Here is a 72089-nt window from a genome sequence, read left to right on the forward strand (position 1 = left end):
TCTATTCTTGTCACCATTCAAGTACCCGGCCACGGGTACGCAGTAGCTCCCGCCAACACAGAAAGACGTCTGTCACAGTCTAGTCCAAGAAAGGTTTTGCCTTGGCTGCGGTTGCCAAGTCTGTTTTTTTTTGGGGGGGGGATTCCCGTTGATAGGCGCGGCAAACTGCCAGCTCCTTCGCGTCTTTGAGAGGGGTGCCACTCACTCGGCGAATCAATCCTCGGCTCTCGCTTCCAAACACTTTTTCCTAAACCCTTCATGGCACAAGCGCCGCGCCAGCAACGGAAATTTAGACGATGCAAGAAGAGTTTAACAACTCACGAGCCCCCATTGGCCTGTCCACGAATTGTCACTCGATAATTGACTTTAATTGTGTCCTTCTTGTGCCGTTGCCATCCTTCGTGGCGCACGCAAGAATAGAAATGAGGAGAATCCTTTTACTAGGGCTACCATACTCGAGTTCCCCGGAGGCGATTATGATACAAAACTACGCCACAAATGGACGTCTATCCTCTGGGGAAAAGGGAAAGGAAAGAGAGAAAAAGATGGGGATAAAAAAAGGTTCGTGTGTTGTTAAAACGGCCGGATGTCTTGTCCTGAATGCTATGTCTGCACACCAGCCCTGCAGCGATCCGGCATGCGGTTTGGGAAAACAGGATGGTAGTTCAAGACTTGCCGAGGGTATAATAGCTAGAGTAGATACCGTCTGAATTTAAGCGCGGGCTGATAGCGAGTACTGTAAGGGCACTGAGAAGTGGGCCATCTCCAGGATAATCAGGTTTTTCCATTACAATCCTTTCCTAGGTGAATTTTCGCTAGTTGTAGCTTGATTGGGGGGTGTTGGGAGGTTGAAGCGCTCGGAAAATGTCACCGGTTATCGGATTTGGGCTAGCAGTGTAAGCGGGGTTCCTAAGGGAAAAAGTCCGTCTATTGGTATTCTCTTTGGCTCAAGCTTCAGACCTATACCACCTGACGTATGCCTAATGGTACACAGTGTGAAGGAAACAACACTAAACCAAACACCTGATATCAAAAAATACCCAATAGCTCCTAGTATCGACAGAACTAAAAAACCAGTATCCTATGCCCAGGGACATAAGATGCGAAAATAACAATCCGCCATCATACTTTTGTGCCCATTATATCATATCCACCACACACCTCAAAATCACATACCCAATGACCCCATATACCCACGGCCGCATATCCCATAGGCAATCCAATAGAAAGGGATGTGAGTAACCTTAGGTGAAAATGACCATTGGCCACTAAGAAGGGCTTGCAGGAATAGGAGGCAGATAATCGCAGCTTGTATTGATCAGTCCCTCACGAAGCATTAGTGCGTCCTTGTATCTCTTCTCAGCTAGGTTCTGGATATCACTCTCTAGCATGTCGAAAAAGCGCTTCCAGTCAATGGATATTTCAAGGTCATACTCATCGGGGATTTGGAAGAGGTCGCTTAGCCAAAATGTAACTCCCCGGAGTTCATCAGTGTCAAACAGGTTCTGTATAGGTTAGCATAAACTATGGCATCTTCTCTAGGAGATAACCCACGATGCGATCGCCAATGCGAGTGGCCAATCCAGAAATTGGCTCACGCCTCCAGATTTCAATAAACCCACTAATCCTTCCCACCCAAGTAAACCCCTTGTAAACAGCCGGACCATATGCACTCTCAAGTGTGAAATTATGTTTTTCAATTTCCAGAAGACTGAGAAACTCCAGTCGAGAAAAATCTTCATCACTCAGGTTTTGAATCGGGCAACGATAGTCCGGGTCCTCCTGTATCTTCACAATCATAACGGCAGAGACGGTTTTCGTACCCTCAAGCCACATCTTTGCCTCCTTTAATAGCATGTCATAAGTCTCTGAGAGACCAACTTCAAGGGCAAACTTCACTTCATAATTATCAGTAGCAGCATCCTTAACTGTCAGGGCGCTATCAGTAATTTTCTCTGACCCATCGTATTGACCACCAAATCTCTTGAATGGCTCGGGTCCAGAGATTGTAACCGGGACCCCCATGTCCGTGGAAAGAATGTTGGTTGCAAAGCTAAACCCTCTAATGATCGTTAACACGAGACAGTCACGCAGAGCACTAGACCGGCAATAGATATTTAGGGTTGAACATAATGAGTTGTATGAATATCGTGGAAACCTAGCACTATTAGTCAAATTACTTATGAATGGAACAAACACCTTACTCAATACTTTCATCCGCACTAAGAGCTTTCTTGAAATCGAGAAATTCGCTCGGCGACATCCGTATCGTGAGCTCCTTGTCTCTATATTCTGGAGAACGAAATAGCCTTTTCCCCAAATACCAGTCATTAAACATCCGCACAAACGCCCAACTATTTGTAGACTTGGCATCCTCAATGCCCTCTGGGGGGCTCTTAGGGACAAATGGTTGACAATAGTCCATCTCAACAAAAATCACCTGTGGGAAGCGGGTAAGCAGTGGGAGATATGAAGAAGGCAATGGATTTACCAACCTGATAACTGGTAGTGATACGGTTGAAAGCAGGAGAGAAAAAAATGTTGTGGATGAAAAGTGAGGACTGACTTGAAAGAAGTTGTAAGTGCGCTTGGGGGGTACGCCGTTATATACAAAATAGGACACGTGCCAAGCAGCACTATACATGCTCACTCACTCGTACACTTAGAGTAACACGATCACACTGATCACCCACTAGTCCAACAACCAGGCATGCCTCCATACATCCACGCATCCCCCGCACATAGCAGCAGTTGAAATTATTCTGCCAATGAATTGGATAGGAAGACATGACCAAATTATACCACAAATGGAAGGGAAACAACAAGCAAATGAAGAGAAAATCAAATCAAGAGAAAAGCACAAAGAAGAAAAGAAGAAGAAGAAGAAAAGAAGAAAAAAAGAAGAAAACAAAGAACAGAGGGATGGAGAAGCCTGATGAAAACACCAAACGATGAAGACGTGAGAGTGAAATCGCAGTAGGCCTAAGCCCATGGGAACATGCAATGATGGGTTCACCGAATGGTTGATAGAGATTCTAAGGTAGCTAAGGATTGGTAAGGAGATAAATCCATCCCCTAATAACCAACAACTCCAGAATCTCATGAACTCGACAAAATCAAGATCCTCAGCAACCACAAACAATCTAGGGCTGTCCTGATACCCCGTAATCCTTTGTCATCCCAAAATCCCATGTCCTATGTCAACCGCTATGTACTGTACCAATCATTAAATTTTGATACCATAATAATATTATTATCACACTCACCGGACATCTCAAACCCACATGCCCTATAACCGCACATCAGCACCGCATCATCTCATGCCCTATAAGTACCCCAACTTACAGCGAGCCAAAAAAAAAAAACCTTGTTCTGGTAATTATTGGTGAAGTGGGGAATGCGGATGTCCTTCATGCCAGTAACGAGAGCCCGGGCCTCGGATGCAGTATTCTGAAATTACCTTGAACTAAGGTTTTTTTCTCCCTGCTAACTATCCTATAATAATATTATTATCGTTACCGAAAAGCAGCAATTGCGACCGCCCCCCCCCCCAACTCCAACATCGGGTTTTGTATCACCAGGAGGAGCCCCGTCACGGGAAGCCGGCCATTCAACTGATATCCCCTTAGCGATAGGTTGCAATGGTGATACCGGTATGCCGAGCAGTACCATTAACCACTGCTACTGGGCCTGAGCCGCACACGATGCCATAGAAATGGGCCCTAAGGATTGGGCGCACACCTACGGCGCTGGACCGAGTCACTCATTAAAGAATTCATGATCGCTAAGCTGCTCACGCACCGCCGGGCATCAATGCATCCCTATGTCACTGAATGTAGGTTGCAACAACTGAGATTGTTCGAGTATATAGATCATGCAACTCGGGAAAACTTAGCACCAGGTGCACGGCGGTATACGGCCCGAAGACTTCGGGATTAAACAAGTTCATGTCATATCACTCGATATCCGTTTATGGCTTGATCGATGCACACACAGGTGGGCCAATCAAGCTCTATCCATTCATGTGAGTCCCCTGGGGGCGCGATGGCTTGGTTCGGATTATGCCTGGTCGTGCTGATGTGCGTCGGTGTTCACAGTGCAAGGGGGGCATAAAAATACAATTATGAGCACGAGCACTAGTAATTAACTTCAGCGGCTAGTTGCATATATTGGCGGGCAACACCGTCGGAGGTTGGCGGCGGGTTGATTCGAGGAGAGGAGGTGTGGCGCGGACTTGGAGAGTACTAGCCCATTGAGGCAGGAATAACTTCCACATGGAGGAAATATGCAAGGAGAATCAAGATGTAACAAATGTACGATAAATATAAACTAATATTTTTAAATTTCTAAATACAAGAAAAAACAGAAGATAAGAAATAAATGTACCATTTACAGCAAGCTGCATCGAACTTAGGTCCTGTAACGTGTTCGCAAGGTGCTAATCACGTTTTCGGTAATAGATACGATAGTTGGCAGGTGGCCTGCTCTTCCAGAGAGGAGGCGAGAGCTGAGAACTAAAGGAGGCTTCGAGGGTGTACTGAGGAACAAAGAAGTAACCATTCAACCAAGTATATTGAAATACTGTCTGTCAAAGTCTGCCTTTTCTATCGTAGAAACAGGCGGTCTTTAAATACACAAATCTGTTCAAGTCTAGCATGAACGAAACTAATCAAAGGTATCAATCGATACACTTTGGTAAAACTCCTTAAGTATCAAAGTGATACTTAAAACAAAAACATAAAGCAGAACCAAGTATCAAACAATACTTAAAACAAACCAAGTATCAAAGCGATACTTAAAACAAAACATAAAACAAAACCAATAACCGAGTACCCGTACCGGTTACAGGTCCTGGAATTGTATATAAACTATATTTATGAAATATAGTACTCAACCCAACTGGAGATTCAAATGGCAAGTATACCTTCATTGATATATTTAGATAAGTACATTAGGATATACAATATTTTCTGTTACAGTGGGAGTATTGCTAGATGGCAGGAGAAGGAGACCATCCAGTGAGGTTACTCTTGACAAGGCAACATAGAGTTATCCATGTATGAATGTGGTGGTTCACATATCAACACTAACATGCTACATTGATTGACCTTGCTATTTATTCACCATCATCGCGAAGCAGACATGGACAGGACAGGAAACTGTTTATACTCAAGAATGAGTGGCAGTGTTGCAAATATGATAGGATTTCGCACGTGACTCGACTATGAGTCATGGGTTTCACACATATGACTCACTCAAGTCATATGACTTGATTATGTTATAACTTGTTATGTTTCACACATGACTTGATTATGAGTCATGGGTTTCGTGCATGTGACTCACTTGAGTCATATGACATGTTTATGAAGATTTCACACGACTCATAGTTATGTGTAATCAAGGTTAGGGCTGGCACGAAAAAAGCACTATATAAGGAGGCCAGTACGGCTGAGGGGAATAGGCTTTTTATGCTTTGTTTTAAGTAATTTCCTTACTTATTACTTTTACAAATATAAAATCTTTACACTCTTTATCCTCTATGTTCTCATGAGACTCAGGGTAATACCTCTACACGATATGACGATAGGCATTACCCAAGAGAGTGTGGGTAACATAGGCCACAGGATCTAAGAACTATTGGAGAGTAAAATGAATATATATATCAAAGAGATATATATATCAAGAAAAGGTATTATTGCCCGTTGCTAAATATTAACAGAGAGATAGGAACATTACATAAATGGCGTAATCCAGATAAGGAGAGGCGAGTTGTGTTGAAGTAAAGTGGGTTGGTGAGGTGGAGCATACCTGGGAGCCACTGGAGAACTTAACACATGCTGAGGAAGCATTAGCTGACTTCAAGTGGCATGAGGAGGTAGGATCAACTCTGGGATTAGAGACAAAACGATCACTTCGATGTTGTGGGCGGAAGAGAAGGCAGAGAATATTGAATCTATTACAAGAGACACTTTTAGCTGAGCATGATAATGGGAAATCATTTATGGTCTCAAGAAATACAGGAGAGGTTTTTATCATATCTGTTAGAAAATCTTAAGTAATCTGAGATGTCACTAGAAGTAGGTCAATAGAGTACGAAGAAAGGAATGGATAGAGTGGGAAACCTTTTTCAGGGGAAGGCAGATGTAGTGATATTCTATGTAACTAGCTGGGTCCTAGGGTTCAGTAGAGGATAGGGGTTAGGGCTGTTGTAGCGCTGAGCACTATGGGCTGATAAGCTTAAAAGGGAAACATGGAGAGCAGAGGAACTCAATCAATTAGAATCATCCTTCAACTTCCCTTTTCATTCCTATCAGATATAGCCAGAGGCGAGGAACCTCTACGAAAGATATAATCTGGGAGGACAGGATCGCACATGCAATCGGATCCCAGATGAAATTAAGCGGCCTGCAGAAGATGCACTCTACACTTGGATTGAAACGAGATATCCAGAGTTCGCATCCTGAAGCTATGCGATCTGGAGAATGGCGAGAGCCTGGAAATCATTAGCACGAAGAAAGGTTCGCAAGATAAACAAATGTTTGCCCCTTTCGTGAATGGGTCCATTCTCTACCCATACTAAATGCAGCTCCCTCAGGACAGGCCAATGGCGATCGGCCACGTGGGGAGCGGTACGCAACTAGTCGCCAAGGTGATACCCACTCGAGCAACCGGGTTTCCACTACTCCCGAAGCACCACAGGGATCTTCGGCAAAGTCTAAAGGTATGTTTTCGTCGGCGGGAGCCCTTCCACCTGGCAAAGGCTAATATGGCTTAGGGCATTTCAAACCATGGGAGTAGGGATAATGTGGGAGCTATCGCAGGTATCGGTGGTTGTGTTTAGGAAATAGCGAAGGGGTTTGAACAGAGGTGGGAGGGTTAGCTACAGCGGGGGGTCGTACTTTCCACCTTTTATGTCGTCCACAAGGTTTAGCATACTCATAATCGGTTATGTCGGAGGTTCCGATTTCGAACCGGGCTGCGTCCGCATTGTATACGACTCAGTGAGACATGGAAGTACTATCCTTATCCGGTGAGATTATTGCGCATCGTGTAGTATAGTAGCTTTCTTTGACGCCGAGTGATACCCCGTGATTACTCACAATTCCCCCCCCCCGACCGGCTGACTTATATGAATCCACCTCCGGAGCCCGCAATACATCAGCCCTCATCCAATATGCCAATAGAGCCCATTTACCATAACCCTGAGGGTACAGCTCTCCACACCGCTTACCCTGGGTCTCAACGCACATTGAAACCTAGATGAAGATCCCAGCAGAACGGAGGACCAGGTCTCCATTCATGACCCAGAGCGTGGACCACTGCACAGCGTGATCCCGGAATCACTCCAAATAGATTTTGGCCCTTTGGTATTCCCCCTTTACTCTATCAATGAATCCTTCAGGCCACGTTGACCTTGAACCAATCCAGAGCAGAAGGTAGGCTACTAAGCGAGTATGCTAAATCCCCGTGGCACTTACCACTATTCTCACCTAGCGGTCATGCATCCACTGTGGGTTAGCGCACGGATTACGTAAGCGCCACTGGGATTTAGTGTTCGGTACTCACCCAGCGGTCTATCGTCCGCCCTCCATTAGTGCTTAGATTCAGTAAGCGCCAAAACGTTTTAAATGCACCTAGCACATTTAGTTAGCGCAAGGTTACGGTTGGTTTGTTGACGGAAGGGGATTGACTGGGAGGAATAGCCAAGAACTCAAGTCACTTGCCAGTGCTGCCTGGATCTCACTGTGCGCTGGCTCCGGCTTTGTATTATAAATCGGGACTTGATCCCCCCTTGAGCTAGGACTTTCCTGTGGGTTCCAGCGGGGTGGAGACTCTAAGGCTTGTACTTTGCGCTCCCAGGATTTTGACCAATGATTTAGTATTAGAGTGCATCCTCCACAGCGCCATTGGCCCTGGCTCGATGCACCACTGGCTCAGAGGGGCGGATTCATATTACACGTGTCATTCAGCAAGGCAGGTGGGAGGGAATGGCATGGGTCACGGCATATCACTCGGCACGAAAAAAGAAGTCTTTGTTGAGAATTGGTCTTCCGCTTAGAGGTATGGTGAGAAAAGTGTGTAGGCTTCCTTCTCACTATTGCGTATGGAGTGTTGTACGTGGAAGTGTGTATTCCACATCATGGGTTACGTCACTGCTATGGGTATTCATATATATATATTCTTGTTCCGCTTAGCTAGATAGAGAACTTAATTAACAATCTTCCTCTGCACAACGAAAGCTTTCAATTCGTGACAGTCTTGCAACATAAGTCGTGATAGCTTCACTGGGTGAGGATATTGCTGTCGTGTCATCATGTTTTATAGATCGTGTGAACACAACCTCGATTGAAATCAGAACCCGCGGTATAGCCTACCAAGATAATGTGAGTTCTTATAAAACTGAAACAAATAAGTGGAAAATACAACCTCCCACGCTAACTAGCTGTCCCCCCTCTAAAGCCTGGAACCCCTTCGTTATTTCTTAAACACATCTTTACATATTTGCGATGGCTCTTTCATCATTCCCACTTCCATGGTCTAAACGCCCTATACCCTATCAGCTTTTGTCGGGTGGAAGCGCTACCACCGGAAACATACCTTTAGGCGTTGCTGAGACTTCCTGTGGTGGTTTAGGGCCTTTTTGGCAACGATGTGACCGTTCCGTTCGTCGGCTGTCCCCCCGTATAAAGTGACCATTTCGAAACGGAAGGAAAACCATTTTTGTATGGGGAACGGTCGCGCCGTTGCCAGACAGGGCCTTAGGGGTAATGGAGGTGTTTTGGCTGCTTGGGGGGATATCACCTTTAGGGCCTGCTTCAAATGATTCACTCCTTCCTCATGTGACAGATCACTGTTGTTTCGTCATGAGAGTTACATTTTACTATGGGTAGGGAATGGCCCTATTCACGAAAGGGGCACACCCCTTATTGCTATATGATGTTTTCTTCGTGATAATGCTTGCATATTTATCTGATAGGTTTTGCAACTTCCCCCATAGACTGGTGAGATGGTCAACTAGGCTACTCTCAATCTCTTTGTTCTCAGCAAGCGCTAAGCGAATTCTTTTGTTCTGAGGGTCCAATAGTAGAGCTACCGCGACGACCTGGGTTTTCTCCTGAGAAACACAGATATGTGCAAGAGCATCCAGGATGGGAAAGGTGCGAACGTTTATGTGATAGTTATCAACAATGCCGTGTTGGGGTGTTTGAAGTGAAGGGTTGAAGCGGCGGAGAGAGTGGTCCTCCCACCTGGGAATACGCAGCACATCAGAGCCACCGTGCGGTGCGGGTCGAGTTTGTCAGCCATAGTCTTTGAATCAGCCAACGAACGGGCAAAACTAGATGTGGTGGGCTTTTGCTGGGACTAGTTATCCAAAGCATTAGTAAAGCATCAAAGCAAGTGAGCCCTTTAATCATACTGTCAATAATTGTTATCCAGAGCACTGTGAGAGCCCTTGAAATCAACTTTCTCCGACAGCCCTGTAATCAGATTTGGAGGCTCCTAGGAAGGATTGTCGTTTTTTCACAACGCAGTATAGGGTCGGTCCGCTGGACGGGTTGGGCCTCGTTGGCCGGTGTTTGCAGTTCTATTGACGGTCGAAAAAGAGTTTATTGTGGGCACCTGATTTCCACCGGTAATCTTATAGCAGGTTTCAAAAGCCTTTTGTCCGGTGGTAGGAGTGAAAGGCTTGACGAGGGGAAAAAAGCCAAGAGGAAAGGCCTGTAGATATAGCGATGACGATGGTTTGGAGGGCTGTAGGGGTGGGAAGGAGAGAAGAGGCTTTAGATGGATAAAGAGGTAGTCCAATGCTATGCACTGAACAAGGGCGAGAACGATAGAGAACGGGGGAGGAAGAACGGGGGCCCGAGGGTGGTGTCAACACTGTGAGAGAAGGAAGAGCGGATGGTTGAAGGTTGACAAAGTGAGCACCTCCCTTAATCTCCGTGCCAAGACATCATTTTTTTTGTAATCACGTGATGCAGATCCTCAACACTAGCAAAGCCGCTCGTGCTATGCGTTTTCCTTCCCGCTCTTTTTGCTGCTCCCAACCTCTGGGGTCTTCTACGCTCTTTCTACCTTCCCTCCCCTTGGTTCGCCTGTCTCGGGAATGGGTCTCAATCCAACCTGATGATCCAACCATTCCCCCTTCTCCCCATAATGGGCTCTTCTCACCCGCTCTTAGGAAGTTGCGGAACTAGTGTCATTCGAATCCTCGACAACTATTTCTTGTGTCCTCGGTTCTCCACCCTAGACACTGCCTCTCCTATCAATATTCTACACATCCCCATCGACAACTCTACTGGCCCCCAAGGGTGCAATATAGTTCTCGACTTCCTTCCCTCCAGAATGGGGTTAGAATCCAATAACAGGGCCGCGAGAGGGTCCCTTCGTGGGGATTTCCTCCTCCGATGAAGTGTTGGTATTGGGTTGTAGTAATCTGATCGTGAGGTGGAGCGCAAGTTCCGACGTCAAGAGTTCTAATCTCACACTTCAGAGGGGAAGGGGGGAGAGTATTATGTGTGTTACTTTGATTGAAGGTACGGTATCCCCCCAGTTCCTCACAACAACGGGGGTTAAAAGTACCGTACGGAGTAGTAAGAAACAGCCCGAGCACGGGATATCATAAATCGTGCGAATGCCATTGGCTGCTAGGCGGAATTATGCTAAATCACCCCAACGACTGCAATTTCCCTCTGAACGCAAATAGTAAGAGTATCAATACAAGCGCTAACCTAACCCCCGGACGTGCTACTCCCTAATGTAAGGGACGGAGGACCTCTCGCGACAGTCAATCTCCAAGTTCCGCATTAACTCGCAAAGTTGAGTAATTCCGTACAAGGTTTTAAACTCCGCACCGGGGCAAGTTATCCCTAACAAAACCTGGTAGTCGACCAAAAAGGAATAGGGAGATCGTGTGAGCCACTGTTGGGCTGGCAGCGAAAGGTTAACGAAATTTCTCTATTCCTCTTTTGTCGACTACTAGGCTTTCTATGGAGCTATTGTTTCGGAATTGAGATAAGAACCCTACACGGGGATACTCAATTTTTCGAGTTAATGCAGTTCTTCACGATGGGCCCTGCGAATTCAACCTCCAACTCTACCGTGACCACTCCCGCAGAATCTACCGAAGAATACGCCGCATGCATAGATGCGCTTAGTAAGAACGGGTACTACAATGTGACTCCCGACGCTGACTTAGTCTCTAGTGTTACCCCTGGCGAAGGAATTGGCACCACCGTTTCCTGGATGACTACGGAACCCTTGGATTGGTTCTCCCCAAGGGAGTCCCGGTCCCATCTTCTACGAGAGCGTTTCGGGGTATAGAATGGTCGAGTTGAGTGCACTATAGAGAGTTAGGAGTTTACAAATTCCTGAGATGGATGTTGTTTCGCTACACTTAGGCTTAGAGAGTGTTAATGGGTCAGTGGTCGTGATCGGTGGATTTGACGAGGTGCTTTGTAACGATCCTACTCCGTTATGTTAACCCTTCGACAAGTAACGACCTTATACTTCACTTCGTCGTTCACAATAGTCCTTAGACCACTGTCCACGTTACAATCTATTGTAACACCTATTGGAACAGTATTGTTGTCTCGTATACCCGTATGCTGAAACTCCTTCATCATATATGGTTGCAGGAGATCATTGCGGGTAGAAGAGTATTGATTTAATCTTAATAGCATAGGAAAGGACTTAAGTGATCGTGTGTGGAGCCTAACCAGGAGGTTTTTTTTTTTTTATCATTATGTATTCGTTGTTTATGGTACGAGTACAAGGCAGCACTAGCAATGGCATAAACAAAACCTTAAGACCATGTGAGGGCTCAGCGAGGCTTGGCAGCAAAAGCTTCCTGGTTTGACTACTCAAGTATGGTATGGGACAACCAAAATCCACCCCTGATCCAATATTCTCAGAAATTCCAACCATAACTACAATAGTGACTTTTGTTATGACCTTATGTAAAATCCGAAAACTATGGACAAGCTCTAATTCATTGTTTAAACAATTTTATCAGAGGAAATTTTATTAAGCCTTTCCCAGGAGTGACAATTCGGAATATATAAATTTGACCCTGGGGGCAGGTTTTGTACCTCCTGCACTGCTCCCATGAGAATTGTCTTTCAGATTCGGGTAGGTGATTTTCTATCGTACACATCAATTGCGGGAAAAAAATTCTTCCCGGTTGAAGCCAGAGAATATCCGGGACATGTTAATTGCTGTTGGCTTGGTTGGTCCGACAGTTAATAAACCAGAGCCGGAGGATTAACATGTATCAAATCCCTACTTGGCATATTAATACAGGATTACTAAGCCTGGATGGATGTCCCCATACTCAAGCGACAGGGGTCCCCCACAATACCCGTAGGGTACACGAGTGCACCCGGGCACCGAGCCGTACTCGTAATTGCCCGAAGTTTGTACTCGTAAACACACAATCGCTGTTATCGCAGATGAATAAAAAGATTGGACAGGGCCTCAAGATTTTGGTGGTATCCAATAACCGTCGTAGTTTACAAATGTCACGCAATCAGGAACACGAGTGTCTTTCTACTCGTAGGGGGTACCAAAACACGGAATAGGCGGAATAGGGGTAGGTGAACGACGGATAAGACGGCCAGACCACACCCGACCGTTTGGCCAATCCTTCAAGGTCAACCGTTGATCGAGGCTTCCAGGCCCAGAGCATTGTTGCCTTATTCGTGGCAAATTTATTTAACAGTTCATCATCACGATGTGAAGTGTTCTTACGAGTACTCGTAGCTCTCGCTCGTCATTGGGACACGGTTGCGATGCAATTTCGGGGCCGTTCGGTTGAGAAGAGGTCGAACCATTGTGGCTTGGCTTGGAGCATTGTCGTTGGGTGGAGGAGGGCGGAGCTTGTTTTTTTCCTGGCGATCAGGAACCAGAGAAATAACCTTACAAGCATGATTATTTATCTCTTGGCCGCCAGCCGCCAAGCTTAGTGGAGTGCGGGTATTACGGCAGTTTGCTGGTGTGAAACAGAATGGGGGGACACAAAGTTCTGGTTTGGGGAGATCCCCTCACTGGGGTTCGACAGCCCTCGCGCCAGCCAGCCATTAATTTACAAGTACGCGTCTCGCAAGGCCTTCAGGAGTGATTTTGGGTTTTTCCCGAGTTGGGCCTTGGGGGTTGAGCTCGGGTACGAGTGCTCGAGTAGTTCGGACAGTGTGTGTTCAGTTCAGACCCCGAGCCTTCCCCAAGGAGTACGGCGGTACTCGATAGACGCTTAGGCATCGATATATGATACGGTGGTCGGGTTTGAGGCGCCACACTAGTACAAGTAGACAATATCATGTACTCGAGTACTTGTACAGTAGATACGCTGTCTGTGAATGGTACGAATCAATGATTCAATCGGGGGGTCCCGCTCTGACGTTCCGCGTCCCGATCAATTTGAGGAGTATATTCTTTCCATGGTTGGAGCGTCTGCTCCTCCGGTTCACATTCTTCTCGGAATTCCGCGAGAATCTTGGCATTACTCGCCCCTCGTTCGGCACATTCCATTGCTCTTCCTGCTTTCCGTTTGTTTGCAGCCGGTCGCCCCTTCCTTCTTGTTCCCTTCCCGTCTTCCTTCCCCCGGGCTCTGCGCCCCCGACCGGCACCGGCCCCGGCATCTAACCATTGTTTATTTGTTGCTCCTTCCTTCCTATCCTTCCCTCCCTCTTGTGTCTGGGCACCCGTTGGCGGGCGAGTGAAGGAACGAGCGAATAGCCCTCCCGATTTTCTAGTCCGGCGCACCAGAGTGTGTAGCATGAGATCCCGTGCATCGCCATCTCCTTTTCCGTTGCACCCACGAGTATCTTTTGTTCCTCATTCCGTTTATCATAACTTTTTCCGACTGTGCCTGAGTTCCGCTGTGCTGTGTTGATTCAAGCAGGCTGCTCTACAGACAGCCGCCACCCAACAACACGTGCTCACTTGTTTCCTCCACTCATTCCCCGCTGGACTCATCCCATCACTCCCCCCCCTTCTCCCCCCCACACCCTCATTTGTACATTTCATTACACCGCTGCTTAACAGCTTCGCTCTGCTCCACCGTGCTCGTGTTTTGTGCGGGAGAAGAGGAAGAAGCTTTTTGCTCGTCTCCCTACAGCATACCGGTAACGGTACGGTAGTATACACCTTAACTTTATTCTATTTCCCCCCTCCCCCCCAAGAGCTTGGCCGTACGTCAAATACGGGTAGCCGTCCCGCGGTGATCATCATACTTATCTTATCATCAAGATCGGGATCACCATCGTCATCAAACCACAAACATCACCCCACATCGACATCACGAGATTCCTCCCTAAAACTCAAACCCCCTCTGCCTGCGCTTATTTTCCTGTTCTATTTTGTCTACTATTTCTGCCATCTAGATAATTTCCGTTATGCCTCTCACATTAACGCGCACCTTGGTTCTTTTGCTCTCTCTATTGTCCCTGTTTTGCCTGTTTCTCTATGTTTCTTTAACGAATCTCTCCTCCGCTTCATCTTCTGGCCGAAACCGTCAGTCAGCCACAAATTTTCTGTTCCCGTCCACGGCAATAATATCACTCAGCGATGACAATTCTACCTTTTTCCTCTCCCGACCTGCAGCGTTCGGCCCCCCATTGCCCAAGTCCGGGCTCAAAGGAGAGCTGTTTGTGCTTGAGGAAGGGCAGCTAGCTTGCGATGATACACCTGGCTGGGATCCATCTTCCTCGCCACCCGTTCCCATGGTTGGAGAGGACGGTACCGATGATTTTGACTACGCTCCCAAGTCCTTGGTTGCCACCATTACAAAACCTGGAGGTGCCCACGCCGATATCGAGAGTTTACAGCAGAGCGCTGAGATAGAGGGGAAAATTGTGCTTGTTGCTCGGGGTGGTTGCGGCTTCTTGGAGAAAGTGCTATGGACTCAACGGCGGGGCGGGGTGGCTTTGATTGTTGGGGACTACAAACGATCCGGGGGTACTATTGGTGGCGGGGCTTTGGTGACTATGTATGCTAAGGGTATGAAGAAAATCTGCCTTTCTATCTTTTTTGAGTTATTCGAGATTGGTGGTGGAGCTCGAGGTTATTGCATTTAGGGGAATCATCGGATGGTGTGACATCAATATTTTTTGGTGACCAAGCGCTGATAGGTTCGACCGGTGAATTAGGCGACACCAGCAACATTACCATTCCGTCGACCTTCACCACGTATACTACCGCAAAATTATTGACGACTCTACTCCCTAAGCATGTGTCACTACCACTCACGAGGCCCAATACTCTGGGCCCAGTAGCGGGGCCTGAGCCGAAGGGTGGGGAAGGTAAAAGAATTGAGGGGGGGGAGAAAGCTGGACTTCGGCTTAAGCGGCCGTTGGAGGAAAGGAATCGAGCTCCTCCGGAGCTGCAACCAGCTGGTGCGCCTGCGAAATCCGAAAAGACTACCATCACCACATTTATCGGGAAAACAGCTACTCCAACATCGCCTCCTGCGGGCCCTGACATTCATGTGGATTCGTCACATAGACCTCCCATGTCTGGTGAATTGGGCGGCATAGTATTTGTGGTCGACCCGGATGAAGGAAAACCTGGGGACGAGAACAGTGACAGGGGTGGTGACAAGGATGGTGACATCGAAAAGGACGGCCTCTGGATTACTCTTACACCGACCTCCATGAGTTCTTCACCATTTTTCGACACCCTATTGGTGTTGGTGATTAGCCCGTTAGTTACCTTAACCATCGTCTATGGTAAGTGTTTGTCCGGTTTATTTTTGTTTTGTTGCGTGGGCTTTGCTCTGACCTGTCAGTAGCCCTTCTGCTTGCTCGCTCCGTGATTAGGAGGAGGAGATGGAGAGCCCCTAAGAGTGTGGTTGAAAGGCTTCCTGTGAGGACCTATCAATCGACACCATCAACCTCAACACCCCGAACACCCCCTCCTCCCCCCACTCGGAGGCCGTTGTCGCTTCCACCGCGAAGTAACCGTGAGCGAAATGTCGGTAATGTTAGCAGCGGTCGAGTCTTATCTACCCCTAGCGCGCCGGAAAATCAGAACAAGGAATTCATCCATCAATCCCCCCCGTGCTCAGGCTACCAGGGAGGTTCAGTGGAATGTGTTGTCTGTCTTGAGGAATACGTCGACGGTGTTAGCAGGGTCATGAGATTACCCTGTGGCCACGAGTTCCATGCTGGTTGCATGTGTGTTTCCCTTTGCCCTATTTGAAACGGACCGGACTAATCAAGGTGCTAGAACACCATGGCTTACTACAAGACGGAGGACATGCCCCATCTGCAAGGGGGATGTGGTGAGAGGCGCCGCGGCAGGGGGTCCGGGACCAAGCTGGGGCCGACACAGCGATGTTGGTGAGGCTTCGGAACGAACGCCACTTGTGATAAGGGACGGTGAGGAGGAGGTTTAGGGACATGGAGTTTGTGTTTTCTTTACTAGCTTTTGCATTGTCTTTTTGCTTGCGGTGTATGGTTTGTTGGTTGTGGGATTCTTTCTTTTTGCGATACCGAGCTGGGTGACTTGTAAATGGAAACTTGGGCGCTGCTATTCACTGGTGTGCGGATTGTCACTTGACGTGCGGCTTTGACGGTAGCTGAGGAAAGCTAATGCATATTACCTGGTGAAATAGAGCATCAGATATAGTGATTATTTCTTGTGCGGCAATTCCGTGAATTATGATGGTTGACTCGTTGGTTGCGGAGTTGTATCTGGACTGCAGCCGGTGTGGTGGAGAGCATTGTGCCAAAGTTGCCCTTTCCCGTCTCACCGGTGCTTTAATAGCTATCAAGGTGTACATGGAGCATACCGCTGATATACCGGTATTCACACTTGCATATAGCATTTCGGGCACTTTTCAATCCACTCAAACCAAGTGACTGTGCTTCAGGCGGGATGGGGCAGACCACTACGTAGACCTTTTCCAACCTCCCTCCCATGGGCAATCTTACAGTGCTCGAATGCTCGTATCTTTCTTGCGGCCCGTCAGCAATCCCGCGATGGATGTCCCCCGGCACGGTAAGCTAGTGTTTTTGATAAGTACTAGTACCAAAAGCCTTATAATCCCAACTTTTCAGATGCTAGTAAATTCACATAATAACCTCTCTCGTTCAGCGTGGGAAGACGACAGTCCGCGCATGTTCTCCCGCTCTTGTGAGCGCCACCCCCTGCACTCGAGTATTCATCCACCTAACCCTTAGTAGCGGTACTCAAGCTGTAAGGCAACTTAAAACATGGAGTTTTATGTAAGAGAATTCGGGTATAGGTACGATAAGTTACTTGTAAATTAATTGTAGTCTACTGGACTGGACTGGAGCCCTTTCGGGTTTTTCCCGCCGTTCTCCACAATTCAAGGCTGACTTTCCAGCTTCTTCTGGAATACGAGCAAAACGACGTCAGAAGTTAGTTGGCTTGAACGTCACAAAATCATGGGCCAAGCCAACAATAAGATGCATTGTACGAGTACTATAAGGAAAGGGGCGGGTTGGGCAACACTAAGGCTTAAGCGCTAGCCACAGGTAGCATTTGGTTCATTATGACGTGGGTTCCCGTGGCGGATGTTACAGGGCTTGTGTGTGGCTTGAGCCAATCGGTTGCTCAAGCATTCTGGCGGCCCATCGCATGTGGCTAGTGCGGGTACCTACCTACTAATTGCTTACCGGTATGATGCTGATGATGTCAAGAGTTTGGAACCTCTTTGGAAAGAGGGAGGCAATTACAAAGACCTGTTTGCGTGGGTATGGAGGGGAAGTGGGAGGAGGAGGAGGAGCACGAGGGTTTCTATTCTGGAAACGATCCCCTGTGCGTGTGGATGATGGCTCTTTATAAAAAGGCCTTAAAGACTCCCGAGATGTGACCCTTTTTTCCTCTCTCTCTATTCTTCATAAGATTTGAAAACTCGAATATAACCACACGTTACCAGACGAATACCTCACTCTTCACCTCAATTTTCCAACCATATCTTTTTTTAATAGAGCTTTTACAAACATATCATCATGAGCAACGTTACCAACAAAGTTAGGGATGCCATCGCTAGCCAGCAGGACGATACTACCACCGACCGCACCGCCGGCCCACATAGATCTGATATGGCCAACCGTGCTGATCGTATGTTTTTCGATCGTTGTGTTCTCATTATGAATTCGGATTGGCGCTAAATTTTTACCATAGCCCGAGTCGAGTCAGACCGTGGCCACCACGGAAACCCAGTGGGTGGGGCCGGCCTAGGCGGAATGGGCTCAACTCATACTGCAGGCTCGACAAATTATGGTCCCCACGATTCAAACATTGCAAACAAGGTGGATCCCAGAGTCGACTCTGATAGAGATGGCCATGGGCTCCACAATGCTTCTGGTGCTCATGGAGCTATGGGTCTTGGGTCGACTGGCACTCACGGTCTTGGAGCCACCGGCTCGACCGGCCATGGATCTCACGGTAATACCGGAATTGGGTCTACTGGTGCGCACACTAGCACCGGTTACAACACTTCCACCAACGTTGGTCCTGACCGTGAGGGCCGCGCGGGCCTTGGTTCAACCACTCAAGGTGCCCCTGGTATCGGATCTACTGGAACACACACTGGCACTGGTTACGGTACTTCCACTAGCCATGGCCCTCATGGCTCCAACGTAGGGAACAAGCTCGACCCCCGTGTCGATTCTGACCGCGACCACCGCGCCTCGCAGGCCGCTACATCTACCGGCCCTGCACCCGACACCGCGGGCCCACACAAGAGCGACCTGATGAACAAATTGGACCCCCGCGTGGACTCCAACCTTGATGGCAGCAAAACTATAGGCGCTGATAAGACTTATACTGCCGGCAGTGGTGCTACCAGGGGTATGCATCAGTAAAAGTAAGGTCATTTTCTCACCTTATATTTATTTATGTATTCATGGAGAATAGAGCGAGTTACTAAGCAGGGAATTGTGCAGCAGATTGAGTAATGACCACCCCGTACGACACAGCACAGGTGCCGCCGAGTCAATTCCAGAAGGCTACGGGTGCGAGCCGCCCTACATCTCGGGGGAGTGGATTGGGTGGGCCATGACTTTTTTTTTTTGTTGGCTGGAAACGGGTACGGGTGGTCGTGCTCGCATGATTGCGTTATTTTAGGAATTGGATTGGATTGGATAGGTATGGTAGTTCGCTACCTTAGAAATCAAAACAACTGAATCGTGTGCTATGTATGGAGTTGAGAATTCCCTACTTTGGAAAAGTGACGAAAAATACCAGAACCAGCCAGTGAAAGAGTAGGCAATTCCAACGATACAAGACTTGGTTCCGAGTAATTGAGGATAATAAACCAGCCCGGTTTGGCGAAGCTTTTTACCAAATTGATTGGACATGAGGAGTGCAGTATCGATGCGATTTCAAAACAAAAGATGTGTTGATTTGGTGCGAGCAGCAGAGCGGGGTAGCGAAGGCAGCCGCACATCTATTCTAAATCAGTAGTAGTGGCAGGTACCCGAAGCCGTATCATACCAGTGCCCTTCAAGCTGAATAATGTTTCCGAACCATCAGTTAAAGTACTCGTATGATACTAGACTAGTCAAACCACAAATCTTCTTAATCATGCCCTCTCACTCACCCACCCTCAGGTGCAGGCGCCAACACATGATTAGTCTTGAGGCCTACTCGGACCAGATTCAAGGAAGTGACATTTCTTGGTTCGAGAACGCCTTTTTCTTGCCTTTTTCCTTTTTCGTCATGGCGCATGTTTCAATCTCAATCTCAAAATTTCATTCTTTTGCACAGCTAATTTAAGTAGTTGGATATATACCCTCTGGCCTGCCGAGGGGCGGTTTCCCTGTTAGCGCTCTGCGATAGGGCCGTATCACACCTTTCCCAAGACATCCACTATTGTGAAGGAATACTCGAGCTTTTAGTAAACGAGGCATTACCGTGACCCCCCTCTTTGATGTGCTCAATCATTCCCCCAGGTTAGGGGCAGCATCATGTGTGATCACTCGACCATGATGTAAGAGCAAAAAAGACAAAAACAGCCTCAATGATCACTAGTAAACCCCCCCCCACTCTATGTCCATTGTAGATCCCCGAGCCTCCCCTACGTATATTTTATTATTTTGCACTACCTGTTAACCCCTTCCTTAATCTCACCAATATACCTTCAGCCAGCTCGGGGGGAAATAATATTATGGTTTAATATGTGAGGCACTTTTGTCCACCTGAATCCCCCCCTAAATGTTTGGGTATATCCCGTCGCCATCGCCTTCGCCGCCGCCAATCGTAGTTTCAGAGAACGGATGTGTAGGGAGAGAAGGGTTTCCTCGATTTACCACCCTAGCGAGAGGTTGGTTGGACTTCTGGTCTGGGTGGAATTCTGATGGCTGGCCTGCGAGGAGATTTTTTCTGCTTCTGCTTCTGCTTCTGCTACTGCTACCACTGCTGCTACTACTACTGCTACTACTGCTACTACTACTACTACTGCTGCTGCTACTGCTACCGCCACCACTGTTGCTACTACTATTATTGTTATTGCCTCCGCAACTGCGAATTAATTATCATTCGGCGGGTCTATCTTACTCGTAGTGCTTCAGCCTTATTCGTGCTTCTTGTTTAGTTCTACCAGCCTACAACTCAGTGATTATAACTCTATTTTCAAAAGGTCTTTCGGCTAGTATCCTAGTCTGGGGAGCTGGACTGGCGGAGTAGGAGTAATTGGCGTGCGAGGGAGTTCCTGCTTCACCTTCTACTCATTATACTGCTACGTGATACTACAATTACTGCCAACACCACCACTATGATATGATACTAGCGCCGCCGCCGCCACCGCCGCCACTGCCGCCACAGTGGCTACGAATCTGTCATTTACTGTAGGGTCACGGTCTCATTTCTTTCTCTAGTTATACCGGGTTACTCTCTTGTGATCAGAGACCTATTTGATATCATACCGACCCAAGACCGCACTCCCACGAGCTCCCCTTATGTAACTACCCTCCATCGTAGCTTCCTTTCTCTTCCCTTTCCTTCGCTCCCTCGCTCCTTCAATCTATCCTTCCTTCAATCCATCCCTCCTTCACTCCATCCTCCCTCCCTCACACAACGCGCTCCTCTTCCACTCACCCAACCTGTCCTCCCTTCACCAACTACTACCACCAAAATAAAACAGTTTGCTATCTTCACATAGCAAACGGCGCACTTCAAAGGCATTATTCTTTCCAATTGCTAATTCCTTTCGGACGGAATCAACGATATTTCGTCCTTTCTGGCAATTGAAGGGTGTGATCTCTTGAGTCTTGAGAATTCTTGAGCTCCCCAACATTTCGATCGTCGCTAATAGCCCAGGTAGATAAGAATCTTTGAGCCTCAGGGATTCCCCGCGCCGAATTGGTACGTTGTTAACTTTGTCCGCGCCCACTTTGCGCCATCCTCACAGACTTGGGGCGCATCGGGGCTATTACGCTGTACCACTCGCTAACTGTATGAGACAACAACAGCAATAAGCCAGCCCGTTGTACAGATACTTGGGGATCTTAGTGAGGCGCTCATCTAGAAGCTTTCTCGCACAAACTAGATCTCTTTGTACATCTGTACAGTATCTCACTTAAAGCAAGACACCTCTCACACGTTAGCACCTATTCAACATCACATCAGTGGACACTGTCATCTATTGATTTACTAACCGATATAGTCTGAAACGTGACAGAATCCCCTCCCCTCCACGCACACACACGCTCCGCCCCTAATTGGGGAAGTGTAACTTCCGAAACATATTCAATCTTTTAAAATGACCGAAAAAAACCCACAAAAGCCTGGCGCACGAGGCCCGCCTCGTCCGCCGCACCCTCAGTATCCGCCGCACCCTCAGTATCCGCCGCACCCTCAGTATCCGCCGCACCCTCAGTATCCGTCTCACCCTCAGTATCCGCCACACTCTCAGTATCCACAACCACCCCAACCACCTCCGGAAACACCGGCGCCAGGGGAGCCCTCCAGTTCTTCCCAGCGAAAGAGCTCTCATCCCCGCCCAGTCATGGTCCTCAAGCGTAAATCCCTCCCGGATCCCACGGAGCATTCCGAAAAGCCAGGAGAAAGTACCAAGTCGTACGCCGAGATGGCAACAAAGGCAATTAAACCGGCAGGAGACACCACTGATCACCTTTTTATTCCCGCACTCTATGATCAGGACTTCCCAAGTCTCGGCACTGAACCCGCCGCAAAAGTTACCAACCAGAAGGAGGCCGGGCCTTCTAAAGCTCCGACGTCCATGAAAAAAATGGAAGGCTGTAAGGAAGACTTACCCCCCGCGGTCCCCAATAGGTTCAATAGGTTCAATAGACCACAGCCGCCGACAAGAACGCCATTCTTCTACCACCAGCACAATTTCAGTCACGGGGGTTCAAAGGAGGTTCGAGGCCAATATGTACCCCAGTCGATGATGAGGAGTGTATCCTTCGGTACCAGTGACAATCCGCACTTTGGCCTGACTCAGGGCCCGGCGAGAAAGGTGTCCTACCCTGTATCCGGCCCCAGGTCCAGGAGGCTGAATTCCGGTTACCCCAATCCCACAAGATCGCACATCGATGGTTACGGCGCCAAGACGGGTGAGGAGAGGGAGGCATATTCTCTCCATAATCCCCCTACTCAGCCGGCCAATTTTGTGAGGGGCTCTGTCCGGAGACACAGTTCTTACATCGGACGTGGACGTGGCCGTGGACGGCCCCCCACTTCTCCCGGTGGGACCCCTCTCGGTGGATTCAGTTGGCGTCATGAGCATGTGAGCAACAAGAAGAGGGGTACTACAGAGCACGGAGGTGACCGTATTGGCGTCGGTGGATTGGGTCCCCCAGCGAAAGAATCTCCTGTATCACCGTTGGGGGAAAGAAATCCGCCTTTGACTCCGGGAGCACCAGATATCACTCGTGCAGTCGTGGAGCACTCGACATATCAGACTGGTGTTGGCTTGGGTGAGAAGGACATGGAATCACTTACACCACAACAACCACTACCCAAGAGCACAACAAGTGGAAGTGCCGAGCATGGCCATCAGGAAGAAGAGACGGAACCATCAAGGCCAACACCCAAACCCAGAACGGTTAGCGTAGCGAAGGTTCAGGTCGCGCCCTTCTCTGGTGGTTCGCATACAACTGGGCCCCAAGCTGATGACACCTCTCTTTCTAAACCTCATGACACGCGCGTCGATGTACAACAGCTAGGTTTGGAGTCATCGTCACCACCACCACCACCACCGCCGCCGCCGTCACCTGCCCTAGGGACTGCAACTCGTGCTGCCAATTTCCCCAGCCGAGACCACCCGAGGTTCCCACTACAAAAGTTCGAGCTTCCACCTCCACCCAACTATTTCCAGCTCAACCCAAACAGAAATAAAGTGCTCCCACTCATGTCTCAACCAATTGGACAAACTCAGCGGGCGAAACTCACGGCTGACGAGTATTTCGGATTGCAGGCCGAACATAATAGGCCTCAACAAGCAACTCAACCTTTTCCACCCCCTTACGCCAGAATTGAAGGTAACACCATGTTGGACAACAAAAATACTATCGCCGGCGCCGATAAGGTGACTGAAGCGGATGAGGGATACGAGGCGATCGGGCCCTCCAAGGTAGTCCAGTACGCACCGACGGTCCAAGACAAGGCCTCCAAGGCATTTGCGGGTCACGAGAAGGTCAACTTTGGAGACATAGATTCTAAGAAAGCTGCCACCACACCTGGCCAAGCTGTATCTGGAAACGCTGCATTCAATCCGCCTCCCGGTTTTGCGGATCAGCGCTCTTTGTTTGCCGGTCAAAATCCCGAAGTTAGACTTCCGCCTAGGCAAATTCAGCCTCCACCTGGGATCCCACTCCCTCCCGGACTTCCAATCCCGGCGAGCTACTACCAGCAACAGGGCATCGCTCCCCCAACCGGTCCAGGAAATACTCCGTTTGCTCAGCCGAGAGAGACAGCTGGCCCCTCCGCTCAAACCATCGACAATCGTCAGGCAGGGCCGGGTCAATATCGTCAGGCTTATCTGGACATGGGCCCCTTCACCGTTGGTCAACGTAGCGATGCTAATGAGTATGATATAGCCCTTTCATTACCCCTTACTGCTTTAGTCTAGAAGTATTATAGCTAACTAGGCACCAGTTCATACTTAAATTTGAACATAACAGACGCCGAAATCAAAACTCTCAACGAGACATTCGCGAAATACGGCCAGACTAAGGAAGGAATCCATTTACTTACCGACCGTTACGGGAGGAGGGGGGCGGTTAGTGAACAAGGGAGTGCCTCAAAAGGTGGTGAGTCAGCCGGCGGCCCTAGTAAGCCGAAAACTATCGAAAAGGACAATTTTAAAGAGCGTTTCGAGGAAGTTTTTGGCACAAAAGGAAAAGTTTCTATCCAGGTGCTCCAGGAGCATCAAAAGAAGAGATTGATTGCCGAGCGAATCCGCAATGAGAGGATTGCCGCCGAAGATGAGAAGAAAGTCCCAGAGCCTGTGACAGGCAATACGGAATTGTTCCCTTATCCCACGCACGGAAAAAGCGATAGTGAGGTCTCGCGGGAGCTTCTAGTAGAGGCCATGAAGCAGCTTAGTTCGTACGTGGAGGATGAAGGAGTCACCAGAGACGTTGCAGCAAACAAAAGTGTCTATAAAGCCGGGCCATGGAAGAAACCCCCCGCGGGAAAAATCCCTGATTGGATCGGCGACGATAACACTAGCTTCTTTGACCAGTCTTTCGGTAAAGATTACGTCCCCGAAGGGAGACAAACTACGGGTGGAGGAGGCCCTTCCAACCAGCCGGTGAAGGACGCTGTCAAACTCGAACAAACCTCTGCAAAAGGTGATGGTGCTAGTAACACTGGGGGTTCTGGGAATCAGTCAGTTGGCAAGTACGACGCCGCCAAGGGCGGGCAGTCTGTCGGTCAGGGGCAAGCTTCGAACACACCAGGCAACGTTATCTTCGGACCGCCTAAACCTCCGGGATATCCCAACCATATGCCCCCCAGAGAATACCTTCGCCCTCTCAAGACCTTTGAACCTTTTGAGAATGAGCCCCCAAAAGTGAGATATGGTCTCCTCCCGGCAAATCCGAGGAGCACCAATACCGCGGAGAAGTCTTATATCAACTATCGCGGAGGAGCGGTGGGACCTATCGCCGACTCTGCGCCCCGATACGTCCGCGGACCCAAGGGCTACCTGGAGCTTGCAAAGGATACGGCTCCTCCCCCACCAGTTGATCCATCCCCGTTTAATCAACCCATGGCCACTCCCTCTCCTTATGCGGCGTTGGAGCAAGCTCTAGGAACCACCCGCTTCACTCAAGGGGTCGCACAACACAACCGGCTGACAACCCCCATACCTCCACCCGGAGCAAAGCCAACCGGTGGTCTAATTACGGACGTCATCAACGGGTTTACTCGTGTCAATTACGGAGGAAGACAAACTCAGCTCGACCCAGACGGCAGCGGACTTTCCAGGAGTGAAGTCTTAAAACGCAATCAACGTCCAGGAGAGCGCATCGGAATTAATTTCTATGGGGAGAATGGGATGGAATTTGCAATCGATAAGACTGACTTTAACCCCGCCGAACACAATACGCTGGGTGGCAAGTTCAAACTCAAGTCGCAGTTGCGTAGGGAAGAGGAGGCATTGCGGGCTCAACAATCCCAACAACCCAAGCAGACGTCGTTTGAAGGTGCCCAACAAGCTACTACACCCGCCAAAGGAACCCCTGTTCAAGGTAAAGGTTCCGGTGAAGGCTCTGGGACCCGTTCATTCTTCAATACGCCCTCGGGTGGGAACCCGCAGCCAGGCCCCGCCACCCCAGGAAACCGGGCCGGCCAAGGCAACCCAGAGCCGAAAAGGGGTGGGAAGGGTTGGCATGGCGGAATGGGGGGAAGACAATAGACATGGTCCTCCCTCATAACCAAAAAACAACGGTTAACTTTAGATAGAAGCCAACATTACGAGGAACTGATGCGATGGATGGTTCATAGTATAATGGTTTTGTATTTGCTTTTGTTTGCTAGGGACTGTTGTTTAGTTTGGTTGGTTCGATGGTTCTACTTTTCGTTAGCTTTCAATAGTTAACTTTCAATAAAGGGTCAGCACTTGCTTAGTTTTCGCCCTTATATTTTTTTTCGTGTGAGGCCACTATCGTAGATGTATCGTACAAGTTTTACGGGTTAGATAGTTGGCAATAGTTTTCGCGTCAGGCTAGCATTAAATTTAGTTGAGCCTTTTTTTTTCTTTCATTTCATTTGGGTGATGTTATGCGAAAAATGTAACAATCCCAAAATGCAACAAATGTTTCTCAATCCATATGAAACTTGTTTGGATGGTAGAGTACCTTGTCCTGGTTCTAGAAAATATTTGCCTTGGAAATTGGGTTCCGAATAGGATTTTTAAGTGAATAATTCAAAATAACAGTTTTTATGATATTTAATTGTAATGTTTAGCATTTTCCAATTTCTTTACCATTGGTCTCTGTAGTGATAAATTCTATATCTTTCTATCATATTTTAAGGTCAGTTGGACCACCGGTTGGAGTGCTATTATAAAATTTACCTATAAAAATTCATTCTCCCATCTTCTCAAGTTTTACCTGGTTTTGCTAGGCAAATGAAAACTCAACTTTACACCCATTTCTTCTTCTTCTTCTTCCGTAGAGGGGGGGGGGGAACCCTTTCCCTGTTATAGTCTGGTACAATACCCGTCAGACGGGACGCGAACACATGTTCCCCTCGATTCGTTTTAAATCCTGGGGACATATATACTAGTAACGGTACTTGTACAGTATAATCCTGCCGGATCCTGAATAGTTCAAATCTACGTCAAATTATCGAGGATAAGGTGAATTATCCACACGCGACGACGACAAAAACGGTGGAAGAAAGAAAAAAAAATGGGTCCCCGCCGTTTTCTTCAAAAGTTACAATAACCAGTAAAGTTAGCTGGCACTCTATATCATCATAATGATATCAAAGGTCTTTTTGCTGTAAACACGTATAAGTAATACCTATTCCCAACCTAATCGCATTAGACTATCCACTCTATAGACTCCTTCGGCAGTAACCTTTAAAAATGCAAAAGCAACAAAAAGGTATCCCCCCATTCCCCTCTCGCCTTCAAGAACCCGTTCGGGCTTATCCACCCCCCACCTGAATATCGTGTGAAAAGCAAAAGTAAATACAGGTAGAAGAAAAAAAAAAAAAAAAAAAAAAAAAGAAAACGCCCATTAACCCATCTAACCTGACAAAACCCAGCACAGCGATCGGGCGAAAAACAAAAGCCCTTACAAATCTCAGTCATCGCCGACCCAAACACCTTCCCACCACTTCTCCAGCAATCCTCAATTTCTCGGCTTTCCACTTTGCGTATTCCCAGGGGTTCATGTCTTCAGGATTTTTTTCATCCGATTTCTTTTCTTCTCCCTCCTCGGGGCTCTCTACGGGGTGGTTTTGGGCTTCGTTTTGATTTGGCTCTGGTAGTTGTGTGGTGTTGGGATTTGGTTGCGGGTTGGGGTCTGCGGGGATGGTTTGAATGGAGACTACACCTTCACCTGCACCCGTTGGAACAGTAGCGGTGAGAGTGGGAGCAATGGTTTCCCCTACTTGTGCACTGGTAGATGTGCCAACCTCTCCCTCTTCTTCCCCTTCTGCGACTGGCCAACCGTTAACGGCTTTGAATGCCGCAAGATCTTTGATGGTCGCATTTGTACAGTACTGTACCGCCGAGGGCTTCGCCAATGCCTAGACTTTCGCAGACGATTCTGTGCACCTCCCAGTTGCCGAATTCCTCCACAACAACACCCACGTCAACCGCCCCCTCTATATACCCTTCCCATATAGGTGTCTAAACGCGGGACCCTTCGCAACGAAGATTGCCCTCATCAATGGATGCAAATTGTCATACCCGTGCAACCCGGCAGGCTCATACCTTCCTTTGGAAGGTGCATCCACGTCGTATTCTTCTCCAGTCTATTTTCTAATATGTACAGTACTGAGCAGTTGCGCCAAGGAGTGATATCTCATCTCATCAAAGTTTCCGATCTGATAACAATGATGGTAGATGCATAGGCGGGAATTTCTGAGCATGCATGTGATTTATGATGAGATGTGCAGTTGGGTGTATTTGTGAGCACCTTCTCAGAGAGGGCCAAGAAAAAAAGCTCCGCACCCCCCGCTGGCAATTTCTGACTATCCATATCTTCTCCCTCAGACTTTCAACATTCACAACGCGCTCGAGCGTAGATCGAGGGAATACTAGTTGAACAGTACTGAGCACTACACCGCCTCTAAAGCACAATGTTTTTCCTATCATCATTCCCGAAATAGGCGAGTCTTAGGATCTAGCCCTGGCCATGATTACGAGGTAAGGGATGGTAGGGCGCGGCGTAATCTCAACCGGGAGCTGCAACCTTCCGCCGCGGGGGACCGGGTCGGCTGGGCGAAGAACACTGGGGATGAACGATCGAGTTACCGTAGTCAAAGTAGCCTCACTGGACTGATTAGTAACAGCTGAATAGCGGGCGACATTTTGATCATCATCATACCCTAGTGCCGGGGACAGGAAATACGCCGGGATAGGGAATACTATGATACTATTGAGACGATGTACAGTACTGATACCGCAGCGTATCCCAAACAACCAGGGGTTTTCCATCCCAGATTTCCCTGATCGGTTTTAATCCACCCCTTTAACCACTTTTTCAAAAAAAAATGTGGGAATCGTATCATACCTCACTAGAGGATAGCACGGTACTATGATACATGCCGGCACTTTTCGACATGTTGACGGTGCAAGTGAGATCTTCAGAGCACCCACCCGGCCGGACGTGTTTTGAGGACTTTCGAGCGAGTGCGCAGATTCTACACAGTATGATATGATATCATACCATACCCAAGTGAAGTCAAAGGATAAGGCGGATTTGAACCGTTGATCTCATGGTGATACACTGGTAGTAGTGTATGGGGGGTAGTGAATGGAGGGAAAGAGCAAGTACTCGTATGAGTAGTACGGTAGCTCGAATCTGACTCCCGCCATCGGATCTTTGGTCTACCGGTATACCGGTAGTTTGCTGTCTCCCTCTGTTCCACCTACTATACTAGCAAACGATATCTACTTGAGACGGTAACGGAGTTCGTTCCTTCATGGGGCTGGAAGCGCGGCAGTTCACGAGCAAGCAAGCAATATATTATTCTCAAATGCCGGAATGGATCACCTGAGGACACGTGCAAAGTACGGTACCTTTTATTGCTGCCCGATGGGACGATAATGGACAAGAGTCAAGTTCGAACTGTGATGCACTGAGCAGGGTATAAGAGGGTGCTGAGTCCCCGTATCTTATCTTCGCGAAATAATTTTCCTCAAGTGAAGTTGGGCCTGATAGGGGAATTACTCCAGCAAAGATTGGTCCAATGCTTTACAACGTCGAGTTCAAAACCCTCGATGGAACGACATTGAGGGGGTGGTTCTATCCAGCTGGGGAAAACGCCCCGGCAGTAGTCATTTCTCACGGGGTAATTTCCCCTCTCCTCCGGTCCTTGCTGTTCATCACCTCTTACTAATCTCGAGGTTAGTTGGGCTGCCTAAAATCCTGGTCACTTCCCGCGATTTGCACTGCCCTCCAGTCCGCGGGCATCGCTTCTCTCCTCTATGACCAGCGCTGCTTTGGCACATCGTCGGGCACGCCCCGCCACGACATCGATCCCGAATTGCAAGGCTCGGACGTCCACGACGCTGTTGGTCACCTACTCTCCCTTCCGAACGTGAACCCCCAAAAAATCGGCATAATCGGGTACAGCTACTCAGGAGCCCACGCCGTAAAAGCCGCTTCTGTGGACCGGCGCATCAAAGCCGTCATCTCAATCAGCAGCTTGATCCGCGGTTCTTGGCTGTTAGGAGTAATGGTCCCGGACAGACCTTCGACCGACGCAATTATTTGGGAGGATAGGGAACGGCGTCGTGCGGGGGATGGGGAAGTGGGGTACTTCCCGATCAGCAATATAGAGGGAACCACCGGCAAGGTGCTTTTGCCGACGGAGGATGCGGCAGAGTTTTACGAGCGGATGCGGAAAGTTGAGATTGCCAATGGGGGCAAGTGGGAGAATAGAGTTACAATCCAGAGCCTTTTGAAGTTGAGGAAGTATAATATTATGGAGGACCTGAAGGTTCTGGCCCCGACAAGTTTGTTGATGATTGTGGATGAGTCTGTCTTGGGGAGCGGTGAGTACCAGAAGGCCTTTGAGGCTGCGGGGGAGGGGGGCGAAATTATAAAGGAGTTTGTCACCATTGAGGGTGGGCATTTTGATGCCTTGAAGAAGGGTAGGGGGTTGGAGAATGTGATCGAACATTCTATTAATTTTCTGAAAAAGGTTCTATGATGGGGAGGTTGAGGAGAGAGTTGTAATACCTTGGCGCTCACCCTTATGGGTGCTAGTGTAGCTCGAGACTTTGAGGGATCTAGAACTGATTTGTTTGTTTGTATGATAGTCCGAGACATTTAACTCGGTAAATCCCCGCACCGGAAATTTTACTTCAGTATGCCTCTAATCGAGATTTTGCTCTCCTTCCAGTTCCCGTGATTTAACTATCATACCCCAAGTGATCGACTTGTGATACCAAGTCTTAGCACTTGTTCTAATGGAGGGTGCCATAAGGCTTAAGCATGCTACAGTAGCGTTTCGTCTGACTATGATACTCGAGTAAAAGTACGAAGCCACCGCTTGACATGCTATAGCTATTGTCTTTCGGCCTTCGATGATTCTCCCGTTCATGTGATTGTACGATATTTGAATATATTTGTTATCACGTGATACATTTTTCTATTATTAAACATGTCTTAGACATTGACGGGGGGGGGGTATAAAAAAATTCCCACCTTTTTCAGCAGTCTTGGAGATAAAATTGGTGACAAACTATCATACAAATTCGATCGAGAGGACTTATCATGAGGGTATATTTTGACCGGGGCTGATCCTGGGACTGGGGCGTTTGCCAGGTCAAATGGATGGAGAGTCTCATAAGTTTGTGGGTGTTGCTTTATGGAAGTATCATATCGTGCTCGCGGATAAACAAGTGGTGGGTATGGGAGTATTTTCTGGACTGTCAGTTATGGCCTTCCTTATAATGCTCGAGTGCAAGGTACAGTACAGTACCAATGCAAACCCGCGCGCGCTTGTGGAACAGGGCCTTATAAATGCAGCCCTACTTCTTCTTCCGGTCTCTGAGATTCTCCCGGACCCCGGGATGGGCCAGGTTCTCATTGCATATATTAATCGCTCTCCATCTCGCTGAGAAAGAAATTCAGGTAGAGGATGTCATCATCGGGGCATCAGCAGATCACCGATAATATTATGTCAACTCTTTCAACCTGTTGACAAACCACAATCATAGCTACCGCCATGTTGTCGACTTCATCATAGAAATGGACACCAAGGGGCGCGCCAATTTCTGAAGCGGTCATCGCTCTTGAGCCGTAGCAATGGCACCGAGATTTAGGGTCCTGATTCAGAAAAATATCCCCGGTAGCGGTGTAATAGCCTTCCTCGTAATCCCCGCGAGATCAGGAAGTCGGAGACCCCAGCAGCTAAACCCCTATACGGCCTTCTGCAAAGCCCCCCGTATATGTTCCGAGATCCTCCACAAGTTACATGAGGACAGCGCCCGACATACTTGTGGAAAACTGCTCCTGCTACCCAAAGAAACGGCAGTAGAGTCCCACCACAGCACGTCCTCTCCCCCCAACCTAATCACACGGGCTCAACTCAACTCTCATCCGCGCTGTGCCTCTCCATTTCGTAAGCTCGGTGGTTTATAGCACCCAATTTCCCGCTCCATCGTGTCTATCATTTCACACTGAAAGAATCCGCAGAAGGGTGCCGACTAGAGATCCTGAGGTCACTGCGAGAAAACCTTTAGGGTATCATCGAATACAACAAATATTTCTATCTGAAGTTCAAAAGTATCGGTCCCTTACAAACAAGAATGGCGAATTGGGTAAAGAACTCGCTTCAAGAATTAGCTTGCTATGGTGCCTACGATCCCCGCGCATAGTCCTGTGCACAAAAACCATTAGGTAAGTTGCAAAGCTGAATGTCGACGTGCTAGTATCATATTATTTACCCTGCACTAATTGCGGAATGAATTCACAGCTCGAACCCTATCCCTAGCGAGTGATATGAGTGAGTATGGTGGACTACTGTGCGGCATAACCCCAACCGGGAGCTACAACCTCACACTATGATAGACAAAGTCGGCTGGCCGAAAGCATTGCGGATAAACGAACCCTCTACGAGCCATCTCTCACGAGGTGGGAGGTAACTTATGGGGAAGCGGGGGGCGGAAATCTGGTCAGGAAAAATTAGCGCACTAAAACTGATTTGAATTGTACTAATAGAAACGGACCTTGTCGTTGCGGGCCCCGGGGCATAGTGGAGGTTTCGCGGTACCGGGAAAACCTCCACACACACCCCGCCATGCGATTATACAGCACTCGCACTGGCCGGGTTGAAACCGGACAACTAAGGTGATAATTTCCATGCCAAATGTCGGGCTTCAACTTAACCGTGCGAGGAGATGGCCCATCCCGGGGGTGTAAGTACTTATTGTCGATTGTTTTGGAAATTGGGGGATTGCTCCTCTGCACCACCTACCATATTTCAACCCGCAAGAGTCCCAGCACCAAGCGCGAGAGGCTATGAGCAGGCAAAGGTTACGGTGCCGGTATCATAGCTATTTATCCCACTCCCATGATCCGGGTAACCTTGCTTCTCCGTCCGTTTGCCCTAGGGCTATTTTCAAAATAATATAGGACGGTATGGGATTGTGAATCGGGTGGGAACAACAAGCACAGTAGCAGCCCAAATCTGACGATCGCCATCAGTTCTTTGGTCTAAGGATACAGTCCGCCGTTCCTCTCTGTCCCACATACTGTACTAGTGAACAATTTTTCTACGTGAGACGGTATCGGAGTTCGTTCCCTCCCCGGTCCGGAAGTGCGGCAGTTCTCGACCAAGCTATAAATATATTATACTCAAATGCTGGAATGGATCACCTGACGACGCATGCAAAAGGACTTTTTACCGCTACCCGAAGGGATAATGGATGAGAGTGAAAAACCAGACTGTGATAAGCGAAGCGGGGTATAAGGGGTTCTTGAATTCCTTTCCCTACATTTGCGAAGTAATTTCCTCGAGTTGAGTAGGTTGGCGTGATATGGCGAGTACTACAGCGACGATTAGTCCTATGCGTCACGACACCGAGTTCAAAACCCTTGATGGAACGACATTGAAAGGGTGGTTCTATCCGGCTGGGGAAAACGCCTCGGCGGTAGTCATTTCTCACGGCGTAGCCCCCCCTCTCCTCCGGCGCTTGCTGTTTACCACCTCCTATCATACTAAGTTCAAATTTAGTTTGCATGCCTCAAATCCTGGGCTCTCCCAGAAATTTCCAGAGCCCTCCAGTCCTCAGGCATCGCCTCCCTCCTATATGACCAGCGTTGCTTCGGCACGTCGTCTGGCACGCCCCGCCACGACGTCGATCCCGAGCTACAGTGCTCGGACGTCCATGATGCTGTTGGTCACCTACTCTCCCTCCCGAGCATAAACCCCGACAAAATCGGAATAGTTGGGTTCAGCTACTCAGCAGCGCACGCCGTAAAAGCCGCTTCTCTGGACCGGCGCATCAAATCCATTATCTCGATCAACAGCTTCATTCGTGGTTCCTGGTTGTTGGGATTGATGGTTCCGGACAGGCCTTCTGCCGATGCACTTATCTGGGAGGATAGGGAACGGCGTCGTGCAGGGGATGGGGAAGTGGGATACTTCCCTGTCTGCAAAACTGCCGACACCACTGGTATGGTGTTTTTGCCGACGGAGGGTGCCTCGGAGTTTTACCAGCGGATGCAGAAAGTTGAGATTGCCAATGGGGGGGAGTGGGAGAACCGAGCTACAATTCAGAGCCTTTTGAAGATTAGGAAGTACAGCATTATGGAGGATATGAAGGTTCTGGCCCCGACAAGTTTGTTGATGATTGTGGATGAGTCTGTCTTGGGGAGCGGTGAGTACCAGAAGGCCTTTGAGGCTGCGGGGGAGGGGGGCGAAATTATAAAGGAGTTTTTAACCGTTGAGGGTGGGCATTTTGATCCCATGACTGAGGGTAGGGGGTTGGAGAATGTTATCGAACATTCCGTTAGTTTTCTGAGGAGGATCTTTTACGGGGAAGTTGAGGAGTGAGTTGCGATACCTTAGCATTCGCTCTCATGATACTAGGCTAGCTCCTCGAGACCTCGAGGCATCTGGGGCTGGTTTGTTAGTACGATAGCTAGTCCAAGACATTCAACCCAATAAACCCCCGTACCTGACAGTTCTGAGATTCTGTAGTGTTCCCAATGGTGCTGAGGAATCTTAGAGGAAAGACTGTCAGGCCTCGGACCCGGGCACACGAGATGATTTTGCAAACCCAAACAATTTAACCCCTTCCTCAGAGGCACTTTTTATTACCTAGCTATACCATATCTCCCATATTGGCACACTACTTTGTTCCCCCATCGCTCGGAGCCCAATTCTAGTTTTACAACCACATAGGATGGGCTCGCCATTTCCGCCTCCCTTCAATAGATATTTTAGAATCCTATAGAGTTCGGGATGTGGTTATCACCACGGTAAGGCTTCCATTGGATTGTTGAATGCGTCCAAGGTTGTCAATATTGGGGGCGGCGGATAAAGACGAGAGAAACTTTATTCTTGAGAAGGAAGATTCACGAATTTGAACTTCGAGGCTCCTGCCACCTTCATTCGTTCCACTTGTTCATTCTTCGAACTAGATGGGGCGCGGGGGGTGGGGGGGGGGGGGTATAATCAAGAGATACTCCAAAGACCGCCCGCTAGCCTTCGTTCTAATTGTAAGCCGAAGACTATCACGCGGATGAGATATCACGTCATGGGCGGACAACTAGAGGTCCTGGAAGTGCCGTGAACATCACCGGATGGTTTTTCTCACGTATTTCCAGATCAAACCCGGGATATCTGTTTATTCGGCTCCCCCAAGTCTCCCCGCGTTTCGCTCCTGAAACGTAGGTCCGATGATTCCAAGCGGCCAGTCCGGCCAGAGTTTGGAAAAGCCTGGGTCGCTCCGGTCGAGATTATTCAAAGATTGGTAGGCGGGCAACCGCCCGGTTGGAGTTTTCAGCAACCTAAGCCAAAGCTGCCAGATGCCAAGGCGAACCCCTTAGAGGCCCGGGCCAGGCTTGGTTTCGGCTCTGAAAAGGCGCTTTCCCGCAGTCCGGCTGTACGCAAATCCGCGCTGACTTGTCGAAGTGAAAGGGGACACACTCGGTATCGATTTATGTATTGTCGGTTAAAACTAACCGCACATGACAACCGTCCACTTGATTCCTTGATAATACATTTATGAACTAAAAGTCCCTAATACCAAGCACAGATGGGGTGGAAAACATAGTTGGAAGAGAAATTGGACGTAGGACACTATGCCTGATATGCTCTATGAGGCAATACAGATGGAAATCAGGGCAATTATTCCCTCCATGATATCAGCATGGTGTGTGGAGTCACCAGGACTTCACACCCATGATTTTGATTCAATGGTAACCAAGTGTGATGACTGGATTGCGCCGTTCTGGGTCAACACATGTGTGCAAGCCAGAAGAGGGAACCATCATTGATCGATGAGGAAAGTTGGAGGATAAAAGCAGCATGCAGAATATTTGTTAAAAAACTTGCTTGTTTTTATTTACCGGTTTGATTGTGCATTTAAATTACAACTAAGTTAGTAAGAAGACAGAGTGGTAACCTACCTCCTTGTATATACCTCTTGCATAGTATACCAGTGAGCATATTCAATCATCCGAGCCTCTGATGCAATCACCTTTCTCCCTGCCTTTGTTTAGTTTTCTCTACTATTCCACGAGCTATCTTGTAACTGCTGCGAGGATCCAACACGAGTCCCTCTTCTAAACTCAAAACCCTTCCCTCCATTCGGTAAAACCGTTTCGGTATGATACCAGAAACGAACGGTGACAACTTGCTTGCGCTATCAAAGTCCATGATCCCTCCATCCTAGTGTAATATTGCATAGGGATCACAAACAACTCGCCTCCATGCCTGCTGCAGGTCTTCTAAGGCTTATGACTACCTACCCCACCACGAACGAACTCTTGTGAATACTAGCCCCCATCGCGACAGCCCCCCACCGAGGAGTGTTTGACCCACACGCATACTGTATCCCAGCTATATTTAACGACGCTGGAATAACTCTTACACTATACAATCTTGGCGAGACCTGTTATCTCCGGCTTCCAAGTCAAAAGGTGTCAGTTAGAAGTGATAGATGCTGCTTGACATGCTGCTGGCTTTGATCCGGTGCGCGGCTGTTTATGCAACCACCCGCCTCTCAATCCGCCCTTTGATTCTTCTATTCATCCATTCACCAGTCTGCCTCATAATTGTCCCTTTATCAATTCTTTCACTCCCAATAGCACATCTGTGCTTTTTCCCGTTGTGAGTTCATTCACACATTACCCCGTTCGCCCCCTGTCGTTGGTTTGTTAAGGCGATATATACCGTTGCGTATCGAAAGAGCCCAGCAAGTACAGTAGTCGTAGGTCAGCCGAGCCAGAGTGGGGACCATATGGGACCAGGAGCCTGAACGGCAGCGTGAGCCATAGTGGGAGCTACAGATTATTGGGAGTCTTTGTTCTTTGTTCTTTTAACCTTTGTTAGCAAGGAAGCGAGTAGAGGAGCGGGAGACTTAGCACCAAAGAGGGACTTTGTGAAAGGATATGGAAATAGGTGGTAATTGGTGATTATTCCCACTTATCCATACTCCTGTTTTAGCCCCTTTGTGTTGTTAGATGGTGGTGTTAAGCCCTTGAGTTAGTCGTGGAGCTCGAACAAATTGAAGCAAGATTGTGGATATAGTTCTACCACCGCTTAGCGGTTGCTCTGTAAAAGTGTCAAGAAGGAATAATTGTTTTCGGACATGTCAGGGCCCGGGTCATTTGACCTTGTTGGATCTCATTAATTGGCTTTGGAAATTCGCTGAACTTGACAAGCTAAACCTATCTGGGTTGATGAGGTGATTTAAATTCCATAGATATTGGTCAAAGGACTGAGATGGTGGAATACAGGAGTTTTAACCCTATTTAAAAGGGTTTCTTGCCGGTACCGCCGCAGACACTGAGATTTTCAGCCCCGTTTTAAGTGTTGAATACTAGCTGATTTGGGAACTCGCGCTCGATATAGGAACAAAGTGCTGGGCGATATGTACCTCGTACGTGGGTGAAAAATTTTAGGCCACCCCGGCAATATTGGATTTAATACCCTCTAATGTCTTGGGCTGAGATGACTAAGGTGCTGTCTTAGTACTCTTCGGTTGATAGTGTGCCTAGTTATAATTATATTGCTACTATTCGCTATGGTCTGAAGTTTGTGCATCTGCGAAATTTGTGATAATCAACAAACGTTGCTCATCAACCAGCTTCTTTTGCACAAACACCGGGCCAAATTCAATGTCATACACAACTTCCCTCGTCCGCCCCGACAATCGTCGGCCTACGGTATGTGACAGTAGTCTTGCTCTCTTTCCTGCTTTGTCTTGCTTGATCAGCCATGGTATTCATCCCATCTTGTAAAGCTTTGTACCGCTACTAGTGCATTTGACTGCCTCATCTTGTCCTGATTTCTGATGTCTGTCTTGCCGTTTTCTTTCACTCATGTGTGATCGCAGGATTCAATTGACCAATGTTTCACAATAGCTAGTTTCTGGTATTCCAGGACACACCCCACTACTCTAGTCCCAGTACTATGCCCTCACACATCCTACATTTTGACCTCCCTCCCTCATCTTCTTCAAAGGGTATCGACGTCTGAGCAAGTTTGGCATTTCACGCATTTCGGAAAAAACTAAACAATATGTTGCAATATCCACAGTTTTGGTACTTTATTTCACAATATAAGGTCTGGTGCAAGTTGTATGTTTTACGGCATGTTGCTGGTTTCCATGAGGGCTCAGCACTGAATCTTGAATCCGGAATGCGCGGACGTTACCTGTATTTATTACAATTGAGAGAGTGCGCACAAGGATTTAGGTGGAAGTAGACGGGAAACAGAGCTAGGTACAAGAATAAGTTTGCGCAGCAGGTCTATGTGTGTTGGCAGTAGGATGACAGTGCTTGGAAAGAGTTAGTATGGGATGGTATGTTGCACAGAATATCTATAGTCCAGATTGAACCAAACCGGGACATCAAGGCCACCAAAACCCGTCATGGAACTAGTGGATGGAAGTAAAGAATTTCAAAGCGAAAAAATCATAGGGACGAAGATAATCCTGCGCAGAATTGAAAATCAGCATTATTGGTGAAGGTGACTCACGGGACGCAATCCACTAGAGTAAGAGCCAGGCTGAAAAAAAACTGTGGAGAGTGGGTAAGGGAGACACAATTGTTGTTATTCACAGATGCGTTTGATATCTCTCCTCCCACATTTCTAGATCGGTGGTGACCGGGTTGGAGTAAAGGTGTGAGCAAGGGCAATTGGATAGGGTAGTCTTGGGCAGTTGCATGGTGTTTTCACTAGTGGGCTGTGTCCCATGTTAGTGAAGGGCTGGGCGCACAGAATTTTCCGCACATTGAGTGCCTTTATGTTTTCTTATGATAGCTAGACTAGTACACCACACCTTCTTTGTGGCACTCAATTCAACCTTTGCTCCACGTCCCTTGAGCCTTGCTTTATCCTTGATTTGCTCTTTCCATCTCGACGACATTACGCCTATTCTATCTGGAGCCAATTCGATCATCAATACCGTCCGGTGTAGCTAGCGGCCCAGAAGCCGCATTTCTTCGGAATAGGTGTGCCCGGTCAATCCACCATCTGGAACGTGAAGTTGTCGAACAATTCCCACACTGGTATGGAAACAGGGGTTGCAAGATGCAGGGTATAAGCCTTGGGAAAGCGGGGAGAAGAGCAGGGTACATGAGCGGTGGGGGAAGAGCGGGGAAGTAGAGCGGTGATGAATTGAACGAAAGGATGATGCAAGATTTGGTAGAAAATGGCACGATCAAGATCGGAAGATCACTCGAAAGGTAGCGAGGTCTCTTGTATTTAAAGGATACCGTTCCTAATCAATGTTAGAATGGTAAGGGCCACGAGGAAAAGAAAACGTACAAAGTCAATTGTCCAGCCAGCTTTCCTACCCTTCATTCTCTCTCTCTTATTATTCCGCATATTTTTTTATAGGAGTCATGTAAGATTACAGTATAATGGTATATTTATTCCCCTTTTGTAGTGTCTTTGACACAATTCGCAGGGTTGGCAGCGGGATTCTAGTTTCTTCAGAGGGCACGCCTTTGGGCCCTTTCCAGCCTACACATGTACGGGAGCATGATATAAGTTAAACGACGAAAGGTAAATGGAGTCATGTAGCGATCCTAGATAAATGCCGTCTAGCTATTATGCTTGCCATGCATTTTTTAAAATAGCGAAAGGTTCAATGACCCTGGACATGGTACTTTGCGGCATCTCTGGTCTACCGTTACTCAGGATGGCGCCCAAAGAGGGAGCGAGTGAGTAGGATCGAACATGCTGTGATTTGCCGGAAGAGGCGTTGTTGAAACCCACTTCTGGGCATTTCAGAGTGGGTTTTCCTTGTCCTCGTGGTTGACTTGACTTTATCCATCAAGAACATTCTCCGGCTTTGGAGACTGGCATTGAATTTTTACACTTCTCTCCCGTGCGGGCCTGCCCCTAAGTCTAGGTGTCCAAGACTCTTAGATTAACTTAAAATAACCAGTCTTTCTCTTACTTGGGTCTCGTTGCGCAGACTCTCTATTAGACGCATGGTGCAGTGTCACGGCCAGACAATGCGCTGCCACCCCTACCATATGCGAATTTCCCTTTCCAGAACACGCTTGGTCACTAACAAAGAGGCGCAGAGAAAACACCACAAAGACACCCGTAGTCCTTTGCGCTCTCCCGTCTCACGGATGCGCAACTCCTGAGCGCACTTGCAGACACCAGGGTGATGCAGGGCAGACTGCGAGCGAAATAGCGAAAACGAACGGGCCAGAACGAACGAGCGAAATAGCGAACAGGCGAACGAGCAGACGGATAGCAGCGGACGTCGAATGGTGACCAAGGAAACAAAGGACGAAGCCACAATGCGAGCATATTGAGCATCTTCTGAACATATGGCGCATGCCCCAAACCAGTCCAACAGGTTCGCAGGATGTGTTGTGAGCTTGCCGAGCAGTGTCCACGGCTTCTAGTGATTTCCAACAATTCCTAACAGGTCTGCAACGACGTGAGAAGAATGGAATCAAAGAAAAAGATATCAATTATCAGAACACTGCCGCCTCCAACCCGTCAACACCTCCCCCAACCCAGGTCCCACTACTGGTATTAATATGCCTATTTTCACCGCCTTGCTCAGCTTTACTTGTCCCACAACACACCCTTTATCTCACCCCACTTTTATCATATCACATCTCCAACCCGCAGCACACAGCCAAACGATGTCGATGTCCACGAAGCCTACTCAAGAGACCAAGTCTAACAAAAGGCCGGAGCCTACCCTTAGGACAGCAGGTAGGAAAAGGAGGAGGCCAACCCAGGAAACGGGCCCTGATTATTGGAGGCTACCACCGTCCCTTGACAAACACCCAGACGACCGGGGATTCACTGAATACATGGAACACAACCATAGTAATCGCCCATTGGGCGAATCATCTGACGAACGGAGAAAATCCCCGGAATCCGCCATCGAGCCCGACAACAAGCAACCAGAGACACGGAAGAGTAAATCGTCAAGGACCAATAAGATAGAAGGGGTACGTTTTTTTCCATTCTTTCATCACATAATGTCGTGACGTTTATCAACACAACTGCGCTCTTCTCCAAGTAGCCTGCTGTGATGGTCCCGTTTGGTGGCAAATGGAACATACCCTGGTGCGAGTCATTTAGCTGATACAATACTTTGTGAGAGTATCTTAGGGCGAGGGATCTCATACCATCGGGGGAGATACTATGCGAGTAAGGTGGAACTACTTCCCCTTGGGCGTCAAGGGCGGAGACATCATAAATAGCAAGGTGGACCGGATGAACCCTGGGCGGGTCGGTTCGAAAGAAGAGCGAGACAAGGTACTCTTCAATAGCCACCTAACTAGCCTGCTACTTTCTTTTATGGAATATTGTTTTGACCTCTGTACTGTGCTAATTGTTATAGAATAGGGTTGGCCGAAAAAGCGACGCTCTAGTAACGCAATCTGAAGATGAACTAGATGAGGAGGAAGATCCTACACCTAGACAGGCTAGTGGGGGCACTCTTCCAGATTCCTGGTACGATAACTACAAGAAGATGAACAATAAAGACAAATGGGTGCTTGCTAGCGGACGTCGTGTAGAAAATGTCATCCAGGAGGCTCATGAGAAGACGGGCGGCGAGGAATTTGCCTCTTCTCCTGCCCAATTGTTCATCCTCGATACATCGGATCCTGTGGTTGAGGGCTGGTTCAGCAGTGATGAATGGAAAGAGATAATATCGAAACTTTCCCCCTTGCCAGAAGCCGACGAAACACTAGTGGATTCGTTAGAAAGATTCTATCCTGTTAGAACAACAACCATGCTCCGCGAGATCCTCAAGTCGGGTCTGATACCTGGCAACGCTACCTACGATAACAACCTTCACTTTAACTTGCAATGGGCAGAGATGGTGCTTCTTAAATTGTATATATCTCTCCTTTTCCGTCCTTTTTTTCCCCTTTTGGCCAATTCCTGCGTAGAAACAATAACTAACATTGTTCCTCATCCCTACTAGCTTAATTCTCTTCGAAGCGCCCAACAATCCACTTACCCGCACACACAAAGAAGGGTGGTATGACTTCAACATCTGGTCGCAAATCCTCGATACCTGCCTACTAGACCTGCAGGGCCTGACATTAGAGCGCAAGGAAATTACTTGTCTTTCTACCGCCCAGCGTAGGAACCTTCGGAGAAACGATCCCACGGGAAGGGTGAAACTTGGGCACCCCCTCGACGGAATTATCCGCACCTTAGGGAATGCGTATCACGAGTTCGGTAGGATTAAAGATGGGGTGACGTTCAAATACCGTGAGACGGGAAAGAAGTGGCAAAGCAACCAACTCAAACTTATTAAGTGTATGGGCGACATGTTTAAACCGTTGGATGACTTGGTCAATAGTGACCCAACGATCAAGCGACGGATACAGATTGTTGGGATTTCCACGGCGGGATTAGCACTGCAGTATATTCTGTTAGGTCACCCCGGGCATGGTCATGTATGTTTGCTCCAGAAGGGCAAGGTGGTTGAAGTGCCTATGGATGTGGAGGGGCTTCCAGACCTGCTTAGAATTCTAGCGATGGTTGCACAGTTGAAGCAGCTCATCAAAGTGTCGTTTGAGGCGGTAACTGAGAGGCATCTTGTGCAGAGTGGGGAGAGTTCTAATAAGGGGTTGGTTGGCGGGAATGCCAGCAGCCAGAGTGGGACGAAGTTAGGGTGGTCGGCTCCGAGCCCATCATTGGTTGGGAAGGGTGGGTGCTAGAAAGTGTTACACTCAGTGTACCCAAGCATCCTGTCCGTCCGTCTTGTTGGACGGAAGTGTTTCTTGGCTGCTCACCGCATATCTTCCTTATGGCAATGACTTCACAACCCTAACCCTCTTGGCATATCAACTACTCTGACGCCTCTATGCTTGACTACCGGTTAGTCCTACACATCCAACACCACATGCGACTACATCTGGAACAACACTTGCGACGACCTCTTGTGAAGGCCTTACCCCTATCATATGGAAAGACCGAAAGTCCTTGGTCATACTCAGAACATACCCTCGGTCGAAATGTCTTATCCTCGGCTGAAGCAGGACAATGGGCGGTAGTGAAAGTGAACGTGACGGAGAACACGGCATACGCTGGAAGTATGTGGAAGTGGATCGGCATGATCCAGGGAAAGATAAAAGGCAGCTTGTTTTCCCTTTGTTAGTTGTTCTCGTTCATCATCCAATCTGTCTCTCTTTCCTCCGTTACCTGTATTTGGATCATATCAGTCTTTGCCGTTTTTATTCCCTATAGTTTTCTTCGTGAGAATATTTCTCCGGTTAGGATATCAAAATTCGATCTTTACATCTTTGCCCTGCCATTCAAGTTGAGTCAACATTGTCCAAATCGCTGGGGTAAACCTTGTTGTTGAAAACGTCTTTCGCCAAGGACGGGACGGACGCCAAGATGCAGTCCGTCCAGATCTATGCCCGGAACGGACGACCGGGTCCTATAGGTGTCTTGGTTTGTTTCATTTTTGAATTGCCTGAGCATGCTGTCTGTATTATGGAGAAGCGAAACATTTTGATTTCTACTATCATCTATTAAATTTCGCTATAAATCAACTGACACTCCCAGTTATACTTGATCCTGGTTCTGAGATCCCTGAACCCATCACACTTTCTTGACCTAACCTTGGCGCCCTCTCCTCCAAATCTCGAAGCATTGTCTCCACTTCAACTAATGGCTCTTCAGAAATGAGAGCGGCCTTCCGCCAGGACTTCATGAACTATGACTTGCCAATAGATGATGAAGGCAGCAATACGTGTGATGACAAAGCTCTGGTGGCTGTGGTCGGGCTCTGTTAGTGGCAGCTGCGCTCTACAGGTGACGCCCGTCCTTACTCAGGACGGCCGGGCTGTGCCGGGGACTGTAGGTACCCACGGATGACGTCCGTCCTTACTCAGGACGGCCGGGCCCTGCAGGTGACACCCCTCAATTTCAAAGATGGCCGGGCCCTATTGGAAGTTACTATTTTCCAAAAAAAGACTACAGGGCCCGGCCGTCACCTGCAGGACTGTGAGCTTCATCAAAGACGGACGCCGTGCCCGGCCGTCCTTACTCACCCTGCCCGGGACGGCCTGGGCTATTGCCCGCCAGGGCCCTGGTGTCCGCCCGGGACAGTTGGGAACACTGGTTACACTATGATACTTGGGTAAGTCCCACCTGAACATTATTGAAATAAATTTGCGCCCTGATGCTCTATTTATCCCCCATATGAACTAATCCTGACCCGCGTTCCACATACTCCTACTCCCGTCTGACCTACACTTGTAGCCTAGCTAATTGGTCTCAACAAACACCGATGGGAACGAAACACCCGCTCAACCGACAATATCAAGTAATATATCTGGAGGGGCAGATTGTCTCCAGGTTTCCCCATGCTAGAATGTTAGAATGCCTGCAAGAGGGGACATGATACCGTGGTTGTTCACATGCGTACTAAGAATTACTAATAAAGCTGGCGCAATAGGATATGGTTTATTTCTCTCATTTGTTACTTGGATAATTTGGATTTGATGTAGTGTAGGATTGGGTCCAATTGGGAATGAACTTGGACATTCTGGGTTTGGTAATTAAATTATTTTTTTGTGAATTGGTTTTAGCATAATGCTTGTAGCTTGTTATGCACGGATCTATTTCTTGTACGCCTAACCGCTATTTGCATGACATCACACCTGTAGAAGAGCATGGGAGAAACAAACTGTACTCGGTATCCTGCTCTTCTTCTATAGAAAGCACTAAGACTACAAATAAGGCTTATATTTGTGTTACCGCTAGAAGGAACACGCTTTGCCAACTGTACCCCTTTTTGGGCAGAGCGGAGAACAGGAATTCTGGCCATTCATATGTTTCAAAGGTTTGGAGAACCGTTAGTGGAAGGGGTGATTCTAGGGAGAGTGGGTGATCTTTTCAGAGAAAGCATCATAATCAAATTTTGATTACAAACATCTAGCAATATTAGTTGGTAGTTGGTGACAGGGTTAGGCAAGGAAGATAGGTTATTGATGTGGCGGTATTAGATGGTTTCTACTATTATTTGCACGGAGGGGCCACTGCCAGGATTATTGAAACAATCTTGAAGTAGCCAGTGTACAGAGATGTAGTACTAAAGTGCTCACGCAGGGCCAAAAATCTCACGTATATGATAAATTATTAACGGGAAGTAGGGTAGGTAGGCAATAGGTTAAAATGCAAAAAAAAAAGAAATCAATCGGGTATCAGACATCACCTAGTTCCGGATATCTAACAGATACTTGAGAAAGCAGTGGTAAAGGCACCACAGGCTTGCAGCTTCAGCGTTGTCGAGTATAACTACTGCTACTCTAACCAGGTACAAGGGTTATTATGTTAATAAAGGAGAGATCTTGGTCCAGAGTGAACGAAGACCTGGAAATTTAGTATAAGAGAAGTACACCGATAAATAGCGATGGCCACGATTGGATCATGATCGAGTTTTGCTCAAGTAGATCATGCTCGATCAGGACCCTGATGATCTGCTCAAGTTGCTTGATCAGGGGTACTGCTCGATCATGAGCAGTCACAATCGATCACTCTATATATATATGTATATACCTACATCCATCTTGGTAATCATTTGATCACCCATTTATATAAACACTCTCTATGCCACATACTTGATAACATATCCTCTAAAACACACTACTATTGATTCTTTAACACGATTTACCTCCCACTTCTCATGCTTAAAATGTCCTCATTCTCATAGTCTCCTACGACATGCCGGGCATTATAGTTGGTGCGCGTACTCTTCAAAATATCCCACAACATCTACACTTCTTGCCTGTTTCTAAGGGTGTCGTGGAAGGCTAACACCTCTGGAGTGCGACCATAAGGATCTTATTGGTTAACTAAAGGCAAACAGCCGACCCGCAATATGGAAGTAATGTGAACCGAGTCCTTTCATACTCACACAGGAAGCAGGAGGCCCCCAGGCACCCAACCAGCCCCCCGGCATAAAGGAATACAGGATATTGATGGTTGTGATGATTGCCGAACCAACTCAAGTTTTAAATTTGTTTGAGATTAAGGATTTTCCGCATGCTATTAGCAGACCGTGATGGTGAAGAAAAGTTAACCGTGGCCGGTTAGACTCAAGCACAATCAACTATACTCAATCAGTGGGCATGCTTGATCGGGGTCTACCTATTTGATCGATCATTCGATCATGAGGTCGTCTCGATCAGATCATGCTTGAGCAGAATCCCTATAATCTGCTCGATCATGATCTAGCCCATCACTACCGATAAACACACTAGGTAGAGGGAGACAAGTTCATGGTATACTAATAAGTTGGACTCATACTAAATGATACAACTTAAGGCAGGGTTCCGAATAGTCCGACCGGTCAGGTCGTGGAGGCAGGGCCAGACTCGCCAGTCCTAGTCAATACCGCGACTGGACTTGCCCCAGACCGGTCTTTATAAAGTGTTTCATAGCACGTAATATCACTCACCTAATGCTCGGAAAAAAATTGATACTTGTGAATCTACTTTCACTGCCCCTAATCTAAGCGAGGCACTATTTCTATTCTGACTCTCCTGAGACTCTGCATTATAACCTGTGGAAACAAGGAGTTTAATTGGAAGAATCTTTGTTTGAGTGTGGTGGGCTGTGATGGGTGTGGTGGGGGGCAAAATAGGATGCTAATTCGGTTGATGGGCAGTGAATATCTTATCACTTGGCGGGCCTAGTCAGACCAGTCCAAGCCTAGTCAGCCCCATAATCCGGACCGTCGAAGTTGATCGAATTTCCACCATTAGACGAGACTTGACTTCCGACGGGACTGGCAGTCCAGTCCAGTCTTCCGCTGACCATTGGACCATTGGGAACCCTGACTTAAGGGATGTTTGGCTGTCATGATTTGATTTTAAAATCAAAACTTCAGATCACACCTTGGTAATATTAACTTGGATTAATACATATAAATCCAAGTGGCTACAAAATTAGTATTAGTGAACATTTAAGTTAGCTGGCCAAGACCTGATCACAAATTGTGATTTCAAAATCAAATCGTATTAGCTAAATACCACTATACTATAGTGGAGTCCATTTGACTCTTAGGATTATAGTATCTAGCAAATCAAGTACAGATAAGAATAGTATCACCCCACTTCTCATTTACCAATTTGTGTGCTCCAGTTATATTATTACGCTTAATGTAGCCAAGGGAGATGTGAGACATCAGGGATTAGCAAGACAGTGTCAAATCAAGATAAGATGAGATTTTGCCGCTAATACAACTACAAGAGTACCCCGCCTTGCACTCCACAATTGCCAAATCCAATATCCACAATGCTAAGAATCAAAGTACACACCTATTCCATCCCAGAAGAGTGAGAGGAACACATATGCGGGCAATGGAAGTCCTAAAAACAGGAAAATGTACATCTCTAGGGGGGGCTACTACCGCATTAGATATCCCTAAGTCAACCCTCTGCTATCGCCTGAATGATTGCCCAACATGGCAGAAGGCACATGAAGGGGATCAGATCTTGTCTCCGGCTGCAGAAAATGGGAGTGTGCAGTGGATTTTGAAGCTAGAGTTGCATGGATTTCCACCTCGCCTAGATTGGGTATGACAGATAGCAGAGAGTTTAGTGATGGAGGAAAGGAAAGCTCTGAGAAAGAGTTATGAACAAGAAGGAAGAAAGAATGCAGTTCATGATGCTTTAGGCCGAAATTGGATAACCTAATTTCTCAATCGGCGCCCAGATTTAGCTACTAAATTTGCTGTCAGAATGGATAAACTGCAAGTCTATGTGAATGATTATACTACTATAAAAGACCACTTCATGAATCTAGGAAAGGTGCTTATGGAGAATAATATCAAAGTGCACAACATTAGTAATGTTGATGAGAAAGGCATCATTTTATACTACACAGTAAAGACTAAGGGTATCATACAATGTGGTAAAAGAAGTCCCTGAGTCAAACAGGACGGCATATATGAGATGGTCACCTTAATATAAGTAGTATCAGTCAATGGTTTTGTCTTTCCAACCTTTCTAATCACTAAGGGAAAGGTTCACACATATGGCCAATATGGAAATGTATGAGAGGCGGATAAGGAGGTGAGATTTGGGAAATCTCTAAAAGGTTAGATGGATGAGGAGCTAGGCTACCATTGGTTAATGACAATCTAACATCCTGTCAGCTGGGAAAATACAAAAAGCTTAGGAAGTCGGAATGATAAGGGCCTTCTCATCCATGATGATCATTCATCCCATGTGAACCTACAGTTTAGTGAGTTTTGTGATACTCACAATATCATTTGTTTTTGTTTACCAGCTCACTCAACACATCTACTTCAACCCTTAGATGTAGGATTGTTTGGCTCCCTGCAGAAGTACTATGGCAAGGCTGTAGAAAACTACCACAATACAACCAATATTGGTATAAGCTATGGCAACTTCCTGCCCCTATATAACGAAGCCTTCACACTAGCATATACAAAGTCAAACATCCTGAGTGCCTTTCGAAAGATGGGGATTACTGCCTTCCTACCACATATTGTACTGCCAAAAAAAGACGGCATATACCCATCCACCACTCACTCCAATAACTCCATTCCACTTGATAAAATACCCTATTCAAAGTGCTAACCATGGTAACAAAACTATCGAGCACAAAGTTTTGTGAAAACAGCAGGTTTCAGGCAAATTTGTAACTTGATTTTACCCTTTTTCCAACCCACAGAATTTAACCTCACTGCTACAGATATTGCTACAACCGAGATGCAGTGGCTGCGAGCTGAAATCAAAATTATCAATGATGTGAAAAAGTTTACAGATTCCTTAGCCGGGCAAGGATTATAACTAGAGCAGAGGACCTAGAGGCGATGACGAAGGCTGATGTTAAGAACAAGAAACCAGCCAAAACTGCATCCCAGAATAAACCTACCACACTCATACACCTACTACCTCCTTGCTCGATACCTAGTACATGATCTACTATTCATGTTACACCATTTACTCCACAGGTCCACTTCTAGTTTTCTCCCAAGCCTTTACCATAGCCTTTCCTCTCCTGACCCTCATATTCCTCCCATACAGAACTCGATTGGGATACCTCAAGTGATGAAGACAGTAGCACTCATGTACTTCTTAGTGACAATTATGAAAGTAGCTTCCCGACACCAATGGCTGCTACTTCTACTTCAGATTTACAACTAATTTCTGAGTGGCTCTATCAGATGAACCTTCATACCTACTGGAAATGACTATTTTCAACTTTTTTCTTTATCTACTTGTTTTCCTTGATTTTTGGTCTTTTTATTCTCTTTTCTGGTTCTTTATTTAGTGCGGATTTCACTAGTTCCTTTGGTAGGTTGAATTTCCTGAGCTTTATAAGTGGTCGTGGGTTGGTTTATTATCATAACAACATTGATATTTATGCACAGACCATGTCTTGCTTCTACCTGATATCTTGCTTCTCCCTTGGAAATGTTAGTTACATTTTATTCATATTTTATACCTTGGTAGATAACTTATTGCATATGTGATACATTGATAGATGTGTGATGCAAGCTGCACTAGTATGCATTGTTTAGCATATATGGATCAGATTAGATGAAATAGATTGTATTTTTCTTATCTAATGAGTCAAATTTGCAGATTAAAGTTGAACAGTATATAAAATAAGATGAAAAACCCAATTGGAACAATGGTTAGAGATAGAATTTAAGGCCTAATATGCAATATGAACACATTCTTATTAGAACATACATATGAGCTTTTTTGACTAAGATGAGAAAAATGTATTTAAAGTATAGCAAGCAGAAAAAAGTTATTTCCAGTGAATCATATTTTAGTTTGCCTTCAATATTGATGTACTATCTATTTTCAAAAGTATCCGGATGCCTTGGCATCAATACAGGCAATATTGGCACTAAGGTGTCCTGATACTTTTGAAAATGGGTAGTACAACAACTTTATAAGAAGGAAAAATAATTCAATTATATTAAAAATATTAGAAGAAAATAGGAAATATTGTAATGTAATGTTCTTAGTTTACTGCTAATATATACCGATAGGTAATGATTCCTTTTCTTGAAATATATATATCTTGATCCATTGGTAGTCCTTAGGCTCAATGATCTACTCTAATTGTCCTACTTCGTCTGTATTAGTTCTTCAACAGGTAATGATCTTACCTCCTATTTCTTCTCGATATCTTAGTAGCTCCGATAGCTCTTGGCTTTATTATCACTTCTGAAAACAAGTGTCATTTTGTAATCATATTACCTTTCATAAGAGAGACATCTTTTTCACATAGGGTCGTAAAAGATACATGTAAGGTATTGATTTAATTTGTAGTATGGGAAAGAACTTACATGATTACATCAGGAGTTTGTACTAGAGGTCTTTTTCTTTTTTTACAAAAAATCATATTATTACTTGTTTAAGGTACAAGAACATTGGGTTCAGCAATAGCTATAGCATGAAGAAAGCCCTTTCCCCACATCGGACCAAGAGAGATCTTGTACTCCCAAAACTCTCTGGTATGAGCCGAACCATACAAACTACAAGTAGGACCAACTCAGGTACCCGGTCAGTAGACCTCACTACTTGAATGCGAAGAGGTCTCACCAAGAATCCAGTCACATGCTCAAGAAGATTCCTTGCCCAAAAGGGAAATCCGCTCTACAAACTACCAATAGCTAACAGAAAGAAAAGCAAACAAGTTAGGCAAGATAGCATAAGGAAAAAGCTCTACCTGTAAACTACAAGAGATAGTGAAAGACCACAAAGAATAGTATCAACTGCCTACTGCACTGCTGGTTTGTGGTTTTTAAAAAATTACCTACAAAATGGTAGGCCAGAATAGAGCCCAAAGGATAAACATGCCAAACCAGCTGAGCCACAGATGTAGTGCAATATAATAACCCATCAACTGAGAATATAGGCCTCAGTACCAGGCTCAAGGAGTAGATATTTTGGCAGAGGGGATGCAGCCTAGCAGTAGGGTGCTAGACAAGGAATGACCGTAGGCAGGCAGTAGACCAGAGTCCTAGAATACCACATGGGTGAGTGAGGTAGTAGGGTATCAACTACTAGAGGTAAGGTAGTGGTGTATGAGCTAACGCAATTGAGGTGGGTAGTTGGAGGAAGGGCCACAAGCCTGAAAGCAAATCTGACAATAGAAAGTAAATCAATGCAGTTTTACTGCATTACTCATATAGTTCTTTATTCTCCAAGAGATAGAGTCACTTGGTGGAAGGAATCCCACTGATAGTAGTAAGACGGAATAGCGAGGGGAGAAAGGCAACAGTAGCTTGAACTGAGTGACTAGGCAGGTATAGTCCAATCTCACTGCAAGACAGATGACAAAGTTATTACTCGAGACGTTCCACAATAGGGATCGCACAAGTAGGGAGAAAGATATTTACTACTACCTGTGCTGACAGGAAACAAAGAGAGAAAGCAGACAGGGTCAAGGATAAGCAAGCCCTCTAAGCAAGACTAGACTACTAGGTAAGGCCCAGATTACTCGCCCATCGAGTGGGTGGAAGACAGTCGAGGCAAAGGTGGAAGAGGCAGATAAAGAAAAACAGAACCTTTCAGTAAAAACTATTAGGAGGGCAGAGGCAAGAGTGTATAGCACATGATAGTTTACCATGATATTGTCAAACTAGGTGATAGAAAAATAGGAGTGACGAAGTGTAATTGTACCTGAGATCCCTTTTTTTTCCTATTTTTTTTCCTTTTTTCTTTCTTTTTTTCTACAATCTTGTATTCATTGTTAAGGTATAGGAACTCACTTGCAGCACTAGCTATAGTATTAACAAAATCTTAATCCCGAAACAATCACAAACAAAGACGACCAAACTAGTACCTCGAATGATTGTGACTAACCAATATCGCAAAATACATAAAAGCTAACCATAAAAAGAAACACTCAAACTAGCATAGAAGAAACAAAAATAAAAATAGTTAACAAGAGAAAACAACTCCCAACTCGCCTGAAAAATAGCTTAAGAGTGGATCACTAACTTGACTGGTCAGTATTACTTTGAATCCTATTCTGTAGTTGTTAGTCCCTAAATGTGTTCATCTTAGAGGAAAAACTTGTCAAGGTGGTGGAGATGTAGGCTACTAAGCTGCCCAGGAGGGTTGGTGATGATCAGATAAGCTCATCTTGACTTAGGCATTTTGCCTCCAGGAGGTGGAGATCTCTCTCTCACCTGTTGGAAGTACATTTAAGGATGGCATGGTGGAATGACTCAGGCTCAGACTCACAGTAAGAGTAAATATTTAAGGCACCTGTGTCCTACCAGTAGCAGTGTCCTGCCAGGTAACCTTTCCATAACCTCATTTGGTAGATGGGCACTGCCATAAACTTGCCAAGTATCATAAAGAGGTGGGAGACAAGTGACAAGAGGTACCCATAGCGCAGTGGTGGAGGGTACTGTGTAGACTAATCAGGAAAATATAACTGCCTACAGTTCTTCTTAATAGCCAGGAATGGTTGTTCGCCTGGGGCCATAGGTGGTAAGGACTATGGGAGGAGGTGCTCTGATGCAGGGGGAACACAGGGAAGGTAGCCTATCAGCCTAACAACCCTGTAGGATATAGTGTCAAGTGAGAGGAGTCAACGTATGGGGTCAATAACTCTGAGTTCATCTAATTCAGAGGCCTGTAGCTAGAAGTAAGGCCGACAGTAAGTAGGCAGTGTTGTTCACACGAGCGGAAAGCTAATATTGTAGGAAAGGAATAATAAAGCCAGGCTGTCATAGGGTTTCTTTCAGGGGGGAGGCAAACTATCCTCAGCATAGCAAGGAGATGGTAGTATGTAATGAGCAACAGGATTGGCAGCAAGGCTGCTTCACAGTAGAGGATACCAGTTGGGGTTTCTTTAAAGCAGTTCATAATCTATCTCTGGACTTGTCACCAGAAAATGGCCAAGCTGTCGGTCATAGAATCTAAGAGGTTGAATAAGTCTGCATCATATAACAGAACTGGGGCTAGGAGGGAGTATGCCAGGCAGTGACTGAGGAAGAGGGCAAGGCCTTTACTGGATGCCGACAATCTCTTCAGCATAGAGAATGCACCATGGGATAGGACCAGGCATCTCAAGAAGTGGGTAATGGTTGCCCAGCGGAGCAAGCAAAATGCTGACTCAAAGCAGTATCCTAAGTGCCAGATGACCTTGGAGGGATAAAACAGCAGACTGTCAATAACTATCGGAATGCTAGAGGTGAGAGCCTTCTGTGAGAGGGTTAGCCAGTATATAAGTTCAGTTTTGAGTACCAAGAAAGAGACATGTAGTCTCCTGCCTCTTTGAGTCAACATTTTTACTAGGTATTGGAGACATTGAATGTTTCTTCTGTAGGAGTTACAGGCCAGTCACAGTGAAGTAATTCATAGAAGAGAGAATCAAGCCTGGTGGAGTTTGATAGTTGAGTAAGGAGATGAATATAACAAAGGATAGTAGAGAGATAGGAGAGCCTTGTAGGATGCTGACCAGTACCTGTTTGAATACCGTAGGAGAGCTTTGAAAGATCAACTAGCACTACCTTCCTGTAAGGAAAGATCTGATCCAGGAGCTGATGTTTAGGGTTACTTCTTCAGAGGGTAACATGTGGAAGGGACCATTGGGGGAGACATTATTAAAGCAATTTTTAATATCAGAAAAAAGAGTACAAATATGAAGCTGAGAGCAGTGGAGTGTTTGGACTTTATGAGATAGGGTTACACAAGCGTCAAAGGTACTGAGGCCTAGGAAGAAGCCATATTGGTAGGCGATTAGTAGACAGAGAGAGCTGACCAGGAGAGAGAGACAGGTCGCCATTACTCATTGAGGTATTTTGGAGACCATTTCCAGTAGGACAATAATACAAAAGAAGGCAGGAGTGTCATATGAGACTTTGAATGGCTTTTTCAGAACAGCCCTATTTGCCATCTTAAGAAACTCAGGGTAGAAGCCAAATGATACGAGAGGGTGAAGGAGAGAGACTAATAGAAAAGAGCAGGTAGCATTGTGCTTTTTCCTTATCCTATTTGGTATAAGATCAGGGGCAGGGGCTAGGAAAGCTGAGGACTTGTGGAGTACGGTAGATATTTCCATGGCGGAAAGGGGAGGCATGTCCTCGAAAATCATGGAGAATAGGTAGGTAGATAGCTGGGTGTTTGAGGGGAAATATAATATATTCACAAGGTGCTAATCACGTTATCGGTAATAGATACGATAGTTAGCAGGTGGCCTGCTCTTCCAGAGAAGAGGTGAGAGCTGAAAATTAAAGAAGGCTTTCAGGGTGTACTGAGGAACAAAAAAGTAACCGTTCAACCAAGTATATTGAAATACTGTCTGTCGAAGTCTGCCTTTTCTATCGTAGAAACAGGCGGTCTTTAAATATACAAATCTGGTCATGTCTGGCATCAATGAAACTAATCAAAGATATCCATCGATATACGTTGGTAAAACTAATAAAGTATTAAAGCGATACTTAAAACAAAACATAAAACAAAACTAAGTATCAAACAATACTTAAAACAAACCAAGTATCAAAGCGATACTTAAAACAAAACATAAAACAAAATTAATAACCAAGGACCCGTACTGGTTACATTCCCTAAAACAAAATAACTGTTTAAACAAACAAAACCTAATAATCATCAAAAGCGGAGTCAGAGAAACTAAAGGCTTTAGTTTCCGCTATCAGCTCTTTATCATCAGTGTCATACCAGGAACAAGAAGATATCCTCAGAAAATATTTAGACCGTCACGAACGTGGCTTAGCATGAACAAGGTTTTTACGTGACACATGGTTATGAGTCACCGGTATGTTATTGTTTCGTGCATATGACCTATTCGGGTTATATGATTTGTTATGTGTGGGATTTGTGATGCTTTCGCACATAGCTCAAGTATGAGTAATGGGACATGTGCCTGACGAGTATGCCTTGCAAGTGTGCCTTACAGGTAAGCGCTGCGCATATGATTTATGTTTCGCACATGACCTCAGTATGAGGTCATGGGTTTCGTGCATATGACTCAGTCGAGTCATATGACTTATTTATTGTATTGTGATTGGTTTATGAGTTTCGCACATGACCTCGCTATGAGGTCATAGGTTTTGAGCATGTGATCACTTTGGTCATATGATTAGTTTGTTATGATTTAAGTTTCGCACATGTGACCACTTTAGGTCACATGATTAAAGGGGGGAAGAACACTATATAAGGAGGCCGGTGCGGCCGAGGAAGATAGGTTCTTCACGCTTTGTTCTAAGTACTTTTCCTACTTATTACTTTAATGAATATAAAACACCTTTACGATCTTTATTGTTATTGCAACATTATTGTCACGCAGGGGAAAGCTCTTCACGAAGAAGAGTTAGAGAAAGCTTACGATAGGCGTTCCAGATAGAAGACAAAGGTCTTGTACTATCGGTAATGTGGGTATAGGCCTATAGCTATCGTTAAGACAAAGGAAGAAGAAGACAGAAGAGATAAGTATTGTTCCCCGTCGCCAAGAGCTAACTACCGAGAAAGGGATCGTTACATTACAAAGCGTCAACTAGTGCGATGCTAAACGATACAAGATGGCATCCTTCAATCCAGACAGGGAAGGAGATATTGACATTGACGATCAAAATCTTAATCTAGGAGGATTCAGCGACGCCCTAGACCACGTCTCAACAGAACCCTCGAGAGTAGCAAGTCCAGTAACCCCAGAGAAAGGATCACCAGTCGATAGCTCTCCTGCTGGAACTCCACGACCCAAGAGAATGTCGGGATCCGCAGTACCTGGGCCACCGGCCTCAGCCACTCTGGCACCAGGAACCAGCATACTTGGAATGACTGAAAATCAGTTTCAGACATTTCTCGCAGCCACGCGAAATACAGGATGAGGAAATATCCAACGACCAAAAGCAAAGGAACCTGACACATACGAAAGAGCTGAAGATAAACTACGAATATTATTAGCACAATGCGAAGGATACTTTGCTGTTAAGGGATATAGAGATCAACACGACGAAATCAAGATTCCATATGTGGAATCCCTGCTCAGAGGACTCGCAGGGCAATGGATCATGCCTTTCCAAGATGGAAGGAAGCAGAGAGAATGGGTCAGATACGAAGAGTTCAAGGCGACACTCTTTGAACAATTTGGAGATCCCAACGCTAAAGAAACAGTAAGATGAAAGCTAGAAAAACTCCAGCAAGGAAAATAAACGTTCTCAGCATATTGGAACGAATGTCGACTGTTGGAATACGAGGCTGAGTTTGATGATGTAACTCTCTACATCATCCTCCTGAGAAACTGCAGTGAGAGACTCCGAGATGCAAGGGGAATCTCTGACCTACGCTATACGAAAGCCGAACGATTTGCAAGATGGGCAATCAACAAAGAAAGCAAATTAAACATGGTTCGGAGCAACTTGGAAAACACTATAGCGTGCAGAGTGGTCTAATTATCCAGGAATGTGGACGGGACCTTCAAACCGCAAGCACCTCGAGGAGAAAGTCGAGCATTACTACCAGGCGAACCAATGGAGTTAGACAAGTCAAGAGCAGGACCTGCTCTGAATCTGTCTAAGGAAGAATACGCCAGAAGGATAAATGGGAAACTATTCCTAAGGTGTGGAAAAGCAGGGCATCAGATACGAGAATGCAGAAGCCGACCGGACAACGGATACCAGGGAAACAGAGCTGCTGGAAATAGTCGTTTCCAAAATCAGAAAAGGAGCAACATCTGCGAAATGATAGCAGAGGATACACCAGAGGAAAACGACGAGGGTCTCCAGTAAACGGTGGTCTGGGAGACCCAAGATGTGGACCTGGAAAACAAATCAAATTAGTGAACTACTACACGGCACTACACACGCAAAGAGGAGAAGAAGATGGAGATCATGTGATGATCAAAACGAAGATATACAATGGAGAAAGTGAAGAAACAACAATATATGCAATGCTCAACTCGGGGGCCACTGAAGACTTCATCGACAAAGAAATATGCGACAAATACGGCCTCCACACCAAACAAGCGAAGAAAGCAAGACAAGTCTACTTAGCGGATGGACAGCCAAGCGCTATGGGTCCTATAACCCATACGGCGACAGTACCTATGGACATTGACAGCCATAGGGAAACCGCAACCTTCCAAGTGGCAGATCTGAAGAACCTTGAGATAGTCCTAGGGATGCCATGGTTACGGAAGCATAATCCAATGATCGATTGGAATAAGAACAAGATGACCTTTACAAGCGAACTATGTGTGACACGATGTCTCAACAGTTCACCTGTGGTCTACTCAACACCAATACGAGAAGCGGAAGAAGAAACTTTGCATGCAAGGTTCGCCGTGATGCGGCAAGACAAGAGAGTCCCGATACAAAGGCTAGACCAAGAGGCAAAAGTGCCTACCAAGGGTTCCAAAGGGGCAGCACGACACGACCTATATGCCAACGAAGGAATCAAAATACCTGCCAACGGGCAGGCAACGATAGCAACGGGAATAGCCATAGGACTCACAGAAGGCACCTATGGACGAATAGCACCCCGCAGTGGCCTGGCAGTCAAACACCGACTTATGACCATGGCAGCGGTGATTGACGTCGACTATACCGGTGAAATCAAAGTGGTCCTGGCCAACCTAGTGCAAGAGGACTACCAAGTCCAGAAAGGCGATCGAATCACACAGTTTATAATCGAAAAAATCAACAAAGAGGATCTGCATGAAGTAGATCAACTGGAAGAAACCATAAGAGGAAACAAGGGATTTGGAAGTACGGACCAAAACCAGCCCGATACAACAAAAAGAATTGAGATCAAAGAGATCACAGCACAAGCCTTTGGACGATGTTATCGTAGAGGAGATACAATAGGAAGTCTCAAATGGACATACGAAGGCGAAAAAGCGGTTCTAGCAAAAATCAACATCAGCACAGAGCTAGCAATTCAGGACAAGAAATACCAAAGCAAAAAAGGATGGAAAGAATTGGTTCCAAAAGAATATCACTAATTCACTAATCTATTTCAAGAAGAGGAAGCTACGGAGCTACCACCTTGAAGACCAGGAATCGACCACGAAATTCAGCAGGACAAAGACGAAAAAATGGGAAAGACAAAAGAGATTCCCTATAAGAAGTTATGCCCCCTAGGGGAAGCAGAGCTCGAAGAACTTAGGAAGGACATCGAGTAAAACCTAAAGAGAGGATGGATCCGAGACTGTTTCGCGTCAGGAGGATCCCCAATACTATTCATCAAAAAGAAAGACGGAAAAATGAGACTGTGGGTGGACTACAGAGCCCTCAATTCGGTTACCAAGAAAGACCGATATCCGCTACCCTTGATCGGGAAAGCACTGGACAGACTACGATCAGCAAAATACTTCACCAAACTCGACATCAAAGATGCATAGCACAATATACGCATCAAGGTAGGAGATGAATGGAAGACTACATTCGCCTCAAGATACGGAATGTTCAAATACTTGGTTATGCCTTTTAGGCTAACTAATGCACCGGCTTCATTCCAGAGATGGATCAACAAGGTACTTAATAAGTACCTCGACATATGTTGCATCGTATACTTGGACGATGTACTCATATACATGGAAAACATACAACAACACCAAAAAGATATCAGCAATATCATGGCGGCAATACAAGAATCAGGAATGAAGATCAAACCAACAAAATGCGAATTCCATAAGGAAGAAACAGAATACCTTGGATTTATCATCAATCAAAGAGGGGTCAAGGTCGACCCTGTTAAAACAGCAGCCATATGGGATTGGGCCAAACCAAACAACAAGACAGATGTTCAATGCTTTATGGGATTCTGCAACTTTTATCGAAGGTTCATAGAGTGATTTAGCAGGCTTGCAAAACCACTCTATAACCTTACAAAGAAAGACAAGAAATGGGAATGGGGAGAAAACGAACAAAAAGCATATGATGCAATACGAACGCATCCAACATCGGCACCCATACTAGTTCATTTCAACCCAAACCGAAAAACAATGATCGAAACGGATGCCTCAAAATATGTATGCTCAGGCATACTATCGCAACAACACGATAATTGAAAATGGAGGCCAGTGTCTTACCGATCCAAGACAATGACCCCTGCAGAATGCAACTAAGATGTTATAAACAGAGAACTATTGGCGATAGTTCAAGCATTAAAAGAATGGAGGAGATACGTTTCGAACAACAACCATCCAGTCCGAGTTCTAACCGACCACAAGAACCTGGTCCCATTCATGACCACGAAAGAACTAAACGACCGCCAGATAAGATGGATGGAACACCTCAGCAAATACAACTTCAAAATCGAATACCGACCAGGAAAAGAGAGCGGAAAGCTGATGCTCTCACGAGGATTGCAAGCGACAAACCACAAACAAAAGAAGACTAAAGAATCAGACAAAAAACACTAACCCTATTACCAAAAACCTACTTCGAAGCAATAGAGGTTATCCAATTCACATCAAAGGAGGAAAGAGGAATTGAGAAAGCAAAGGAGAAAAACAAAACAATTCAGGCAATAAGAGAAGCATTGGAAGAAGGAAAAAAGGAGATGAAAGGAATTGCACTGGGGTTATGCCAATAGAAGGACGGAAATATGTGGTACGATGGAAAACAATGGATCCTGGAAGCAGAGGAGAGAAGGACAGACATCATACGACAACACCATGATATCCGAACGGCAGGACACAGAGGAACGGCTAAAACCACGGAATTCATCATGAGGTCATTCTATTGGCCAGGACTATGCGAAGATGTCAAACGATATGTCAAAAACTGCGACATATGCTAGAGAACGAAAACGGCTAAACACGCACCATATGGATTACCAAAATCAAACAAAGTCCCCGAACAACCATGGGAAACAATTACTATGGATTTCATCACGGACCTACCAACATCGGAAAATTGCGATAGCATCCTGGTCGTTGTGGATCGCCTGACCAAAATGAGTTATTTCATTCCGGTTAGAAAAGACATCAACACGAGGGATTTTATACAAACATTCTTCCGAGAGGTCTTTCAACTTCACGGCCTCCCAAAGAATATCATTACCAATCGAGGAACACTATTCACATCGGGACTATGGAAGAAAGTAACCGGAGAAATGGGAATATAAAACAGAATGAGTACAGCGTTCCACCCACAAACAGATGGACAAACGGAACAGGTAAATGCGATACGTGAACAATATTTAAGGGCCTACGTGAATTATCAGCAAGATGATTGGTACAAGCTGTTATCTATGGCCGAATTCGCATACAACAATTGAAAGCAAGAAACAATCAGCACGACACCCTTCTTCGCAAATTACAGACAACATCGACAAAGTCAGACCACCTATCACACGCGTAATGATGTGATACCGGATCAAACCGATATGGGGAAACTACACGAAACATTACAATAAAAAATGAGTCAAGTACAACAACGACAGAAGGAATAATACGATAAGCACCGAAGACCAGATCCGAACATACGACCAGGAGATATGGTAAGGCTAATTCCACGCAATATCCATACAACGTGACCATCAAAGAAATTGGACTACAAGAGAATAGGACCATTCCGGATAATGGAAAAAGTGGGCAGTCGAGCTTATAAACTCGACCTTCCCCCCTCAATGCAAATACACAACACATTCCACATCTCACTCATTGAATTACACAACGACAATAAGTTTCCTTCACAAACACTTATTCCTCCCCCTCCGATCAAACTCGACGGAGAGCCAGAATACGAGCTCGACGAAATAGTTAATTCCTGCTTCTTCCACGGTCACCTCCAATACCGAGCCAAGAGGACAGGATATTCTCCAGAACACTATAAAACTTGGTACTTCGTACATAACTTCGAAAACGTACAAGATGCCATCTCAACCTTTCACCAGCGATACCCAAGTAAGCCCGGCCCTGGTGACGATCACGTTCAACCAAGACAAAGTTGAGGGAAAGGCTCCCGTGCCATTGCAACAACGCGAAGGCTGGGGCTATAGCCCACGCCAAACCACACCCACTAGCCCCAAATACTCATTCATGGGGCCAACCGACGAAGAGCTGAAGACAAGGGAACAACAAGCAACGCATAACGCCATGTCATGGACGGTATGCTACGATGACGGTTGCCAAACGCACTTTGGCGACAAAGAAGGTTTGGGATGGTTCCCGAGGGAATGTGGAAAGGGTGGCCCATGCCTGGACCACGTTCTAAAGCATTGGCAACAATGCTTCAGAAATGGGTGCAGGATGCACAGAGCACAGAAAATATCTGCAGGATTCTACCCACAGAAGGATGGAAGCAGGAAAGAGTTGGAAGGAGAGGATGCCAGAAAGGCATCGGCCGCGAGGACGCAGTCCAGAGAAGGGGGGGCCCAAAACTCCTCAGCAGACACGGAACCGGACGTGAGGAGCCTACACAGGCAAATCTGCGGACTCTGAGAACAACTTTGCCAAGCCGAGGCCACAATTTCGGCAAACGACAAAATGATCGCGGAGCTAAGACAGCTTAACGATAATCAGCGGCACACGATCGAGATGGCGAATCTGACCCTGGAATCACTAAGGGTCAGGTGGAGGATGGCGGACGAAAGGATCCACAAGCTGAGAAGGACCATACGCTCGGCAGGACGGAAACTATTGAAACTGGGAGAAAAAGCCTGATGGGACTCAGGCTTAGGAGGAGGGAAGCTAATATCACAAACGTGGCTTAGCATGAAAAAGGTTTTTACGTGACACATGGTTATGAGTCAAAGGTATGTTATTGTTTCGCGCATATGACCTATTTGGGTTATATGATTAGTTATGTGTGGGATTTGTGATGCTTTCGCACATGGCTCAAGTATGAGTCATGGGACATGCGTCTGACGAGTATGCCTTACGAGTGTGCCTTACGGGTAAGCGCTGCGTATATGATTTATGTTTCACACATGACCTCATTATGAGGTCATGGGTTTCGTGTATATGACTCAGTCGAGTCATATGACTTATTTATTGTATTGTGATTGGTTTATGAGTTTCGCACATGACCTCGCTTTGTGGTCATGGGTTTTAGGCATGTGATTACTTTGGTCATATGACTAGTTTGTTATGATTTAAGTTTCACACATGTGACCACTTTAGGTCACATGATTAAAGGCGGGAAGAACACTATATAAGGAGGCCGGTACGGCCAAGGAAGATAGGTTCTTCACGCTTTGTTCTAAGTACTTTTCCTACTTATTACTTTAATCAATATCAAACACCTTTACGATCTTTATCTTTATTGCAACATTATTGTCATGCAGGGGAAAGCTCTTCACGAAGAAAAGTTAGAGAAAGCTTACGATAGGCGTTCCTGATAGAAGACAAAGGTCTTGTACTATCGGTAACGTGAGCATATGCCTATAGCTATCGTTAAGACAAACGACGAAGAAGACAGAAGAGATAAGTATCGTTCCCCATTACCAAGAGCTAACTACTGAGAAAGGAATCGTTACATAGACTCAAAGAAATGCAAATCACAGTAGTTAAGAATACCAGCTTTGTGCTATACATCAACTCAAGTGTTGTCGCAATCAGGACAGCAGTCTATCCAGCAGATTTTGAAGTAGTCTTCAAGTTGGATAATATCGCCATTCAACAACAGTCCAATAATCTGTTGTCGCAGTTTCACATTGAGTTCCACATAGTTTGACAACGTTATGATATTCGGATGGTGGATGGTGATCAGATAAGGTTGTCGAGAGCCTGCTCCATAGCTTGATTTTCCTCATCACTGCTTTCGAATTCCGACTGAAAGTATGGTGCCCAAAACCCATCCCTAGCTCCGAGTTCCATCTGCCATCGCTCAGTCTCAGGCATCGTGGGTGTCCAGTACATTGTGATGTAATTGATCGCTGGTGGGAGGGATTCATTTGACATGTTGTCTTTCCACCGGTCGTTCACCATATCTATAGCATACTCTAGTCCTTCTAGTGGTTCCCCGCTGTTCTCGCTCGTTGAGTATTCTTTCCATTTGGCTAGGAACTGATCATTTCCATGCCAAAGATGGTGGTCTCAGATTTCTTCAACTTTCCATTCATGTTTCTCATCAACGATAATAGGCGCCGGTCGAGAGTGGGTTCTTCCAAGGAACTTGGAGTTGTTATTTGGGTGGAATCGCTTGATAGCACAGGCGTGGAAAACTGCAGTATTGTGGCGGTACATGCGTCCATCCATCTGGACAGTATAGTTTTCTGTATGCTCGTCAAAGGATAAGACCTTGCGAGGTCCTCACCATCGGGGTTGTTGTTTCTTGCAGCATCCAACATTACTAATAAACATGTTTCCATGTACCATGAGCATTTTACCTGGTGGAATAGGGACATGTTTGCGTCGTTGCTTCTGAGCAGTAGTGGTGCTTCGGAATCGGGAAGCTATAACAGCTTGGAAGGCATCATTCCGAATTGCTTGATGGCGGTTTAGGTGGTCATCGGAGGCAGGGACTGAGGAGTTAATTAATAGAGTTGTAAGTAGGAGAGCGTATTGGTAGCCGAAGATTGCCTTGTATGGAGACATTTCCAAGGTGTCTGAATGTCTGGCATTGATATATGTGGCGAGCTCAATGAGAGCTGGTTCCCAGTTAGTTTGTCATTCATTGTTCATGTTCCTTATTCGGGTCTTGACTTGGTGGATTTTTCGTTCTGCTTAGCCATTAGTCTCATGATGTCTAGGAGCAGCCATAATATGGTTGATTCCGAGGGAGGTTAAGGGTTGCTTCCAGAATCTGGTAGTGAAAAGAGGATCAGCATCACTGACAATAGATAATGGGTATCCATGGGGGGTGAATAGGTATCGTTGGAGGTTATTCTAGGTATCGTTGGATGAATCAGTAACCTTCATTGGTATCAACCATGTATATCCAGAAAGCAGATCCACAGCTACCAAGATAGTGTAATATCCGGCAGACTTGTTGAATGGTCCTGCGAAATCGATAGCGTAGGATTCGAATATTTCACATGGTAGTTGGAGGGTTTGCGCTTTCCCTTCCGGTAGTTGTAATCCTTCCTTATTTGTCTCCCAGAGTTCACATTGATTGACGAAATTGCTGAAGTTCTTTCCTATTTCAGACCAGTAAACATATTCTGAGGCATATTGGAGGTTGCGGTCTGTACTATGGTGTCCTTGGTTGTGGATTTTGGTAATGACATGTTACCTAATAGTCATTCCATTGAACATATGGCCTTTCAGGATGTATAGGCAATGTTAACTATACCGTGTGCTAGTATAGACCATTACATTGGATATGTTGTAGGAGGCGAGGTCTCCATGTCTAGAGCTATCCATAGCATTGAAATAAATCGGGTCATGGTGATATCCTGCTATCATTTGACTTTGGAGAGAGGAGGTTAGTTCTTCTGTAGTTGATCTAACATCTCGTTCATCCTCAATGAGAAATCCTCTTGTCGGTTCGATAGGGCTTCTGCTGGTTCAAAGGTTTCATAGAGCTGTCCGCAATGCTCGGGAATCGTGAGAGGCCTGATAGCAACAATGGTTTCATTGTTGTATACTCGTAAGAGTCCACCGTATAGTGGTCGTAAATTGATTATGGGAGGAGAGGATGGCAGTACTAACTGTGGGGGATGTAGGTAGAATATTGCATCTATGTAGGCTGCTGCGTGTTCGAGTTCTTCAAGACTTTGGTATTATCTGGGAACAGAATTAAGAGTAAGGGGAGTTTGGGTCGATCCATCTTCATCCTTTATTTCTTCTGCTCCTTCTATGATGTCAAAGCTGGTATTTTTGGAATCATCAGTAGACATATAGTACGGGTGCTGGTATCTGTTGCCGAATTCGATTTCAGTTTAGTGGAAGGGGCAGGTATCGAGGCAACAGTGGGACAAGTGGAGTCTGCTCTGTTCAAGCTCGTAAGGAGGTGTACTGTAGAGGGTGCAATTGTCTTTCCACTCGTCATCAAGGTTCTTTCCTTGTTCCGTTCCTGCAGCTCTGTACATGGTGTAAGAGAAAGGATTGGAGGGAGTGGTAGAGCTGGCGGTAGCTATCGATAGTTCTTGTTCATAGGAGGTGTCGTCAGGACTGTCTTCACTTTACCTTGTGTGATCATGAACAAGAGGAGGGTCTGTGAGTTCTTGATTCTCATATAGGTGGGAGAGAGCATCAGCTGAATAGTTTGTTCTTCTAGGGGTAAAGATAATTTTTGCATCGTATTTGCTAATCTCGCCTATCCACCCTGTTTTTCTCCTTCTAGGTACTTTTTCTGTCTTAAGATTAGTGAGGGGATGGTGGTCGGTAACAATGGGGAAGGTGTTGCCCATCAGTATGTGGTTAAAAGCGGCGAGAGCATCAATCACACCAAGGGCTTCCTTGTCCGTTGTTCCATCGTTCATCTGGGAATTAGTAAACTTCCTGCTGTGTAATGCCACCGGTCTTGCTGTTTCATGAGAGGCTCCTTGCCCAACCTATGCTCCAACTCCAACGTCCGATGCATCAGTAATCAGCCATATTGAGTCTACTTTGATGTAGATGATAGGTCGTATAACATTGTTATTTTTAATCAATTCCTTGATGTTGGTAAAGGCTTGGTCATGAGTGTGGGTCCAGACAAATTCTGCATTGCCGGTAAGGTCTGTAAGTAGTGCTGTCACAGTGGCGTGGTATGGTAGGAACTGGGAGATATAGTTGACTAGTCCTATGAATCGCATGAGTTCCTTCTGATTCCAGGGTTTTGTCCATTCCGTTAAATAGGATCTCTTTTCGGGGGCAGCGTGTATTCCTTCATTGTTTATCACATGTGCAAGGATATCAAGTTTATCAGCAAATCGGATTGATTTGCTCTTGCTAGCGTAGAACTTAGCTTTACTTTGTTTGGTACAAACCAAACCACTATGGTAGGCATGTTCTATTTTGGAATTCGAGAAAATGACAATATCATTAATGTAAACCCATACAAAATAGTGGAGGTATTCGCTTGGGAGAGTTTCCATAATTCGCATAAAAGTAGTGGGCGCATTCATATCACCTTGTAACATAACTCAGCTAATGAAACTTCCGAAGGATGTTTTGAAACTGTTGTAGCATTTGCTTTCTGGATCTAACCTTGTCTGGTAATAGGCATCTCTTAAGTCAATCTTGCTTCGGAATCTAGCCCGTCCAACTGGATTCAGGATCTGGGTTTGATTTGGGATAGCGGAGCTATCCATAACAGTGTTTTCATTCCGTAGTTTGAGGTCAACCAAGGGGCAGATTCTTTTGCCATCTGCTTTGGGATGAACAAATATATGTATAGTACCTAGTACTTCCGCTTGGTAGATGACTCTTCTTCTTTCTTGTTAGTTTATCCTGTCATATAGTGGGCTTTTTTATGCGTCAGGGATTGAGTAGGTAGGTTGGTTTTTAAGATTGGAGGGGTCTCGGAGACGGATGTAGTGGTTCACATCTCTCATAAGCGGTAGTTCTTCAGGAATCTGATCAGGGAATACATCAGAGTATTCATCTAATAGGCATTGGGCAGTTGCTTCACAGACTGCGGCTCGGTATTCTCCGCTTGCTCGTTTGCATGAGACTCTGACCTTCTGATCTGAGAAATCAATGGTTGATTCCACACATCTGATTATAGCTTTATGGCGGCTCAGGAATAGCATTCCTATCAAGGCATCATATTTGGCTAGGTTTTCGACCAGCATTTCTTGGGAGGGTAGGACGGTAGAACCAAGTCGAATAGTTGCACTGCTGGTTTTATAGCTTGTGGATCGTGATCTCTTCACTGCCATATTGACTGGTATGGGTTGGTTAAGGTCTCGAGTTGGGAGTCGATGGACAGAGACAAAGGCATTACAGATGATGTCTCTTCCGATTGTGCCAGTGTCAAATAAGACTCGAGCCTTCTTGTTATTGATCAGAATAGTACCTTCCAGGCTGGTGTGTGCTTTAAATGTAGCCAGGAGTTGGACAATATTGCACTCCACATTGATATATCCGATATAGATCTCCTCATATTCGCTGAATTGGGAATCATCACTATCATTCTCAAGATTGTTGGCCCATGCCTCTTGCTTAATCGCTTTTCTTTTTCCTTTCTTCATAGAGCAGTTCCTTGTAATGTGTCCTGTTTTTCCACATTCGAAGCATTCTCCTTTCTGTCATCTCAATTCTGTGTAGGATTTGGTTTTCTTCATGAAAACCCGTGAGATATTATCATCAGGGTTGTTGGAGGGCTTGTGTCGAGGTTTCCTATTACGGCTAGAAGATGTCTGTGTCTTGTATACCTTGGTTTCATGGAGAATGGCATCCTTTCTTTCTGCCCTTGTAATTATTATTGCAATATCATCGTCGTCTTCCTCGAGTGGTTCTACCTCTCATTGGAGGATAGGATGCATGGCATCATGGAATCGTCGCTTCAGGATGTAGTTGGAAATGCTTCCTTTCATTATTCGGTTCTTATATATCATTAGATCTATAGCTATATCTGTGATTCTCTTGATATGCATTTCATTAACTTGCTGGAGCTTGTTGAACTTATTGTATAGGAGGTTGTTGGTGATAGAGGATTGGAATTGGCCTTTCAGGTAATCGAGAACTGTAGATCCTCTTAATCTGACATTTTTGCCATAATCCTTATTGCATTAGTATTATACGTCGATTGCCTTTCCTTCACAGAATAATCTAATGTCTAGTCTAGTTGTAGGATATTCCACATCTTTCCCTTGCAGGAGAAGATAGTATGTGAGTTCCGTCACCCATCGGTCAAAGGCTTCGGGTTTGAGGTCTTTTCCTTCCCCTATCAACTATGCTGGGAGGTGGAGTTTAAACTTTGGAGGTTCAAATGCTGCGGGTACTTCCTCTTCATCAGGCCAAGCCCGAGATTTTCCTCCTTCAAAGGGCCCTGCTCTTGTACTAGCCATGTCTGATTCGCAACCAGATTCGGGGTCGATTGGAGGTTCAAAGGAAGGCTGCTTTGCTGGAGTAGAAGGGAATTCTGCTAGAGTAGAAGGGAATTCTGCCTGAGGTTGTGTCGTCCGTGTTTACAGGTTCTCCCATCTCCTTAGCAGAGTGCCGGGGTTGTTTCTTTCTTGTAAGGTCTTGTCGTGGGATTTGCTTCCTACTACTAGTCATCAATGACTCTGTGTTGGTTTTGCAACGAAGCTGAATATGCCGTGATTCTGCCACTTCTCTCCGCTAGCATTGTAAGGTGGATATTAATAGGTTGATCAGGCCTAAATCCGGGGACAGGTTCTTAACCACTTGCGGAGGTTAAAAAAATGTAACATGTTCGCAAGATGATAATCCCATTATCGGTAATAGATCCCATAGTTGGCATGTGGCCTGCTCTTCCAGAGAGGAGGCAAGAGCTGAAAACTAAAGGAGGCTTTGAGGGTGTACTGAGGAACAAAAAAGTAACTATTTAACCAAGTATATTGAAATACTATCTGTCGAAGTCCGCCTTTTCCATCATAGAAACAGGCGGTCTTTAAATACACAAATCTGTTCATGTCTAGCATGAACGAAACTACTCAAAGGTATCAATTGATACACTTTGGTAAAACTAATAAAGTATTAAAGCGATACATGAAACAAAACATAAAACAAAACTAAGTATCAAACGATACTTAAAACAAATCAAGTATCAAAGCGATTCCTAAAACAAAACATAAAACAAAACTAAGTATCAAACCGTACTTAAAACAAACCAAGTATCAAAGCGATACTTAAAACAAAACATAAAACAAAACCAAGTGTCAAAGCAATACTTAAAACAAAACATAAAACAAAACTAAGTATCAAATGATACTTAAAACCAATCAAGTATTAAAGCAATACTTAAAACAAAATATAAAACAAAACTAATAACTGAGTACCTGTACCGGTTACAGGAAAGAAGTAGGAGAGTAATGTGTCATTTAGTTTCATAGAAGAGGAGGGGTTAGGAAGAGACGGGAAATGTTACAGCAGTTTGCCGAAAGTGAATCTTTTCAAGGTCTAGACGTTCTGCAATGTGGCACCCTCTAGAAACTTCGTCCAGTATGCATGCTTGGCCTCTTTAATTGCCTCAAAATCTACCTTCCATGTCAAGTGTAACATGTTTGTGAGGTGCTAGTCACGTTTCCAGATAAGGTATGATAGCTGACAGGTAACCTGCTCTACCAGAGAGGAGGAGAGAGCTGCAAAACAAAAAGGTCTTCAAAGGTGTAGTGGGAAATTAAAAAAGTAACTGTTCAACCAAGCATACACAAATACTATCAGTTGAAATCTGCCTTTTCTATCGTGGAATCAGGCAGTCTTTAAATACGCAAATCTGTTCCTGTCAAGCATGAACAAAACTAATCAAAGATATTAAGCGATATCAGTTGGTAAAACCACTAAACTATCAAAAGAATTCATAAAACAAAACATAAAACAAAACCATTAACTGAGTACCAATACTAGTTACATTTCCCAATATAAAACAACTGTTCAAACAAATAAAACCTAATAATCATCAAAAGCAGATTCAAAGAAACTGAAAGCTTATCTTGAACATAGCTTAGTGAGAAAAGAATTTTGACATCAATTATGATTATGAGTAGTGTTGTGCATTAGCCTAGCCAACTCGAGCCAGGCTCGAGCTGAGTCAGACTTGAGCCCTTCAAGCCTGGGGTGCCTCAAGTCGAGTGGACTCGACTCTAGCTGGTCAGTAGGCTCGAGCAGGGGTCCCCGAGCCAACTCGAGTCTCTTGGTACTGCTGGCGCTAATCTTTCAAACCATCATAACCTCTTATCACCGTAACTCCAAATCTCATACCACCTCCCCAGCCTGCCTCCTACTACCACTCCCTAATGTTCTGTCACGAGATTGACCTGCATCCTACTACCTTCCCGCCTCCATGCCTCCTACCAGCTCCCCACCTCTGCACCACCTACCATCCCCCAGCCTCTTACTACTACCGCTTCAGCAAACAAATTTGCTGTACAATTTATTACCCTTCATTTATCTGCACCTGACTACTAGGCTAGTACCAGTGCACCATGTCGACAGCCACTAGCACATCAACATCTATTGCTAGTGGGTCAGTTAGTGCTAGTATAGCAAGTACAAGTGAGGGAGCCAAACCTGACTTTCATGAGTAGCTTAGTGGACAGTGGGGTAAGTGAGAATTTCATGATTGCAGTTGTTCAAGTCTACTATTTGCAATCAGAATCTAAGGCCTGTAATCATCGTTATTTAGGTATCCTATAAGATGAAGCTACTCTGAGTGGCCAACTGAATTCACGATTTACCAGTTACCTCTATGTGAAATAATTGATTATCAGACAACCGATTCTCAGCTCGATCAGGTATGTGGAGGAGAAGGATATGGTTCACTGTTGCCATTGTAAACATAAATGGGGTCCATATGCGCCAGATTATACTACTACATCAGCATTTGGAAAGCATTTTCACGCACTGCATTCTCAGTTACCATCCCAGGAGGTGAAGTACAAAAGTGACATAAAACGAATAGCAGAAGCTACAAGTACCGGCAAGCGCAAGCGGACAGGCCATAGCCCATTTGCTCTTGCCAGTCAGCTTGCAGGAACATGGCAACCAGGGGAAATATTTGATGAACAAGAATACTGAAATCTGCTTGCAATGATGGTTGTAGAAACCAATACTGTATTCCGGACAGTTGAGGTAGACTCATTCCGGAACCTCCTGGGTTATGGCAATAATAGAGTCCTTATGGTCAGCAGCTCTATGGTTTACTGTGATATACATAAGCTGCTCTATCACGGACTTTTTCAGGAGGTCTGCCAGCGATTACAACTCTATATCTTGGAAGGAGCCAGTATCAACCAAACTCTCAATGCCTGGACAGCTTCAAGTAATATCCCCTTTCTCGCTATTACTAATCACTGGATGAATACAGACTTCGAGTTAGTAAGCACACTTGGTGGATTTGAATGTTTACGGGGCTCACATACGGCAGACAATATCACTGTTGGGATAATGAAGGTTCTACGAATGTAAGGCATCGAAGATCACATCACTTGTATTACCACAGACAATGGGTCTGTTAATGACATAATAGTTAATGAGCTTGAATTTCAACTTCCATCTTGGTTGAAATGTGATGGACAAATTTGCTGTCTGGCTCATGTGCTTAATCTAGCTGCACAAATAGTTCTTTCGACTTTGAAGTCAGAGGCCCAAGAGGAAGAAGTTGTTCTTGAAGGCTGGGATGAAAGTAGCACTAATGAGATTGGACCCGCTACAATTCTAAGTGGGCTGCGCAGGATTATTGCGAAAATTCGTTCCTCGATAACATTGTGCGATGCTTTGAAAACAGAAGTACAAGCAGTAAAGCTGGATTGGTTGGCTCCAATTCTCGATGTTCGTATCTGGTGGAACTCTACTCACAAGATGATAGAGCGTGCTCTTGAGCTCCTACCAACTTTTGAACTCTTATTGACTTTTAACCCATCCCGTGCTTTTCAGTGTGCACAACCAATCCTGAATAGGAGCGACTTGATAGTATTGGTAAAATCGAAGGATATTCTTCATGTCTTCATCTTGGGAACTAGGTTTGCAAGCGGCTCGACCTACCCTACTCTCACAATACAATTGCCATATGATCAGTTCATGCAAAATAAGCTCTACCGCCTAATTCCAGGGGAGTGAGGGAATTCTTCTCATGATGACTGCGAACTTGACACAAGAATGTCAGGCTAGCTCTGGGCTGCTGCAGATAAGGCTTATATAAAGCTTAACCTTTACTGGCAAAAGACTGATCACCATAGTGGCCAGGTTGTAGCTACGATACTAGACCCCGGGATGAGATGGAAGGTATTTCTGAATCGCCAGTGGGAGTCGGAATGGATTGACGATATGAAGAAAAGGTTCCATGGAGTCTACAATGACTACTATGCAAGTGAAGAACATAGTCAGCCTGATACTAGTAGCGAGGTTGATATATTGGAGGCATATCGTGTAGTTTCAAGTTCAGCCATACAGCTTCATGCATGACTGGAATAGCCTGGAACTAGTATTAGTACCGCAGAAATGCATGAACAGGTTGGGTTTGATGATCTTTTTTTCAGCCAACCATAGAGTCCAATATACCAATCACAAATGGGCTCACTTGTGGACTTCTATCTTGAAGGCGACTGTGCAGACTGCCAGGGAGACCCGGTACAGTGGTGGAAATTGCATGTGCATCGGTTTCCCTCACTTACCCTCATGGCGTGTGATTACCTTTCCATTCTAGCTACAAGGTTTGATTGAAATACTATATATCACAGCCACATACTCAATTACTAGTACTAACTCTTGAGACATATGCCATGGTTGGGATACCTAGT

The 72089-nt window shown here is 45.9% G+C and overlaps 4 protein-coding genes; all 4 read left to right on the top strand.

Moving 5' to 3' along the window:
* The first annotated feature begins 14075 nt into the window (after nt 1-14075).
* Nucleotides 14076-16631, top strand: GSTUM_00002555001 (uncharacterized protein). XM_002836187.2 has 4 exons: nt 14076-14997; nt 15147-15725; nt 15788-16172; nt 16225-16631. The coding sequence occupies exons 1-4, from the start codon at nt 14394-14396 to the stop codon at nt 16391-16393; spliced, it is 1737 nt and encodes a 578-aa protein (XP_002836233.1). The 5' UTR covers nt 14076-14393; the 3' UTR covers nt 16394-16631.
* A 1114-nt stretch (nt 16632-17745) lies between these two features.
* On the top strand, nt 17746-19164 carry GSTUM_00002556001 (uncharacterized protein). XM_002836188.2 has 4 exons: nt 17746-18087; nt 18151-18358; nt 18452-18835; nt 18918-19164. Exons 1-3 carry the CDS (start codon nt 17976-17978, stop codon nt 18831-18833), a joined length of 702 nt encoding a protein of 233 aa, XP_002836234.1. The 5' UTR covers nt 17746-17975; the 3' UTR covers nt 18834-18835; nt 18918-19164.
* Nucleotides 19165-23482: 4318 nt separating this feature from the next.
* On the top strand, nt 23483-25974 carry GSTUM_00002557001 (uncharacterized protein; the record flags this gene model as incomplete). XM_002836189.2 has 2 exons in its annotated part: nt 23483-24021; nt 24091-25974. The coding sequence occupies 2 exons, from the start codon at nt 23483-23485 to the stop codon at nt 25853-25855; spliced, it is 2304 nt and encodes a 767-aa protein (XP_002836235.1). The 3' UTR covers nt 25856-25974.
* A 7134-nt stretch (nt 25975-33108) lies between these two features.
* On the top strand, nt 33109-34185 carry GSTUM_00002559001 (uncharacterized protein; the record flags this gene model as incomplete). XM_002836190.2 has 2 exons in its annotated part: nt 33109-33298; nt 33364-34185. The coding sequence occupies exons 1-2, from the start codon at nt 33167-33169 to the stop codon at nt 34183-34185; spliced, it is 954 nt and encodes a 317-aa protein (XP_002836236.1). The 5' UTR covers nt 33109-33166.
* Nucleotides 34186-72089: the final 37904 nt, after the last annotated feature.

The sequence above is a fragment of the Tuber melanosporum genome (assembly GCF_000151645.1).
Source record: "Tuber melanosporum whole genome shotgun sequence assembly, scaffold_133, strain Mel28".
Lineage (NCBI taxonomy): Eukaryota > Fungi > Ascomycota > Pezizomycetes > Pezizales > Tuberaceae > Tuber > Tuber melanosporum.

What these genes read in the sequence shown, in the direction of transcription:
- GSTUM_00002555001 (XM_002836187.2), top strand. Translation starts at nt 14,394, where the DNA reads ATGCCTCTCACATTAACGCGCACCTTGGTTCTTTTGCTCTCTCTATTG. An exon ending in GGTGACTATGTATGCTAAGG is followed by an intron (nt 14,998 to 15,146) that starts GTATGAAGAAAA and finishes CCGGTGAATTAG; the next exon opens with GCGACACCAGCAACATTACC. An exon ending in TACCTTAACCATCGTCTATG is followed by an intron (nt 15,726 to 15,787) that starts GTAAGTGTTTGT and finishes ACCTGTCAGTAG; the next exon opens with CCCTTCTGCTTGCTCGCTCC.
- GSTUM_00002556001 (XM_002836188.2), top strand. Translation starts at nt 17,976, where the DNA reads ATGAGCAACGTTACCAACAAAGTTAGGGATGCCATCGCTAGCCAGCAG. An exon ending in TATGGCCAACCGTGCTGATC is followed by an intron (nt 18,088 to 18,150) that starts GTATGTTTTTCG and finishes TTTTTACCATAG; the next exon opens with CCCGAGTCGAGTCAGACCGT. An exon ending in CATGGAGCTATGGGTCTTGG is followed by an intron (nt 18,359 to 18,451) that starts GTCGACTGGCAC and finishes TGCGCACACTAG; the next exon opens with CACCGGTTACAACACTTCCA.